Raw genomic sequence first — 70,754 nt, forward strand, 5'->3', positions numbered from 1 at the left:
GTCATTGTTGTCTCCTTCCTGACTTCGAAAGAATTTAGTTATTAAGTACATTAATTTAGTTATTAAGTACATTGTCTACTGTGGTGTTTTTGTAGGCTTACATTACGAGACTAAAGCAGATCTCTTCAGTTACTTTCAATTTTTCTCGTGTTAGTATTACAGTGTAGCAAATATTTTTTTTCTGTAGCTGTTGAGATAATATGTTTTTCTCCCTTAATTTGTTAACATGAAAAATAATTTATATTAAGAGATTTTCTGAAATTTAGAAATAAGCATGGGTGAGATAAGCTAATTTTGCCATGAAAGAATAAAGAAATACAATGTTAGACTCAATTTTCTAGTACTATGTTCAGAATTCTGCATCCATGTTTGTAAACTTTTTCTTTGTTGTTCTATTGTCTGCTGGTAGTAAGAATATCCTAAGCTCATAAAACAATTGGGGCAATGTTCCCCCCCCCCTTTTTTTTTTTTGAGAAATTTGCACTATATTGGAATTATCTCTTGGGGAGCCTGGGTACCTCTGTCTGTTAAGCATCCGACCTTAGCTCAGGTCATGATCTCATGGTTCGTGGGTTTGAGTCACGCGTCAGGCTCTGTGCTGACCTCTCAGAGCCTGGAGCCTGCTTCAAAGGGATTCTGTGTCTCCCTTGCTCTCTGCCCTTCCCCCGCTCCTAGTCTGTCTCTGACTCTCTCTGTCTCAAAAACAAATAAACATTAAAAAAAAACCAACATAAAAAAATGATCTCTTCTTTGACATTTGGCAGAATGTTCCTATAAAGCCACTTGGATCTGTTGGGGTTTTTTTCCCTCCTTTTCTTGTAAGATTTTTAGCTTCTGATTTAATTTATTTAAGTTATAGTAGCAAAGAAGTCCTCCATTTTTTCCTAAGTTTCAGATTTGTACAAAAAGTAGTATATAGTGTTCTCTTACTCTTTTTTTTTGAATTATCTTCATTGGCATATTTTTTCTTTATTTGTATTTAATTGTTTAAAAAGCCAAAATATTATGGATTCCAGTTCCACTCTTTCCCACTCTTTCTTCTCTCCCAGAAGGTACCCCTTTCTCCTTTTCCTTCTGGCATTTAGACTTTTTATTTCTACATGAGTACTTTTTTGTCTCTTGGTTCGTTCCTATTTTCTTCACATTTTCGATCATTTTGTTTTTCACATGATCTCTCATGCAAAAAAATCATTTAGATTTCTAATGACATAAGGTAAGGACATTTGTTTTTTCCTCACAGAAACCCATCTCTGCATTTCTGCTAAGCCTGTGACGCTCCCAGCTGTTCCCAGCCAGTTACTGAGTGTGGCAGGGATACCAAGGCAGGTCCATTCCTAGGAGATGTGCAACTCCTTTGAAGGTGACCTTGGCTCAGGGACTCCTCAACATCCTTGGTCCACTTGCCTTCTAGCTGCACCTCAAAGCTGCTTCCACACAACTTTCCTTCTATCCTTGCCTTTCTCCTCCACTCAAGGCCAGACCTGCAGCATGGGCTGATGTATCTTCCAGGTTTTCTTGACTCCTTCCCCATTTTCCTTCCCTAGGGTTTCTCCTAATACATTCTTTGCACAGTTAATATTGTCTTGGTGTCTGCTCCTTGGAAAGCCCATAGTAACATTCATGTGGTGAGAGGTGTACATGTGTGAGAACAAGAGTCATGTAGAGTCAAGAGAGCCTCCAGATAGGTTTGGGGATCTTCCAAGGGAAAGACCGAGGGAAACATGTCAGGTACTAGAATTTCCCCATTATGCAAGGCAGAACCTTGCTATCATGCAAGGTAGCATGATCCAGCATGGAAGTGTGGAGGGGCGCCTGGCTGGCTCAGTCGGTAGAGTGTGCAACTCGATCTCAAGCTGGTAGGTTCAAGCCCTATGTTGGGTGTAGAGATTACTTAAAAAATACAAAAAATTAAAAATAAATAAATAAATAAATAAATAAATAAGACCTTTAAAGAAATGTGGACATGATGGTATGGCATCTTTAGACAAAGTGTCTCAAGACATCCTCTCTGGCTTCTTGTGGCTCCAGAATGTTGCCCAGACTATCAGAGCATTCGCCATGTTCCCTCACCTGTACCAAAAGCAAACTTGTTGTTAAGGTGGTATAGACCCCAACAATGGCCATGGATGACCTGTACAAAGTGGATCCCCATGGTCAACGGACTCTTAAGTAACCAGTGGCTCATTTGAAATGTAATAATTCCATGTATGTTATAGTCCCTATTCAGCAAGATATGGCATAAACTCTGGATTGGTGACTAAGTATATCTGGCAGGGATCTTAGCTGCAAGCAACAGGAACTGATTTACGCAGAAAAAGGAATTTATTAATATGATATTAAATAACAATAACAATAGCTAACATTTATTAAACCTTTATACTTTGCCAAGCATTCTTTGCAATTCTTTGAGTATGACATTCACGTAATCGTTTTCACAACCTTTATAACAACATAATAGTACCTCTGAGATTGGTACTATGATTAACTACACATTTTGGATAGGGAAATGGCACAGAGAAGGTAAGGGACTTACCCAAGTCCCATAACTCACGGATGACAAAGCCCAGGTTTAAACCCCAGGAGTTGGATCTCAGAGCTTCTCTGTGGCTTGCTCGCTCTGTGGAACTGGGGGTAAAAGTGCTATGTGTGTCGGGGACGGGGAAGGACTAAAAAACAAAGCCTGAAGGATATTAAATCAGAAACAATATTCCAGATATTCTCCTCAGGGAGAAATCCTGAGGCTTGTGCTGCTTACACCACTGATGCTGTCTTTGGTCACTGTCTCTAGAACTGCCACCACTGTCACCACTTACTAACCATATGGGTTTTCTGCTTCAAAGTTTCTGACTCAAAATGTAAATGCTTCTGATTGGCGGAACCATGTCTGGGTGCCCATACCCATGCTGGAATGTTCCATGAGGAACATTCTGTAGCTTCTATGGTGGGATACAAACTCTGCTTCATAAAGGGAGGGACTCCTTGTACATAAAAAGGAATTCAAATGCTGGGCAGCCAAAATGAATGACAATGTTGTTATACAGATATCTTCTTTTTCTTTTTCTCCTATCTGAAAGGGACTTTACATCTTGTTTTTTCTCCAGTATTGTTTTGGAGGTGATCAAATTTCTCACTGTACAGGTTGCTGTGTGATGATGAACCACAGCTTAAACTTTCAGAAAAGAACAGAGATCACTAAGAGATCCTGAACTCAGTGGAATGTAGTGACTGCATATAGTCCCGGTTGCTTCCCTTTGGGGAATAGGATAAGTGTATCAGGTGGCTTTGGCCTGGTAACAAATCACCTTACCATGCAGTGGCTGATCGTAGTAATCATTTATTGGTCAATGATTCTGCAGGTCAGCAATTTGTGCTGGATCCCCAGGACAGCTCCTCTGCTCTTGGCTGGGCTCACTCAAATTTCTGTGGCCTTCCTCCAGTTTGGGAACGCTTCAGTCAGTGGTCCCTCTCTCATTTCTAGCTGCTGGCACGGCAAACAAGGCATTTGGTTATGTGTCTCTCCCCATGCAGCGCATTCACCTGGTTGATGTCAGTCCCAGGTGGAGTGAGAGAGGGTAAGCTTCGATATGCAAGCACTTTTAAAGGCTCTGCTTACTCCAAGTTTGCTATTGTCTCATGAAGGGACATGCGGCCACACTCTGGACTACTATGGGAGGGCACAGCGGTATAAGAGCTTGAGAGTCAGCTGTTAAATTTCCAGGAATTTTGCAAGCCAGCTGTTAAAAACTGCTCCTAGCTTGAAATTGGCCCCATCATGGGAATATTTATACCATAGAAATTGACAAGTGCTACAAGCCAGCACTCCCCCCACCCCCCGCTTTTCAGAAAAGCGTTTACCAGTGTGTCACTAGGACCATTTGAGAACATGGCTACACAGGGAGGAATTACTGCAGCTGTTTTTGAAAGAATCCATCAGAGTGAACTTTTTTTAAATTTGAGAGTCATGGTTTTTAAGCATAACCATTATTTATACGCACACACACACACGCACACACACACAGGGTTGTATATGTGTTTAGAAGTCAATGGTTCACTTTGCAGTGGTTCTTAAAAACTTCTTAAAAAAAAGCATCCTTTAGTCTTTTCTAGTAATAGTCCCTGCTCAAATCCAGCTAGGCCGTTCTCTTGACATAGTGATTTATCTAAAGGACAAACCCAGGAACCAAACCAATTTAGTCAGAATTATTCCCCAGGGTTTTTTCAAACTGAAGTTAGGAGAGGAAAGTCCCTCTCTTTTCTCTCACAAATTGTGATGGGATGAGCCAAGAGCTGCCAGCAGCCATAATCACACAATTGTGGGGGCACCCAGTCTAAGAGGGAAAAGCTAACATACAGAGATTTGCATGAAAGAGACACAGGGAGAGAGAGAGGAGAAAAGACAAATTCATCCCAGCCCTTCTTATTTTTTGGTTGTGTCTAATATTATATATATATATATATATATATATATATATATATATATATAAAATATATAATAATAATATAATATATATTAATAACATATAATTATATTATATATTATTATATATAATTATATATATTATATAATTATATAATATATAATTTATATAATTTATATATTTAATTTATACATTATATATGTAAACTTACATATTATATATAATTTACATATATAAATATATATATATATATATTTTTCCTGAAGAGGTTGAATGAACAGTTTTTGTCACTTGCAATCAAATAGTCCTAAGACAGGAATAAAAATAGTTTGTTGAAGAGGCAGAGAAACCAGGACAAGGAAGGGGTCCGTATTGCTGTGCAGAGACAAGATCTGTGTCGGGACATTGTGTTCCTCCCCAGGTGGTGAAATAAACAAGGGGGTGGTGGTGCTGGAAATATTATATGAAGAGCTCCTCTGCAATTTGTAATTTTTCTCTCTGTGTCACTTCAATGCATGGTTGCAGATAGCGGAAATGACTCCAGACAACTGGTGTGGAAACAGACTTAATACAGGGAGTTGAGTGATTTACAAAATTGTTGGAAGGGCAGGAGAGGCAGCCTGGAGGCTGAACTCCCAGGAATGTTTCCCCTATAACAACACTACACAGCTGGCCTGCCAAGGAAATCAATATTCTAGCTGCTGGCTTGAGGATAGACCACTCAACTGTGATTCACGTAAAAAAAAAAAACCTGGATGCCCCATGCTCTGCATCTTTGCAACCACAAAGCTGGCACCAGTCACTGAGATTTGATTCTGTATCCACATAGAAACCAAATATCTCCTTGACTATGCTTGCTAGTAGATGGTCAGCAGCCACAGAAGCATCTATGCACTTCCCAATCTCATGCTTCAGATGCAATAGTAGTTACCATTTTCTTCTGTATCCTTCCAGAAAATTTCCAAGCATAAACAAGTATATATGTTTGTGTGTGCGTTAGGTACATGTGTGTTGCAGCCTGGGTTCCCCGGGCGGAAACAAATAGGATCACACCAAATGTTGGTCTGGTTGCTCACTGATATAAAGGACCTCTATTTGGATGCCTTTCCTAAGTGAAGGATGAAAGAATGCAGCCAGGTTTCTTAAGCAAATCACTCTAATCCCTAATTTTAACATGGCACCAGGATCCTTGGGAATAAATGTAAAATATTTAGGAGCAACACTAAGAATTAAATGAATAATGGGGGAAGCATACAACTCTTTGAAAATCACTTCAAAATGAAGCATTCTTTTGAAAGTAAAGTTTGGATCTGTATATAGACATCTTTTTCATTTAAAAACAAGATTTTCTGTAATTTATGAAGGTGAAAACATATAGTCATTAATTTCTTATTTTATTTTTTTAAAGTTTATTTCTTTATTTTGAGAGAGAGACAGCAAGAGAGTGAGCGCATGAGCAGAGTAGGAGCAGAGTAAGAGGCAGAGAGAGAGAATTCCAAGCAGGTTTCACACTGTCAGCTCAGAGCCTGACACAAGGCTCGAACTCCTGAACCTGCGAGATTGTGATCTGAGCCAAAACCAAGAATTGGACGCTTGATGACTGAGCCCCCCAGGTGCCCCATTCATATTTTTTTTAGAGGGCAGAGTTTTACACTTTTGCCTAAATGCTATTTTAAAATGTACAGAGCAAAGAGCAAACAAACACATGTTCTTTTAAAAATACAGCGTAAGGAGCAAAACTAAAAGCAAAGTTTTTAAAACTTCCAAAAGCTAGAAACTAAGAAAACCTAAAATACATGAAAAGAAAGAAAAACCTCTGAATCTGAGAGTAAATGGCACCCATGGGCCTGCTTTCACATAAGGGCTAAATGGATTAATATGTCACCTAGTCAATGTCACTGAATCATTGGTAAAAGACAGAGAAAAGTCTAGATGGTGAGGCAGGGACCGGGTGGAAAGATAACCACTTGGCAGAGAGGGCCAGTCTTATCCTCACTTGTCACTGGGCCTCCCAGGCACATCATGGGCGCTCCCTGGGGCCCTGGGGGCTGTTAGAGGGACAGAAGAGGCTGGGTGACCCTGAGTTACTGCTTTTGTTTGGCGACTCTGCTGCAGGAGCCCCATCTCTGCCTGGGATTCATTCATCCTGGCGCTACTCATGACTGTTAATTGTCACAGCCCAGGGAGTGGCCTCATGAGTGCAGCGTCAGAGGGGAGACAATCCAGCCTCAGAGGGGAGACAATAACACAGAAACTTGGCCCACGTTGCTCCGGGAATCTGGAGGGGCCTGACCGGGCCACCCAGGGAGCAAGTGTGGAGCCCAGAGAGGGAAAGGCAGCGGGGCCTCTGGCTCAGGTGAGGGGGCCTGAGTGAGGCTTTCGGGCTTGAGTTCAAATGCAGCTTTGGAGAGGAGACTGGTGCTCCAGAGATGCATCTGGCTCCTAGTGCTGAAAGGATTTGAGAAGGAGAGTGGCTCTGCAGAGGACCTGGGGTGGCAGCAGTAGGTGTGAGGGATATGGATGGGTCTGAGAGGCACAGCAGGGGAGGACTGGCCGGGTATTCTGGGTTGTGGGTCAGGGGAAGGGGATGGATGTCAGCCACAGCTCAGAGCTGGAGTCCTCGTGAGCAGGTGTTGCAGCCTGGGTTCCCCAGGCGGAAGTCTCCGAGGTACAGATTCATTCCAGAGGCTGACTAGGAGGTTCTTATGGGATCAATGCCTGAGGGAGGGAAGATGAGAAGGATCTGGAAGAGGGCAAGGCTGAGCCTGGATGCAGCCTCAGCAGAGAGTCCATCTGACCCTGCATGGATGATCCTGCAGAGCTGTGCCGATTTAGGCAACGGGGCTGGGCTTTATGTCCTCACGCTGTTCCGTCTTTGGATGAGGACCTCCCTGGGAAAAGAGTGGCCTTATGTGGGGTGGCTCCCTGCAGACTGCAGAAGAAATCTCTGGAGACTGACAGCTGAGGGCTTTCTGGCACCAGCACTCCTGGCAGTTGGGGAACTAATCCCATCACTCCCGAGGGGGATCTGGGCGGGCCATCAACCAGGTCTACCACGTCAAGGAAATGTGGTAGGGCTCAGAAGAACAACAGGTCTGGGGGAGGTGATGAGTCCCATTTTGGACATGTTGGGTTTTCAGTGTTTAAGGGATAGGCAGGAGGGGTGTATAGGTGTATAGGGTCCACAGCTCTGGAGGAAGGTCAAGGGAGAAATACAGATTCAGCAAAACCAGAAAAGTGGAGTGGAAAACAGAAGAATCAGTGGGGCATTCCAAGTCAGGGAGAGATGAAACCTGAGATCACCATCTGGCAGCTGGTGCTCAGGGGGGCCTCACAGGAGGAGTCATCTGGATAAGATCAGCAAAAACCAGTGAGTTCAGGAATTCCCAACTCCGAGGTCTTGGGGTTGAGTGAGAGCCCTGGTCACACTCACTGGGATAGAGCTCTCCATGCTGATGTACAAACCAGGGGGGGCAATATGGACTGCTTGGGGAGCCCAGAAGGCAGGATGCTCCCCTGGGGTCATTCTCCCCTTCAGCTCACCCCATCTTCCATGCCTTCCCTTCTCTATCTCCCTCTGCCCATCTTTTGAGGCTTTCCTCTCCCCTTCTCTCCTCCTCCCTCTGTCCCGGTCTCTCCTTCTCTCCCCCCGGACCACTAGAGGGCGGCAGCTGGCAATCCAGACCCTGGTGTCCACCCTCCAAGCCTTTGCCTGAATTCTGCCTTCTGGTGGTGGTGGGCAGAGTAAGCACCTCAATTACTCTCAGGCCCTGGGGTCCCTCTCCTGGGTCAGGCTTGCACTCACAGGTCCTGTGGGAAACACCATGTTCAATAGTAGGTAGGGCAGGAACTGCTTCTTTGCCCTGCTTTGCTGAAGCATAAAGTCCTGGTGCCATCTGTACCTGCTTTGGACAGATGGGGGCATCCAGGCCCAGAGAAAGGCCAGGACCTCCTCTAGATCTCGGAATTGCCAATCACATCCCCTTCCCCTATCATGGGGCTATAGGTCCACAGAGCCTTAAGAAATTGGGGCTGGATCTTGTTCCTACTGGTTGTGTCCTAGGGTGTTTTTGAAAGGATTTTTCCTGGAAATAACAGGCTCTAATACTGTGCAGGGTGTCCAAAGCGCAGTGCTGGTCCCTGGGCTGCTGTATTCCGCCTCACCTGGAAGCCTCGCCTGGGGCCTGGTTGCCCGAGTCTGTGAGGCCCATGGATTCCTGAAAGGTTCCTTGTGACCACAGCTCAGAGAGACTGTATCTGAGCAGTGTGCCCGGACCTGCATTTCTAAAGACACGTTTAGGTCAAGAAAAACTGGTTCTTCCAAGTGAGGAGAACAAAAATGGAATGACCTGGGAAGCGGCCCCTACAATAGTAGGTTGAGGACTAGAGAGCTTGCCCAGAGTCAGACCCCATCTGAAACCCCTGCCTCCTCCTGTCACCCCTCACATACAGCACATAGGCCAGCTTCGTAGCTGCAACCACGCTCTGATCAAGTGGAAGAGATAGGATAGCTTTAGCATCTTTCTTACCTGTTCTTTCTTATGCTCCTTCTGGGAAGGTCCAAAGCACAAGCCAGAGCTGTGCAGAAGGGTTAGGCTGGGGCTGGAATGGATAGACAGGGGGCTGGGCAGTCAGAAGGTTGAGGACTTGTTCTCTCAATCAGGTCAGGTTAGGGGTTCTGTGTAGCTGGGGTCAGGTATGAAAGAGAAGAGGGGTGGGGCCATCTGGAGGCTATGAGAAGCAGTGATCAGGACCACTGATAGGAGGCAAGAAAGGTCTGTGCTGTGTGCAAGGACCTAGTGAGAACCTTGTTTACACTTCCCATTGGGCATGGGCCCTTCTGAGCTCACGGACGGGCAGAGTGGGAAGGGCAACCATCCTGCCTAGACCAGGGACAACGCAGTGAGCCTCTGATGAGATCCCAGGGTTTAATCAGTCATCAGAATGACTAGCCGAGCCTCTTCTAAACTGTTTCTGGCAGCATCCTTGGGGGCTCTGCCCAGGGACTCATTCGACTCCCAGCTTCTCCTGGACTCTTCTCCAGTTCTGTGTAGTGCTACAAGCTCTTTCCAAGTCACACGCCACCAGCCCAGGGGACCCTCTTGTGAAATCCCAGCCTGATCATGGGGACCAATCCCTCGGCCCTTAGACTGACCTCTGGATTCAGAGCTTAGAGCGGGAGTTTGTTCATTCACACACTCTCTTGTTCAGACTTTTACTCATTTATTAGCTTATCTCTAATCTATTTATTTATTTGCTCGTTCATTTATTCACTCACTTACTCACTCGCTCCCTCATTTTCTCATCCCTCCGGAAAACATTTCCTGACCGTTCTTGCTAGGCTCAACGGTAAAACGTATAGAAAAAAATGAGACTTTTTCTGACCTTCTCGGGGCTCACCTGGTCAGAGGGGGAGATAGAAAAGCAAGTAAACAATTGGAAAATGAGAGAGAAGGTGATAAGTGCCATAGAGGATACAGAGGTAACTGAAGCTCAGAAGAGAGGAATCTCTGGAAGGGCCACCGATATGGCTGCTTCGGTCTTGACCTGCTCTACTGGGAGCGAGGTTCCCTGATGTGCATGGAGACTGGGGTCATCACTCAGCATGGCTGGAGAAACCAGCTGACTCTGGGGCCTGGGCCCCGTGCTGCCCCACTTTGCACTTCAGTGTCCTCACCAGGGAGCAGGGTGGTATTGGATCAGCTCATCTCTAGGGCCCATGACTTCAGTGGCTCAGTGCGGGGTACAGTTGTGTCTCATGGGGGATAGGTTAATATTTAGCTAGTTTTGGATAAAAACTTTGCATTTATGAACAGTCTTTTACATATCCACAGCATGGTATTTTCTGGGCACTCAGTCAGTGCACATTATGCAGCGAAGAAAGCCAAGGCCAGCAGATGGGGCTCTCTGGAAACGAGGAATCATTGGGTCTGGTTTCAAGTGGCACGTTTGCTCTTTGGCTCTCCCAGCAGAGCAGAGGATTGACAGGAAGGCTGGCTCACAGAGCAGTGTCAGCACCCGTGGGCGCCTTGGGGATTTGGGGGAAAAAGAAACACAGGGGAAGATTGAACTTCTTGGTGTTGGGAGGACGGAGACAGATTTCCCTTAAAGGCAACTGAACTCAGGCTTTGGGATTGACCCTCACTTGGAAAGTCTTTCCAAAGCTGTGCAGTGAATTGTTTTTTTAAATATAAAAATCAAGGTAAAATTAACATAATATAAAATTTGCCATTTTCACCATTTTAAAGGTACAATTCAGTGGTTTTTAGTATATCTATAATATTGGGCAATCATCAGTATTATATTATTCTAGAATGTTTTCATTGCCCCAGAAAGAAACTTCATTCCCATTAATCAGTGATTCCCCATTAACTCTTCCCATCAACCCCTGGCAACCACTAATTCACTTTCTGTCCCTTGGATTGACCTATTCCGGACATTTCATAGAAATGCAATGCCTGAGTGGCTCAGTAGGTTAAGCATCTGACTCCTGATATCAGCTCGTGATCTCATGATTCATGAGATCGAGCCCCTGCATTGGGCTCTGTGCTAACAGTTGATAGCATGGGGCCTGCTGGGATTCTCTCTCTCTCTCTCTCTCTCTCTCTCTCTCTCTTTCTCTCTCAGCTGGCATGTGTGCATGTGTGCTGTCTCTCAAAATAAATGAATAAACATTAAAGAAATGCAGTCACATGATAATATGTGGCCTTCTGTGTCTGGCTACTTTCACTTAGCATAATGCTTTCAAGGCTCATCCATGTAATAGCATGTATTAGTACTCCATTCTTCTAATGGTTGAATAATATTCCATTGTATGAATGTACCAATTCATAAATTGATGAATTTATCCATTCGTCAATTGATGGACATTTGGGTTGCTTTCACCTTTTGGCTATTAAGAACAATGTTGCTATAAAAGATTGTGTACAGGTTTTTGGGTGAATGTATGTTTTTAATTCTTATGGGTATATACCTGCAAATGGAATTGCTGGGTCATATGGTAACTTTATGTGTAAATTTTTTTTTTAAATTTTTTTTTAACGTTTTTATTTATTTTTGAGACAGAGAGAGGGCATGAATGGGGAGGGGCAGGGAGAGAGGGAGACACAGAATCAGAAGCAGGCTCCAGGCTCCGAGCCATCAGCCCAGAGCCCGACACGGGGCTCGAACTCACGGACCATGAGATCGTGACCTGAGCCGAAGTCGGACGCTTAACCGACTGAGCCACCCAGGCGCCCCTATGTGTAAATTTTTGAGAAGTTGTTCATTGTTTCCACAGTAGCCACACTATTTTATATTCCTAACGACTGTGTGTGAGGGTTTACATTCCTCTGCATCCTCATTGACATTTCTTATTTTCTGTTTTTCAATTATAGCCATCTTAGCAAGTGTGAAAAGCTATCCCATTGTGGTTTTGATTTGCATTTCCCCATTGACTAATGATGTTGGACATCTTTTCATGTGGTTGGTGGCTATTTGACTATCTTCTTTGGAGAATGTATATTTAAATCCTTTGCCCATTTTTAAATTGGATTGTTTGTGGGTTTTTGTGGTTGTCGTTGAGTTGTAAGAGTTCTTTATATATTCTGAATACTAGACTCTTGTCAGGTATAAGTTTGGCAAATATTTTTTCTCATTCTGTGGGTTGTCTTTTCACTTTTTTGACACTATCTGATGCACACAAGTTTTAAATTTTGATGAAGTCCAATTTATCTCTTTTTCCTTTGTAGCTTATGCTTTTGGTGGCATATTTAAGAAATCATTGTCTAGTCCAAGGTCATGAAGATTTGCAACTAAGTTTCCTGCTAAGAGTTTTATAGTTTGAGCTCTCACATTTAGGTCTTCGATCCATTCTGAATTAATTTTTATATATAATGTGAAATAGAGGTTCAAATTAATTCTTTTTCATGTAGATATCCCATGCCCTAGCAGCATTTGTGGTTGTCTTTTAAATTAGATTAGGAAAAATGTGGAGGTAAAAACAAAAAATACATCATTAATATTGTGTTATATTTGTCTATGTTGATACTTTTACCAGTGTTCTTTATTTTTTTGTGTGGATTTAAGTTACTGCTTAGTGCCCTTTCTATTCAGCCTGAAGGACTCCCTTTAGCATTTCTTGGAGGGCAGGTCTGCTAGTGATGAATAATCTTAGCTTTTGCTTATCTCAGAATGTCTTCATTTTTTTTTTTTTTTTTTTAATTTTGAAGAGAGTTTTACTGGAAATAGAATTCTTGGATGACATTACCTTCCCACCGCAACGCCCCCCCCCCCCCCCGCCCAGCACTTGAAGATGCCATGTCACTGTCTTCTGGCCTCCATGGTTTTTGGTGACAAATCAGCTGTTAATCTTGTTGAGGAATACTTATAAAAGATGAATTGCTTCTTTCTTGCTGTTTTCAAGATTCTCTCATGGTCTGACTTGATCATTTGATTATGAGGTGTCTGGGTATTTCTTTGAGTTTATTCCATTTGGAGTTGAATTTCTTGGTTATGTAAATAAATGATCAAATTTGGGAAATTTCCAGCCATTATTTCTTCAAATAGAAGTTAACATAGCTTCATTCATCTCCATAGGATGATGGGACATGAGGGCTTTTGGCTTATTTTCATGAACACTTTTGTGGGAGAATCATCAGCCCCATTTTCCTCATGGGAAATGGAACCAATAAAGATTCCATTGAATGCACAGTGGTATAAAACACGACTCTCTGGTTCTTGGGTGCTGAATTTCTTCCTAAGACATCCATTTGGCTGAGCTTCAGACTGGGTCCATCAGCTACCCCATCACTTCTGACGCAGCACAGGGATGTCATATAGGCTCAACTCTGCTTCAGAGATTCCTTCCTCACAGGCAGGCCCGACCTTGGACCTGAAGACCACACTTGTCAGATTCTGGGAGGGCAGTTGGATTTGCTAATTGAAGCCCAAAGAACTTCAGAGTCTCTAGTTCCATTCAGGAAGAGCTTTGAGGTGAGCCCTTCCCTACTCATTCCTACTCATCATCCTCTTCCCTCCCATTCCTGGCTGGTCTCAGCTCCTTAGCCTGGAATTTAGGGTCCTCCTCTTTAGACACCCTACTTGACAAGATGAGTCATTCAAAACAATCTTTATGTTCTCATAATGTTCTTCAGCTCACAGGTACATCCATATCTTTGTAGTAAAGAATTTAACTTTGCCCAAAGAGAGGTCTGGCCCTTGCCCTCAGCTTCTGGGAGGTAATCTCCAAGCCCTTGGAATGTTATGCTTGATTGCAGGGTCTTCATTTGCCTGGGGGCCTTGGGCCAGCCATATAGTAACAATGTGATTTTTGGATGGAGGCTTTGGGTCATAAAATATCAGCTTGATCTCCTGAGGGGCTGGAAACTGAATTCAGCCACATGAGCAGTCAACCATGTCTATGTGATAGAACCCCAATAAAGAGTGGACACCAAGGCTCAGGTGAGCTTCCCTGGTTGGCAATATGATATGCTTATTGTCACACATTGATGCCTGGAGAATAACAATGTCCTGACTCCTCGGGGAGAAGAGAACTGGAAGCTCTGTGTTTGGAATTCTGTTGGATTCTTCCCTATGTCTTTTCTCCCTTGAGTGACCTTAATCTGGACCTGTAAGTGTAAAAACATAACCTGAGTGTAAAAGCTTTTGGTGTGTTCTGTGAGTCTTCCTAACAAATTATTGGACGTAAGGATAGTCTTGGAACCCTGCAAACTTGATATTAGTGTTAGAGGTCAGGGTGGTCTTGTGGACTGTTCTCAGACATTGCAGTTGGCATCCACTAGCAACAGCCCCTGGAGAAGAAGAGGGTTGACATTTAAGTGTCTTAGTTACTACTTAGCTATTGCCAGGAAGGAAGCTGATTTTCTTTCCTGAGCTTCCAGGACTCTATCCTTTTTTATCTTCATTCCCTCCAATTCTTGTAGCTCCTTCCCCCCCCCCCCCTTAATTACTTCTCTGTCCTTTTCTCTCTCTTTGTACTGTGTAGGAATCTTGGAGGACCTCCTTCTGAATTTTGGAGGGCCCCCTCTTCAGGGATTTTCTCAAGAAGATGTCTCTACATTTTCTGAGGACCTATGTCAAGTAGGCTTCCATGAATCAAGGGGAGGAGGTAAGATGGACACCCCAGGAACCAGTGACATCTGTCAAGGGCTTTATTAATACACACGCACACGAGATCCAAGTAGCCCATATGGCTGACTTGAGCTAGGTCAGTCTGGGAGATCACAGGTGCCTTTCTGCTCACTTTGGGTGTCAGCATCTTTACTCTAAATGCTAGTGAGTTCCACTGACCTTTCTATAACAATACTAGTAAAGGTTCTATAACCCAAGATTTTAAAAGTGTAAGGGAAAGGGGTGCCTAGGTGGATCAGTTGAGCATCTGATTCTTGATTTCAGCTCAGGTCATGATCCTGGGTTCATGGGATCAAGCCCTGTCTCAGGCTCTGCACTGAGCATGGAGCCTGTTTAAGATTCCCTCTCTCTCTTTCTCTCTCTTTCTCCCTTTGCCCCTCTCTCCTGCTCATGCACATTATCTATCTAAAATATAAAAAAATAAAAAAATCAAAATCAAAATATAAGGGAGAGTTAACAAAAAGTTATAAACTATATCCTAAAATGAACATTATTCATAAATCAATGAAATATATATTTAAAATATATATTCATATACATATGTATATATATATAAAACTAGGGAACTAATGAAACTCTTAGCCAGATAGTATTGGCTAATGTTTAAGGAAAGCCTACTACATTTCACCTACTATTCTAGCTACTTTGATTGGACTATGCTATTTAATCTTTACAGTAACACTATGTGGTGGGTATTGTAATTAACTGACAGATGAGTAGGGTGAAGTTCAGAGATATTGTCCAACGTCACACAACTATGAGGGACTAAACCTGGGATTTGAATGCAGGATCCCATTCCACACCCTGTACTGTGCTTCTAACCACGTGGTCCTTTCCTTGTAGTCGTAAAGCTCTGTTCTGAACTATTTGAATCTTCTTCTTTGATTGTCTTGATTCTTCCTTAAAGCAGGGCTCATGCAATTTTAATTGGAATCCTGATAAAACAGGGGTTTTATTGCTTGGCTGATAAAACTATTGCAGAGACTTTTTTAGGTTCCTGATGTGTAATTGCTCCGCATTGTTATTGTTGGCACAGAACACCCGTCCAACTGTTATTCCTCACATAGTGCTGTGGAATTGGGCAGCAGGGATTTCTACTAGAATCCCTCTTTCCTTGATCTTTTCCTTGATCCCTGGGTTACACTGGCAAACAGCTCCTGTATACTGCCTATACTGGAGTTTGAGTTGGACAGGGACCGGTCGATCAGTGAAGGCTCTGTGCCTGCTGAATGCCATGCCCTGGCTGTCTGGTCTCCGGTTCAGACTTCATCAAGTGCTGTAATCATTAACCCCTGCAGGAAGCCCGCAAGACAGACGAGAGTATCTGCTTCTGCTCAGCTAGACACAGTGACTGTTGAAGCCCTGAGATGGAGAGAAGTCAGGAAAGAAATGGTGGTGAGGGGGTGGCAGGACGGGAGCCAGGTGGTGAGGGGCTAAGGCTGAGGAGGGAGATTGGTTTGTGGAGTGCCGTGTCCCTGATGGCTGGCTGTATGATTGGTTCTGGTGTCTTCATGTCACCACAGGGGGTCTTGGTCTACATGGGCAGCCCTGGAGCCAGTCTTATGGTCTGGGCAGGCTGTGGCCTCCTGGCCATGATGGGTGCCCTGTGCTATGCTGAGCTGAGTGCCCTGGTTCCCAAATCTGGAGGGGAGTATGCCTACATCCTGCAAATCTTTGGCTCCTTGCCAGCCTTCCTGGTTATCTATACATTTGTGTTGCTGGTCAGACCAGCTGCCATTGCTGCCGTCTCCCTGAGCTTCGCTGAGTATGCCGTGACCCCCTTTTACCCTGGCTGCTCCTCGATGCCCCAGGCTGTGCTGAAGGGCGTGGCTGCCTCCTGCATCCTGCTGCTGACGCTGGTCAACTGTTGGAGCTCACGGCTGGCCACCATGCTGGTGAACGTGTGCGCGGTCGCCAAAGTGTTCTCGTTGCTGGTCATCGTGGTGGGTGGGGCCGTGGTGCTGGGCCAGGGCCGGGGCCACACAGAAACCTTTTTGCTTGCCTTCCACAACACAACACAGCAGGCTGGGCGCATTGGCATGGCCTTTTACCAGGGCATGTGGTCCTTCGATGGCTGGAATAACGTCAACTATGTGGTGGAAGAGCTCAAGAATCCAAAGGTGAGTCCATAATACTTCTTCAGAGGGTGAAATCTCCAAACATTAACTGTTCCAATTATTGTTATTTGAACTGACTAAAACCATGAGGAATCAGCTGAAAATGGGGGTACCCTTTTTGAAGTCATGAATGCCAGCCCACTGTCTACCTTAAGTAATTTATGGAATTAGAGGAATAATAACTTCCCAAGTGAGCACAGAACTTTATAGGATCACACTCATGGTCTCATTTGCCTGGCAAGGTTGGTATTATCAACACCATTTTTCACATGGGAAAACTGAGGCTTAGAAAAGGGGAAGTGATTGTGAGGTCATACCACTAGCAAGAGGCCGTGCTTGATGACTCAGCTTGTTATCTGTCTTGATAGCTGGAACATTTGGACTCTTCAGTTACTATGGAAATTAACTCTTTGCTATAAATATATTTGCTTAGGTTGCTATTTGTTTTCTTTTTTTCCTGCAGGAGCCTTTAATTTTCAGAGGGTGAGAACTGAGTCTTTTCCTCTACATCCTCGGGGCTGGCTCAGGGGCCATTACATGTCTCACCTCTCAGCAGAGGCTCCCTGGAGGGGGGTTTGGGAGAATCTGGGGGGAGAAGAGGAGCTTGGAGACTGAAGTCCCGGAGCACAGAGAGACCGGGGTGAGAGCCAGAAGTCCTGGGACCTAGTTTTTATTCTTGCACGTAATTCCTCGTGCTTTAGTTCCTCCCTATCAACGGGATCATAATAGCTGTCCCATCTACCTCGCAGGGCTTGAAAGTATTAACTGTTATTAACTGGCGTAATCACTTGTGTATGGAGTGCCATAAACAGCTGTAATTTCAGGTGAATGGTTACTGTGTGTCCATGGTGGCTCTGGGTGGGGCTGGAGCTGCCGGGCAGGGGCACGGGCTCGGGCACGGGCTCATTCAGTTCACAGGGCTAGACTCCTCTCTCTTTGAATCCAGGCTCTGGGCTCGGAGCTGGTCCAGGGAAAGAGCAAGGGGGTCCAAAGGTGAGTGAGACAAGCTCCCATGCCATAGAGCATGGATTAGCAAATTTTTTTCCATAAAGGATTAAAGAGCTAACATTTTAGGTTTTGTGGGTCACGAGTCCTCTGTCACGATCACTCAACTCTGTTGCAAATAGCCATAGGCCACAAATGAGGGTGGCTGTGCCTCCATAAGAGTTTATTTACAAAAACAAGCAGTGGCTGGATTTGGTCCACAGGCTGTAGTTTGCTGACCTCTGCATTTTTTTAAACATTTTTTTTAATGTTTATTTATATTTGAGTGAGAGAGAGAGAGAAAGAGAGAGAGTGTGTGAATGGGGGAGGGGCAGAGACAGAGGGAGACACAGAATCCAAAGCAGGCTCCAGGCTCCAAGCTGTCAGTATAGAGCCTGACAAGGGGCTTGAACTCACGAGCTGTTGATATCACGACCTGAACCGAAGTCCGACACTTAACCGACTGAGCCACCCAGGCACCCCTGCATTTTTGACAAATGTGGGTTTCTTTCTTTTTTTTTTTTTTTTTAATGTTTATTTATTATTGAGAGAGAGACACAGAGCATGAGCAGGGGAGGGGTAGAGAGAGGGGGAGACAGAATCTGAAGTAGGCTCCAGGCTCCGAGCTGTCAGCACAGAGCCCGACGCAGGGCTCGAACTCACAAACTGTGAGATCACGACCTGAGCCGAAGTCGGTGGCTTAATCAACTGAGCCACCCAGGCGCCCCAACAAATGTGGGTTTCAAGCAAAAACAAAGCCATGCCTCTGAATGATGGACAATTGAAATTCTGGCTCTAAGTCTGAGCTCTGAAGCACATGTTAAGTGTATCTTTGTTTCACACTCTTTCAAGAAACGGCAGATCCTATGCCAAACCTGGGCCAGCATTATGCCCATGTGCCCTGGAATTTGAGTAAAGAGTTAAGGTGTTTGAGAATGAAACCAGGAAATCTCACTGTTCTTGTGGCACAACCTGGGGCTTGGCTGTCATAGCTCATTAGCTGGCCGGTGGGCTGTCCAAGAGGAGTCGAATTCAAGAGCATGTCAGATCCCTTCCCTGTGACTTGGCATGTGGCTGGGTCATGCACGGTGGGTGCTTGCCTGCTGAGGGCACCCCACAGCAAGGCCTGCAGTAGGGGGAACCCAGGACTCTGCTCCATTGCCCATCTTTGCTACATGTGGCCTCTTCTCGGCCCAGGCAGAACACACTTTCAGGACTGGGAAGATGAGGAATTAGCTGCCACGCTGAAACAGTGGTTGGGGCCATTTCCTTTGCCTCCAGATCCTCAGATTTGAGAGCTGGAGGGGACCTGAGAGGACCTACTGTCTATGAGAGTCCATTGCTGTCCTACTGGCTTCACTTGCATGCATTTGTCACATGACCTGCTAGGTCTGCTGACCAGGTTGCCCAGGACTGGAGACTTCCTAGGGATGCAGGGCTTCTGGTGTGAAAAGTGGGAAAGTCTCAGGCAAGCTGGGGCGAATTGGTCACCCTCCCCGGCCCCTGCCCTTAGAGGACAGGACAGGATGGGACAGAGGCTAGGATATAATAAAGCTGGCTGAGGTGCTGTCTCCACTTGCTGCTGGAACTCATGAGGCAGAACAGTCCAGCAGTCCTGCGAGAGGAAGGCTGGAGCTGACCCTTGAAGGGCTAATGTGGTTTGTGGCAAAACAGCCGTTTAGAGGCAGTGTGAACAGGAATGCAGAGACCAGAAAGAACTGGGCATCTCTGTGTCTCAAGGAAGTTTGAGTAGGGCAGAAGACAGGCCCTGAGGTCAATACTCTGCCCTCAGTACCCCCTTCCTCCTGTGCTTGCCTCCAGAGTTTTCTGTGGCAGATCTCAGGCTGGCAGAAAGCTCTGGAAATTGCCTTATTATTATTTTTTAAATATTTATGTTTGAGAGAGAGTAAGAGCGAGCCGGGGTGGGGGCAGAGAGAAAGGGAGAGAGAAAATCCCAAGCAGGCTCTGCACTTTAGTGCAGAGCCTGATGTGGGGCTTGAACTCACAAACTGCGAGATCATGACCTGAGCTGAGCTCAGTAGTTGGATCCTTAACCGACTGAGACACCCAGGTACCCTTGGAAATTGCTTTTTATATAATGTTGAAGAAGAGAAGATGTGCTAACCAGGCAGACGCTAAAATGGGGGAGGGTCCTACCTAGTGGTGGGCCAGGAGGTGTGTGTGGGACTGTGGTTCAGCCCTCCCAGGGACAGCTCTGTGCCAAGTCTGGAGAAGACCTCCCTGCCAACAGAATGACCTCTTCTGTGCTTCATTTCATGTTGTAAGTGTCAGTAGCAGCAAAACCAGGTTCTGGGGTCCCGTTTGGTACTGAGGGGAGAGGCTCTGGGCTCATCAGTGCTTGCCTGCCCCTCAAGAGGTAAGCCAAAGGACATCTAGAGAAAGTCCTGTGTGAGGCCGGGGGTGTCGTGGACATGCGTTTACTGCTTTGAGGTGTAGATGTCTCTCCAGGGTGGCCCAAGCCTGGGAAATGTTTTTTTGTTTTTGTTTTTAATTTTTTAATGTTCATTTATTTTTGAGAGAGAGAGAGAGACAGAGAGAGAGAGAGAATGTGAGCAGAGGAAGGGTGGAGAGAGAGGGAGACAGAATCTGAAGCAGGCTCCAGGCTCTGAGCTGTTAGCACAGAGCCTGATGTGGGGCTCGAACCCACGAACTGCAAGATCATGACCTGAGCTGAAGCCGGACGCTTAACCTACTGAGCCACCCAGGTGTTCCTTTGGGGAATGTTGAATGGAGTTCTGTGGGTTCAGAGGGAGACTCCTTCCTTCTATTTGCTCCTGGCTCCAGAATGATGTCCAGGGCATGGGGGGGGGGGGGGGGGAGGCGGTGGGAGGGTGGCCAGGAGGTGAAGTGGGAGGGAGTACACTCTGTTTTACCCAGTTTTCATTTATTCTTCCATTTTTATTGGACGCCTGCTCAGTACCTTTATTGAAAGACCGAGGGTCAGAGTGGCACAATGCCTCCATAGGATAAGCTGCTCTGTGTGCCCACAGCCCTTATGTCCAGGCCCTTCCTTTTCCCTCCTCTGTGCTGACCCTCATACCTTGCAGGGAGGCAGAGCAGTGGGAAGTCCCATTTTACAGATCCCCAATGACCCCAATTTCCAGTTGAGGAGCCTGAGGGTCAGAGTGGAACCCCTGGCAGAAATGGCCTTCAGTCTGGGTGGGCCTGAGTCCTGGAGACCCAGAAAATAGGCAGGGTTGTCATGGTGGTCTTGGAATATTACAGCTGGGAAGATTGATGAATAGCCAAGAATGAAGATCTTTAACTTCCTTGTCCCTTCTCTGTGCTCTGTTCTCGTGGGTGCCCCCACTCCTCTCAGGCCCTCTGTATCTCCACTGCTCAGACTGGTTCGTGCCCCTCGTGGCCTCCCAGCACATCTGTTGTTTGTGGATCCAGGCCATGGACTGTGAGCACGTGGAGGAGGGGCACACAGCCTGAGTGGCCCCCAGGGCCTGACATACTCCCTGAGGCCAGGATGAGCTCAGCACTGCACTGACGAGCCTGTTCTGGGGGCCTGAGAAGGAACTCACCACCTAACACGTGGCTTCTTCTTCTGGACTCTGCAGCAGAACCTGGTGTGGGCAGTGATGATCGCCATCCCCCTGGTCACCAGCTTGTACCTCCTGGTCAACATCAGTTACCTGCTAGTGTTGTCGCCCAACGAGATCCTTTCCTCTGATGCTATGGCTGTGAGCTGGGGGTGAGTGAGTCAAGTGATGTGTTCCTTGGCCACCGGGCAGACATCAGGTTTAGGGAAGGATAGTGTCCCGTGTATATTTCAAGTTGCCTCTAGATGTTTCGCTTGCTCTGTTTCCTTGCTGTTGTCTTCCAGTTTGCTGCTGGAGTTCCTTCCCTTGACCCTCTGTTGTCCTAGGAACCAGGTGCTGGGGGCCTGGGCCTGGCTGGTACCGTTGGCTGTCGTACTCTCGACATTTGGCTCTGCCAATGGGATGTTCTTCGGTGGAAGTCGCGTGTGCTATGTGGCTGCGAGAGAAGGCCACATGGTGAGAGATGGGGTCTGGGCTGGCCAAGGTGGTGGGGGCTGCAGGAGGGCTAAGCTTTCTCCTGCCTGAGCTTAGCACTTAGCCCAAGCCAGGACTCCCCCTACAAGACATAGCCTTCTTCTCTTCTTAAAAAAAAAAAATTTTTTTTTTTTAGTGTTTATTTATTTTTGAGACAGAGAGACAGCATGAGTTGGGGAGGGGCAGAGAGAGACTCTGAAGCAGGCTCCAGGCTCTGAGCTGTCAGCACAAAGCCTAATGCAGGGCTTGAACTCACGAACTGTGAGATCATGACCTGAGCTGAAGTCAGACATTTAACTGACTGAGCCACCCAGGCACCTTAACCCTCTTTTCTTCTAAGAATGAGACTCAAGCATCCCAGGTATCTCCATTTAAACTCCAGTCCTTTGACTTCCAGGTTTTGGGAGTCACCATACTGGATCACACTGTGGAGTCTGTAGGTGATAGGGATGTTTGTGTAGGGCAAACGGTGTGGGGGCAGCGGGGCAGAGCCACAGGAGCAGAGCCGAGCTGGTGAGTACGTTCAGGGCCCCTCCCCCTGGGGACTCTGTCCCTCTGGTAGCTTTCGCAGCAATGATGCTGAACAACAACTCCAAGATCTACGGGGCTGACAACAGCAAATGCTTCATGTTGCTCATCGGTCCCTGGGTCTGTCGTGGCTCTGCTTCAGCCTGGGGTTCGTGTTCAGATTTTCTCATTCAGGTCTCTGAGTCTGTTCTTGTCTCAGGGACCCAGGCCAAAGCATGCTTTTGCCTAAAGCAGGTGGCAGGGGTTCAAGAGACCAAGCCAAGCCACACAGGTATATTTCGAGCCTCTGCTGTGTTATCCCTGCTCACATTTCATTGGCCAAGCCCAGAGTCAATGGATGGGGAAGTACCTAGTATTTCTCCTACAGAGGTGGGAGAGGGAAGACTATTTGCTGAGTGCTTATACAGTCTACTACCATAATCCATGATCCTATTCCATGCTCCATCCATAACCATCCCACCCTCTTCTCCCCCATCCTCTGTCTTCCCACCCCTGGTCCCTCTTCCTGTCTTGGGGATGAGCAATAGAAAGTTGGATAACCTGGCCAGGCATGTGGGTCAGCTCCCTACACTCTAGCCCACGTCCTAAGCTTTTTGGGTCTCTGGAGTGATCGGCCTCCCAAGCTGTACGCTGGGCCTGCTTTCACCCCAGGTGAGCCACAGAAACCTGCATCTTGAAGCTGTGGGGACTGGGGACTATTAGGTTGGCGCACTGGTGTCCGGAGTGAGTTTGGCAGGGGAAGAGGGCTGGGAACTTCCCAGGGCAGAAACCTACTGCGCCTCCCTTGGCGGGGCGGCTGCCTGACACCTGGCTTTGCTCCCAGCCCCAACTTCTGTCCATGGTTCATGTGCATCGCCTCACACCAAGTCCGGCCCTGATGTTTACCACGGCAGTGGCTTTGGTCCTGGTCATCCCAGGAAGCTTCAGCACCATCGTGAACTTCTTGAGGCAAGTGAGACTGTCCTCCCGTGCTGGGTATCTCATGGCCCCTTTGTGCGTACACTCACATACACTCATATGTATATAGAAGCCCCCTATGTGTGCACACTCACACACATGCATGTGTGTATATAAATACGTGTGTGCACACTTCTGGAAGCCCCTATGTGTAACTATCACATATATGCCTGTTTATATACATAAAGATATGCATGCACACTTCTGGAAACCTGAGCTCAGGGCTCTTGCACATGCACACACATTTCAGCCATTCTCTCCCAGTTATGTTTCCAAAATTAAAAGTGGCTCCCTCCTCTCTTGTCCTATTTCCAAAAATTCAATGAGACAAATGTTTCACCAAGAGGCAGACAAGTTAAAGGCTTGTGTTGTCTTTGTCATTTTTTATTCTTCCTTGTTCCTTTATTCTGTTGCTGAGATCACATTAAAGCTATCTTCAGGCTTTACTCACCACGACTTGTAGCCCTTGGCTGTGGTGTGATTTTCCCTTTGTAGTCTGATCTGTGCTCAGGACTCTGACCCAGCATATCTTTATTGAACCTAGGGCAGACCCACAACCAAGCTGGGTAGGTATAATCAGAGATTGCATCAAAATGGAGACATATTCTGACCCCCTTTATTACCTTGCCTGGGGCAGAAATGATGGACTGTCGTGCCATCCAGCTGTGGTTTTATGACCTCATCTGAAACAGGTTTCGTGGGCACATCCTTACACTTACAGGCAAGTGTGGCGTCTGGATGCCGAGGGAGCTCTCAGAGCAATTTCTCAGGCATCGCGTGTTCTCTTCTTCGTTGTCATAAGTATAATTAATCTTCTGGAACAGGATATACAATGCTTGATGTGACTTTCTTCAGAACATTAAGTAACAGATCTGGTTTTCTTTTTATCTTTTTCCCATGAGAAAGGATAAAATCATTATATGATGAGAATAATATCAAACCGTGGTGAACCCAGGGTTTCTTTGGGCTGAGATTGGGGAATGTGACTGAGAGTGTTCCGGCACAGAGTGAGAATGTTGGGGATGATCTATCCCAACAAGGACCCCATGTCTCCCAGTCTTGACTGCCTCAAGAGATGGCCTGGTCTGGATCCCATCTCCCGGGTCAGATGAGGCTTCCATCGGACCTATATCAGCCATTCAACTAACCACACTGGGGAAGGCAGAGGCCAGGCACTTGTCTGGGTGTTCAGTGACCTATCCTGTCACCGACTCTAAAGTAGGAGCATCTGCTATGAGTGTGCTGGTCCCTGAGGAGAGCACAGGCTTCCTTGACATTTCACCAGACTCCTGTTTTTAGACACACAAATGCTCCTCCCTCTCTTTGAAAATTGTCCTTTTCTGTCCAGTCAGGGGCAGTCAAACAAGGCCCAATATGAAGCCAAGTGGGTGCCTGGGCTTGTATGTGTGAGTCACTTTGTGACTGGAGATGAAGGAGGCAAGAATACCCTCCATTGCATTCCTGTTCTTGGTGCCCCAGCCTTGCCTTCTTCTTTCCTAAGTCTGCATAGACAAGGACAATTGGGGGTAGCTGAAAGGCCCCTGATGAGCTTGCACTTCTGTCCCAGGTTTACACCTAGTAGGCCAGCCCCTCTTGCAGGCCCACCCAGGGAAGGGCCTCGGAGTAAGTGGCTCATGTTTGCCTCTTAGCTTCCTTGGCTGGATCACCTATGGAACCACCATTGGCTGTCTCTTGTACTTGCGGATAAAAAAGAAGAATCTTCCTCGACCTTACAAGGTAGAGTCTGGAATAAACATTGGGCTTTTTGCAACCCTAGGCTATTGCATGAAGCAGATCGTTGGACCACAGCCCCGTTTGGGGCCTGGAGAAAGAATGTAAGAAAGGATGTCATATTTGGTAGACAATTTCTATATTTCCTGGGGGTGAGGACATCTGGATCACAAGGCATCGATTCTGCTTGCTGGGGACTCATTTCTCCTCTGGAGGACCCTGAGGGAGAACAACAGGAGACAAATGCAGAGAGGATGCACACATATAGTAGGAGGATTAATCCTCACATAGCATAGAGAGGATTAGCCTGGGTCCCAAAGCCCCTGATCCTTGGATGGCCCCTTGTAACCTGGCAGGCGGCTTCCCTGGCCAGGCAAGGTAGGATGGCAGTGACTGGAAGAGAGGAGCTGGTGCCAGGTGAAAGCAACAGGCAGGCAGGCAGGAGGGACAGAGCCCAAGGGCCACATACAACATCCCGTGCCTCTCCATCATCCAGGTCCCTGTGTCCATTGCAGGTCCCCACCATCATCCCTGTCATCATGCTCCTTGCTTCTCTCTACCTGGTGCTGGCGCCCATCATCGACCACCCCCAGATTGAGTTCCTGTACATCTTCCTGTTCCTGCTCAGTGGCATCCCGGTCTATTTCCTGTTTGTCTATTTCCACTGCCAGCCCAGGTGTTTGCAGATGGCCACCCTGTATCTCCAGCTGCTCCTGGAAGTTGCTCCAACCACTAAAAATGTTGACTAAAGGACTGGACAGTTGTGCACTCCCCTCCTTGCTGCAGACACCTCTATCCCCACACAAGTGGCCTTGCGAGTTTCTCTGTAGGCTGACTCTGCATAATTTTAATGAGCAACTGGAATGCTAAATACAGCTGTTGTGAAGTTTTGGGGGTATCCAGCCAGTACAGCATCCCTCCTTCTCTAAGAACTGCTCCTTCAGTGAAGGTGGATCTCACAGCCACATTGGTATTACATGGCTGCCTCTCTGGGTATGGTTTTTTGATATTCTAGGTGAGGAGCATGAAATACATTCCCTCCTTTGGGGATTTTGGATTTAGAATTCTGATGGTTGCCTAATCTGAGGAATTGTAAGTCCTGGGCTGTATGTGGAACCATCTTCCATTATGGGGGCAGAGAAGCAGAGAAAGCTCCCGTGCAGAGAAGGATGAAGATACACAGTGAAATGGTGTGAGAATTATGTGGTCCCTGAGAGCTGGGGGAACGACCTGAGTAGACAGCAGCCTGGGTCCCTGGCTGTTTTATAGTTCTGGTCTCTGACCTTCTGTAGCCCAACTGCCATCTACCGATCCTTCCTCCTTTTTGATCATCAAGGACAACCTGATGCCTTATAATAAATTTCCAATTTCGGCTCAGGTGAGTTTGAGTGAGTTCTCATTTCCTGCAAATGGAAAACCTTTGGGTCTGACAAACCTTGTTCAGGGAAATATGATACTTTGTTCCTGTTTAAAACCACCAACTGGCTTGAACAGGGAAAGAAGTAAGAGACAGATCCCTGGGAGGGAGGGATTTTATTGGCTTTGGGTAAAAGGGAGGGCAGTCAAATTTCTAGAAGAAAGGATGAAAAGTTAGAACAGACCCCGGAAGGCTAATGTGGTTCCAGGACTACATAGAGGCAAGGGGGCAGAGAGAGCTGGCTGCCCAGGTGAGAATGTGGGATAGGAAGGATGACGACAATGCCTAGAAAGGGTGGGGGTGCAGTTCGTGAGTCCATGGGGGAGGGACTGGAAAAGAGGAGGGCAGGGAACACTGCTCAGCATCTCTCCTCTTGCAGCTGCACCTAGACAACTGTGTAGGGCTTTCCTTTTATTGCACAGACATAGAATAGGATCCCACAAGCTCTTTCTGTTAAGTTTTCTTTTCCCATCAACCAATTCTCCTTTTTTCTGACACCAACTGGGTATCCAATGATTCCGTTCATTTCTGACACAGTTAATGCAGATCCCCAAAGCTAAAGGGCTCAGGCACAAGGTGCAGACACCAGTCACAACCATTGGGTCCCTCAGTCACCCATGCTTCTGCCCAACTTGGTTACAGTCCCTCCCTTTATGGTCGATCACTTGCTAGAATGACCCACTGGGCTCTGGAAAACACTTTACTATCAGTAGTTCATTACAAAGGACATAACTCAGGAGGGTCCAGTGGGAGACATGCATAGGGCAAGGCATGGGGGAAGGCGTGTGGCACTTCTGTACTATGGTCTCTTTGGGTGTGTCACCCTCCTGACACCTTGATGTGTTTGCCAACCTGGAAATTCTCTAAAATCTGTCATTTAGAGGTTTTTATGGAGGTTCCATGAGGTAGGTGGATTAATCATTGGCCCTGGTGATTGAATTAAATCTGTAGCCCCTTGGCCCTCCCCAAAAGTCAGGGGTGGAGGTGGAGTTGAAAGTCCCAACCCTCTCATCTGTCTTGGATTTTCTGGAGATCAGCCCCCTTCCAGAAGCTCTCTGGGGTCCCCGCTCACCAGTCATCTCATTAGCATACAAAAGATACCCATCACTCCAGAGATTCCAAGGCTTTGGGAGTTGTGTGCCAGGAACTGGGGACAAAGACTTAATATTTATTTTTTGTGATACCACACTTCTGAATTGTGAACTCTTTATCAGTGCTGTTCTTGAAATTCTAGGAGAATCTTCATATCCTTCCCCCCAGCAGCACAGCCTACTTTAGAGAAAAGAAAATTACGAGAAGTTGGTTTTATCCCATTCCTTGTTAAAGGAGGCCATGGATAAGGCTGAAAGTCCCCAGGAAAAGTACTGAACACCTTGAACAGGTATTAGTTCTTTCTGATATGAAACACTGGGCTCCAGAAGCAAATGGTCCAGAAAGAATTCTTAAGATGTCTTTGGTGCAAAAAAGGTGGTTGGTTGTATTAAAGCACAGGGACAGGACCCACGGGCAGAAAGAGCTGCACTGGGGTTATGAAGAATGATTGATTATATACTTTCAAGTTGGGAGGGGGTTAGGGATAGTGTAAGTCTCTAAGGAATTTGGAAGCAAGGTTTCCAAGACCTTGAGGGGTCATTTACTACTGTTTAGTAAAAACTTAGACTTCAGATGTATATCAGTGGGCCATATATTTGGAGGATGATTGTTAACACATATCTTGTGGGGTGGGGGTGGGATTGGTAGGGGGAGTGGAGAGTTAGAGATAAAGGAAGTTTCCAAGGGATTTTCCTATGTTAAAGAAGACTTACAGGATCCTGAACTTCAGGCTAATGTCAAGCTAAGGTTTCCTTTAAAAAAATTTTTTTTAAACATTTATTTATTTTTGAGACAGAGAGACAGAGCATGAACGGGGGAGGGTCAGAGAGAGAGGGAGACACAGAATCCGAAACAGGCTCCAGGCTCTGAGCTGTCAGCACAGAGCCCGACACAGGGCTCGGACTCACGGACCGCGAGATCATGACCTGAGCCGGAGTCAGATGCTCAACGGACTAAGCCACCCAGGCGCCCTGCTAAGGTTTCCTTTAGCCTCTAGCAAAGTATTAACATTGAAGCAGCTGAGTTCCTAGAGGAAGGTCACTCTGTCTGTCCCAGGTAATTGTCAATGGGCTGCAAGTTGTAAGGAAATTTAACTTTTGCCCCATACTTCTTTTGCCTTTGTTCTCCATATCACTTTCCTCTTCTGGGTCCCATCAAACTGTGCCTTTGTCTCTCATGAACCTCACTGGGCCATGCACCCTAGTGCTTGGTTGTGTATTGTGCTCTTTCCTGGGCTTTGGGTTTGGTGAGGGTAAAGGTTAGTTCTTAGACATGTTTGTCCATCCCTCGTTTCCTCTCATGCTCCTGGGCTCCTTGCTGACCAATAACGTTTGGTGAATCAAAATAATGAAATAGCTGTTGAATGATGAGGACGTGTATGACATTTCTGTTTTTTAGCATTTGCATGCATGGCTGTCTTCCCCATAGTGCCTGCTCTGCCCTGGGCTCCCAGGCCCTGTCCTGGGAAGGTTCTCTAAGGAGGAAGGATACCTCCCAAGTCTTGAGAAGTCCTATCCACCTGGAAGTGGATGAATGCCTAGGGGTGGAAAGCAGAGAAGGGGCTGAACTACCACAGGCTTGCCCTTGGGTCGTGCACTCCAGTTAGGCCAGGTCTCAGTTTGTGACTCAGTCTTCCCATCCTTCCCCCAATCAACTGGCTTTTGGCTCACAGTCCTGTTGTGATGGTGCAAAGGGTCCTCAAAGCCAGAGTCTGAGAAGGCAGCTTCCTTCTCCTTGCAATTTCCCAGGACTTCTTCCCTGAGCTTCTGTTCTGCCCTGGACCCCTTCCTGGGCCCCCAGAATAATAGGGGAATGATCTTAGATGGAAATAGGAGATTTCTTTTTTTTTTTGTAATGAAAAAAATTTTTTAATGTTTATTTATTTTTGAGAGAGAGAGAGAGGGAGGGGCAGAGAGAGAGGGAGATACAAAATCCAAAGCAGGCTTCAAGCTCTGAGTTGTCAGCACAGAGTCCTACTTGGGACTCGAACTCATGAACTGTGAGATTATGACCTGAGCCGAAGTCAGACGCCCAACTGACTGAGCCACCCAAGTGCTCTGGAAATCTGAGATTTCTTTAGAGATGAGAATATTGGACTTCCTTGCTCTGAGTCATGAGCATGATTTCTTCCGTTGCTACTTACCTTCTATAATCAGAGATGGCATAGTAATTGTCATGATGCTGGCCTTTGGATTGGGAAAAAAAATGTTCTGAGTCTTGGGGCCCAGGGTCAGAGTCCTTGCTGTTCCCTCTAGAGAAGCAATAAGTTCCAGGAAATGTGTGGGGCAGATGTTGGCTGAGTTCCTGGGGGGTGGGGGTGGGGGTGGGGTGGAGACATGGCAGTGTTCTTTAACCCTAGGTCAACCCAAAAGCATCTGGATGTTTCAGTTTGGGGCAGAGCATGGCTACTCCCCATCATAAGCACTCAATTCTTTGAACTTCCTTTTGGCCATTTACACTGTCTTCTGCTGAATATTGGGAATGGGGGAACCTGAATCTCATAGAATAACCCATACAAATGAAAGTTGTGGTTAAAACTTCAAACATTACAAAGGGAATAAAGTGAAAGTCAACAATTCTTACTCCACACTCCCCATTTCCAGTGGAATCAGTTTCTTTGTTTACTTCCAGAAAGCTTCTGCACATGGTAGAGTCCACTGCTGCTTTGCTCATCAGAGAAATCACAACCTGTTCAGTTCTACCTGTTGATGGGAAGCAGTTCTCTTCTCATATCTCCATCCCCAGACCAGGGGTCCAAGTCCTTTACTATGGTAGTCATGCCTACTGTTCACTATCTATTGCTAGCTCTCCTTGTGACCACATGGTGGACTGCATTTTCCTGTTCCCTTGGAATTAGATGTGACCACAGGACTTGTGTTGGCCAATAAAATGTGGGTTGAAATGATGTATGTTCCTTCTAGGGTAAAGCTTCAAGAGCCAGTGCACAATTTCCTGCATTTTCCATTTCCATTTCTGTTTTGGTAACTGGAAGTGTTCTGTTAGCCTGGGTCCTGATATAACAACGATATGGAGGAGGGCCAGCCCCCAGCCAACCCTATGTGGGCATGTAGTGTGTGCATAGTTAACTTTTATTGTTTAAACTACTGAGATTGGGGGATGTTTATTACTGCAGCATAACCTAGCCCATACTAACTGTTTATCCCTCCTCTGTTCATGAGTCGTACGAGTACCCGGGACTGCTGACCAATTAAGATGCATCTCAATTTGAGAGGTGCCAAGGAAACCACACTTGATGTGAACTCATCCTTTCCCTGGCCTCCTGGACATCTCTCTTTCTCCCTCTCATGTCAGTGATTCCTCATCTGTCTTCCCAGTCCTTCTCCTCCTGGCTACCCCCCCCCCCCCCACCCCTTGCCCTTGTTTTGTCCCTTTCTTCCCATAGTCACAGTCTTATTTTGCCTCTGGGGGAAGAAAAGCTGGTTCTGCAAATACACCTAAAAGAAATTTTGTCTTGTGAGGGCTTTTGAATCTTTGTTCCTGCTTAGGTGTGCACTGAAGAAAGAAAAAACTGTCCAGCCCAGCCCTTGGGTACCTGTAATAAAAACAGAAGGAGATAAATACACATGCAAAAGCCAGCAGATTATTTCTTTGAGATATAGGCCCCATGCACACAGATAAGCACATGCTAACACCATCCCTTTTAAAATAGCAATGGGTACTATAGATTTTTCTAAAAATTCCTTAACAGTTAATGTAGGAGAAATATTTTACATAATACTTTTTATATTAATATATCTCTTTCTTGTTTAAAAAAATTTTTTTAATGTTTATTTATTTTTGAGAGAGGGAGAGAGAGAGAGAGAGACAGAGCTCAAGAGGGGAAGGGCGAGAGAGAGAGGGAGACACAGCATCTGAAGCAGGCTCCAGGCTCTGAGCTGTCAGCACAGAGCCTGATGTGGAGCTCAAACTCATGAATTGTGAGATCATGACCTGAGCTGAAGTCAGAAGCTTAAGCGGCTGAGCCACACAGGTGCCCCTTGTTTTTTTAATTAAAACATTTTTTAAAATGTTATTTTTGTGAGACAGAGAGAGAAAGAGAGAGACAGAATGAGAGAGCACGAAATGGGGAGGAGCAGACAGATAGATGGAGACACAGAATTCAAAGCAGGTTCCGGGCCCTGAGCTGTCAGCACAGAGCCTGATGCGGGGCTCGAACTGAGCCATGAGATCATGACCTGAACCGAAGTTGGACATTTAACTGACTGAGCCACCCAGGAGCCCCATTTTTTTTTTTTAATTTGAGAGAGAGAGAGAGTGTGTGTGAGCAGGGGAGAGGGGCTTCAGAAGAGAGAGTGAGGGAGAGAATCTTAAGTGCAGAGTCTAATGTGGGGCTCGATCCCAAGACCTTGGGATCATGACCTGAGCTGAAATCAAGAGTCAGGTATTCAATCAACCGAGCCACCCAAGCACCCCCTTAACACATTTCTTTTTAATAGATGTTTAGTATTATTGGCCTAATGTTCATGGATATTCAGTTGTTTCTACTTCGTCACATTACAAGTAAAGCTAGAAGGACCACCTTGCTATATAAGAAAGTGATGATCCAGAAACAGACACCCTCTTTGTTCCCAAATCATCATTGTTCTCCTGGGTCTCCAGCTTGCTGACTACAGATTTGGGAACTTCTCAGCATATATATTTATTATTATTCTTCATATATATTCACATATATATGAGAGAGAGACTTATTAGAACATATAGGAAATGTATATCTCCCATTTGTTTTTTTTTAATTAAAAATTTTTTGAATGTTTATTTTTGAGAAAGAGAGAGAGAGAGACAGAGTGTGAGTGGGGGAGGGGCAGAGAGAGAGAAAGAGAGAGAGAGAGAGAGAGAGACAGAATCCAAAGCAGGCCCCAGGTTCTGGGCTGTCAGCACAGAGCCCAATGTGGGGCTTGAACCCACGAACTGTGAGATCATGACCTGAGCCAAAGTTGGTTGCTTAACCAACTGAGCCACCCAGGCACCCTTCTCCTATTTGTCATATAGATATTTGTTGCAGATATATGTATCTCCTATTTGTTCCTGTCTGGAGAACCCTGACTGATACCATGTCACCTTGGACCTTATGAGAAATGCACATTTTCTTGGGCCCTAATGAAACCAATTGGATCATAGCTCTTGGAGTGGGACTCATCAGTCTGGATTTTAACAAACCCTCCAGGAAGTTCAAGATGGTCATCAAAGGTTGAAAGCTGTTGATCTAAAAACACTGGGGGCAGAAGACAGTGCTCCAGGCCCTTGACTGACTTCTTTCATGTGCTCCTGGGTTCCTTGTGGGTTCCACTGGACATTCAGTTTGGCTTGATTATCCTAGAAGTGGGTCTGAGACATTTGAGCTTACAAATATCCCAGATTGGCAAAGGCAGAGAAGGCTAACCATCAGCTCACTGCAATCTGGAGGCCCAGGGAAGCCAGTGGTACAGTGCTAGTCCAGACCTGAAGGTCTGAGCAACAGGAAATCCTAGCTCAAGTCCAGAGTCCTGAGAACCAGGTGATGTCTACAGAAGAAGATGTCTGTCTCAGCTCCAGAAAAGAGCAAATTTGCCTCTCCTCCATGCTTTTGTTCCATTTAAACCCTTGATAGGGGTGCCTGGCTGACTCAGTCGGTTAGAGCAAGCAACTCTTGATCTCAGGGTTGTGAGTTCAAGTCCCATGTTGGGCATGGAGCCTAGTTAAAAAAAAATAAGTAAAATAAACTCTGGACAGATTGGAAGCTGCCACATTGGTGAGGAGGATCTCCTTCACTCAGTCACTGATTCAAATGCTAATCTCTTCTGGAAACACCCTCACAGACACATTCAGAAATACTGTTTTACCAGCTTCTGGATGTCCCTTAGCCCAGGCAAGTTGACACATAAAATGAATTATCATGGGCACCCACTGCTGGGCTGTGCTCCTCTCTACTCCGTTTACCCTGTTTCTGAAAGTTTCCATCGCCTTCTTGCAGGAACCTCGTATTCCTGTTGGTTCTATCTCACACTGTGGAGCTTTTTTGAACAAGTGTTTCACCTTCTGTGACTCAGTTTCCTCATCTATAAGACAAGGAGGTTAAGTCTTGCTCCACAGGGCAGTGGTAAGGGGGGGACTGTGTAAGTGTTTAGAAGGCTTCTGGGGACTGAGTACATGTTCACTCCATTCTGCTGGCCACTTCCATCAGGGCATCATGTCTCAGCAGAGGGGTGGGGAAGGCCGGTTGGGCCGAGCAGACCCTGGCTGCATCCACAGGCATCCCTGCCCCGAGGGCTGTATGGTCCAGTAGATGCTATTGTGATGAAGGGATCTGTGGGGGGAAAAGACGCCATGTAGGGTTTGTGGCCAGTCTCAGAAGGCAGGATCACGGTGCAGACCTTTGGGACTCTGGAGCAACGCCATGCCCTCTGGGGTCAAGAACTAAATGCCTTTTGAAAAACAATTTCTGGCATGCTTCTGGGCCCCGGAACAGATGGAATGCCTGAGCACAGGACACCAAGTGACCATGCAGCCCAACTACCTGTCATGAACCGAGTCCTGTCAGAGCCACCATTCGTAAGGTGGAACAGGCCCCATAACAATCCACGGTGGGATGGAAGAGGTGCGTGTGGCACTAAGTGTGAGCAGCACCAGAGGGCACAGCAAGCAGGGAACCCAGAAACCCCATGGCCCCTACCGCGGTGCACCAGTGCCCTCCCTCACCAACCGCTCATGGCTGTAGGGAGGGTTTTAAGTGACGCTCAACCCTCAGAGGGAAGACGAAGTGGCCCAAGCTCGCTGCATGGGTAGGTTCCCTTGGTTCTTTGGGTGTAAGCTGAAAATGGATGGCGGCTGCACTCCAACCTCTAAACAATCAGTTTAGAGCATAAAGGAAATAGCTTTTCATTCATTCATTTTCTCATTTGTTTTTTTTAATTTCTTTTTTTTAATTAAAAAAAATTTTTAACGTTTATTTATTTTTGAAAAACAGAGAGACAGAGGTGAGTGGGGGAGAGGTAGAGAGAGAGGGAGACACAGAATTTGAAGCAGGCTCCAGGCTCTGAGCTGTCAGCACAGAGCCCGAGGCGGGGCTCAAACCCACAAACCACAAGATCATGACCTGAGCCGAAGTCGGACGCTTAACTAACTAGCCACCCAGGCGCCCCCCTACCTTTTTTTTTCCTTTTTTTTTTTTTTAAGTTTATTTATTTATTTTGAGAGAGAGAGACAGAAAGAGACAGAGAGAGCACGTGAATAGGAGAGGGACAGAGACAGAGAGAACTCTAAGCAGGCTCTGCACTGATGTGGGGCTTGAACTCATGAGCCGTGAACTCATGACCTGAGCTGAAACCAGGAGTCGGACACTTAACTGACTGAGCCACCCAGGTGCCCCTGTACACAAATTTCATCCATTCATCCTCTCTCTCATAAAACATCTGTGGTTTGGCCCTGATCCCTCTGCCTCTCCCAGTAGGACTTGACACTTTTATCTGTCTTCTCTCTAGCGCTTCTCCAGCATTCTCTTTACACCAGACCCTTCCCATCAGCATTGAAAAATGCTAACATCTCAGGGCGCCTGGGTTGGCTCAGTCCGTAAGCGTCTGACTTCGGCTCAGGTCATGATCTTGCAGTTTGTGAGTTCAAGACCTGTGTGGGGCTCTGGGCTGACAGCTCAGAGTCCGGAGCCTGCTTTGGATTCTGTCTCCCTCTCTCTCTCTGCCTGCCCCTCCCCTGCTCACACTCTGTCTCTCTCTCTCTCTCTCTCAAAAATAAATAAATACTAAAAAAAAAGAATTAAAAAAAATGCTTGTCTCTTTCATCTTACTTAAACATTCCCAGAAGAAAAAAAGAAAACAACAAAAAAAGCGAAAACAGAACTCCACTTCTCCCAGTATCTGTTTCCTGTCTCTCTTCCCTTCCTTACAGACAGATTTCTTAAAAGAATGGACACCTGCCGTCTCAGTTTCTCATCTCCCTGGTGCCCCTCAAGCCAGGCCTCCATGGCTGTCACTCTGTCACTCAGTCATGTCGGTCATGTCGCTTCTATCTGTGTCCCTGCCACAGCCTGATGCAGGCCACCCTCACCTCCTTCCTGAGCTCTGTGATAACCTCCCAACTTCTTCTTTCTTTCTTTTCTTTCTTTCTTTCTTTTTCTCTCTCTCTCTTCCTTTTTCTTTCTCTCTTTCTTTCTCTCTCTTTCCCTCTTTCTTTCTCTCTCTATCATTCTTTCTCTCTCTTTCTCTCTCTTTCCCTCTTTCCTTTCTCTCTCTCATTCTTTCTCTCTCTCTTTCTCTCTCTTTCTCTCTCTCTTTCTCTCTCTCTCTTTCTTTCCTTCTTTCCAACTTCTTTTCAAGTAACAATTTTTGTTCCATCTGCACATAGTGACCGGGATGATCTTTTAAGAGCATAAATCTCAGTATTTCACACGCTGCATTAGTGTGCCAGAGCTGCTGTTACAAAACACCACAGACCGAGTGGCTTAAACAACAGAAGTGTGTTTTTTTCATAGTCCTGGATCAAGATCTTGGCAGGTTTGGTTTCCGGGCAGGATTGTCCCCTTGACTTGCTGCGTATCTCACGTGGCCTCTCCTCTGGTCATGTGCTCTCCCGGTGTCCCTTCCTCCTCGTATAAGATCACCAGTTCTGTCGGATTGGGGCTCCACCGGAATGACCTCATTCATCCTTAATTACCTCCTCAAGCCCTGTCTCCAAATACAGTCATATTGTGTGGATAAAGCTGCAACATACGAATTTGCAGGGGAAACAAGTTCAGTCCGGGACAGACCAAAGCTCTCTACACGGTCTAGAAGGTCCCGTGTGGTCTGGCTTTTGCTTGTTCTCCAGTCCTATCTGCTCAGCCGTCCCCCTTTCCCTGTGTATTTCTCAGTTCCTTCTCTAGGACCTTAGTACACACTGTTTCTTCTGCTTGAAATATCCTTCTGCCACCCTTCCCCACCCTTAGCCTATGTAATCTCCTTAGTCCTCAAAAACTAGCTCGCGTGTCTTCCTCAGGGACTTCCTTCCGACTTGGTCCTGGTGAGGGCCCCCACTTACGTTTTCCCCCTGCACGCCTTGCTTCTCCTGTGGCACTTAGTACCATCGTAATTAAATCTCTGACTGCGTAATTCATTGTTTGATGCCTCTTTCCTTTCTACAGAATCAAAGCTCTGAGAGAATAGGCAACAGACATATCCCATTCACTGTCATATCCCCAGCAGCTAGCATAATGCACTGTACCCACGAGGTGCTTAAAAAATAGTCATTCAAAGAACTAATTCACAAAAGTTAAAGGTAGACTCCTTATCGGACCTTCAGGTGAAGAGAAGAATCAGCAACATCAGTAATTTTAAAACTCTATTCCTCTGTGAACCTGTTTCTAGCCAGGAAAGCCAGGCTGATGGGAATTGCATCGTGCTGACCTACTGTGGAAATTGCACACAAGACTCTAGCTAAAATCTCTGTGGTCATTGTTACGTTTCCATCTCTGCCCAAGTTGCCCAGTTATGGGAGATTGTTTTCAAAGATGGCTGAAGAATTCATCCCATGCTCCTTTCCAATGGCCCAGGACTTCGCGGGCCCTTCTAACAAGAGTGTCAACCTGTCCTCCCCTTAACTCTGGACTGGCCTTATGACTTGCTTTGGCCAATAGAACTGGGCAGAAGTGATGTTATTGTCGGCCTTGCCTGCAAGAGTCCTTACAGCATCCACTTTGACTCTCCTGGAATGCTGCCCAACCCACCATGTACGGAAGCTGGGTTAGCCTATTGGAGGCCGAGAGACCAAGTGGAGGGGAATCAAGGGGACCCAGCTGACAGCCAGCACCAACTTCCAGACATGTGAGTAGGACCCTCTTAAGCCTACTTACTGCCCAGCTGATCCTTTACCTGACACTAACTGCCTGAGCAAGCCCAGGAGAGACCAGCAGAGGAACCCACGTGATTGGGAGAACAACAAATCTTTACTGGGTGGCTTATTACCCAGAATTGGCTGAGTGGAACATCAGCCCTCCTGACTTCCACATGTTGATCCCATTTCCTTTTCTCTAAACGGTCATGCCCTCCCTCCTGACTCTCTCACTGTCACACTCAGTGTGAGTCATGAGAACACTCCAGAATGTCACTATTTCCAACTATAAATCCAAAAGCGAAAACAGACAAGATAAGTGATTCACAGCAACATCTATATGTGTGTCTTTCATGGAGTCCGGATGAAAGGGCGTTGTCAGGAACCATATTCTTGGAAAGATGGCCACTTTCACTCACCTAGGACGTGGGGCTCCCAAGGTGGAAGCTGGAGGCAGAATCGTCGTGCCCATTTCACATGCCCTTGGCTACAATTTCTAAACTTGAAATGCAACCTAGGTTTTTTGTCATATGAAAAGCTCCTTCCTGTGACAAAGGTCCATATCTTAGAAACTCTTCTGTGTGTACACACTGGCCTATCCCGTTGGCCAGTGCATTGGTCATTGCAGCATTGCTGGTGTTGAAAAAAAAAAAATCAACTGATGGGGCTCCTGGGTGGTTCAGCTGGTTGAGCCTCCGATTCTTGATTTTGGCCCAGGCCATGATCCCACGGTCATGGGATTGAGCCCCACATCCAGCTCTGCCACGAGTGTGGAACCTCTCTCTCTCTCTCTCTCTCTCTCCCTCTGCCCCCATCCCCTGCTCATGTACACACTCTCTCTCTCTTAAAAAAAATTCAACGGAATAAATTAAAAAATTTTTGTTTGTTTATTTTGAGAGAGAGAGAGACAGAGCACAAGCAGGGGAGGGGCAGAGAGAGAGACACACACACAGGATCTGAAGCTGGCTCTAGGTTCTGAGCCTGATGTGAGGCTTGAACCCAGGAGCTGTGAGATCATGACCTGAGCTGAAGCCGGATGCTTAATCGACTGAGCTACTCAGGTGCCCCTCAACTGAGTAAATTTAAAGATCTAATTTGTTTTTTCGACAGTTCATGAGTTGAGAGGCACCTGGGTGGCTCAGTCGATTTGAGCATCCGACTTTGGCTCAGGTCATGATCTCATGGTTCATGAGTTTGAGCCTCACATCAGGCTGGCTGCTGTCAGTGCAGAGCCTGCTTCAGATCCTTTGTCCCCCTCTTTCTCTGCCCCTCCCCCACTCAGGCATGCGTGTGCGCGCGCTCTCTCTTTCAAAAATAAATAAATATTAAAAAAAACCCCAGAGGTGCTTGTGTGGCTCAGTAAGTTTAAGCATCCAACTCTTGGTTTCAGCTCAGGTCACGATCTCATGGCTTGTGGGCTTGAGCCCCGCATCAGGCTCTATGCTGACAGTGTGAAGACTGCTTGGGATTCTCTCTCCCTCTCTCTCTGTCCCTCACTTGCTTGTGCTCTCTTTCTCTCAAAATAAATAAATAAACTTAAAAAAACTTTTTTAATATAAAAAAACAAAAACAAAAAAACAGTTCACGAATTGGGCGGCATCCCATCTGGCAAACAGGAAACAGCTCTGAAAGGCTGCACAAAAATGAAAGGCTTTTATAGGCATAAGGGGGCAGGAAAAGGAAGTTTCTAGCAAAGAGTGGATTGTTTCGGGCAAGGTGACTTCCCTATGGGGGATGGAAAGGGTCTGTGGAGCAGATTACTTCACTAGTGCTAACCAGGTAATTCCAGAACAACTTAAAGGTTACATTCCTGGGAGAGGCTGAAACTACATTTAGGTTAGTTGTTAAGTGTTGATGTGCTGACATGAGGCTTAGCACAAGTGACTCCATTTGGGGTTGTTGTCTCTCTCTTTTGAATAATTGTATTGGAAAAACCTTGGAAATAACCCAAATGCCCAAGAACAGAGGATGCATAAATATTCACAAAATGGAATACCACATAGATAATGTGAATGAGCAAGAACTACATGTACTGGGCACCTGCTGGCTCAGTAGGTAAAGCATATGACTCTTCAGGGTTGTGAGTTCAAGCCCCACAGTGGGTGTAGAGCCTACTTAAAAAAAAAAAAAATCTCAAATCTCAAAAACCATATCATCGAGTAAAAACAGCAAGTTGCAGGAGTGCCTGGGTGGCTCAGTCAGTTAAGCATCTGACTCTCGATTTTGGCTCAGGTCATGATCTCGCAGTTTGTGGGATCGAGCCCCACGTCAGGCTCTGTGCCGACAGCATGGAGCCTGCTTGGAATTCTCTCTGTGCCTCTCTCCCCGACTCTCTCTCCCTCTCTCTCAAAATAAATAAACTTAAAAAACACAAAAACCTCAGCAAGTTGCAGAAGTTATGCAAAGTACAACATTATTTGTATAAAAGCTTAAAACATGTGAAACACTCCCATATATCTTTAGGACACATTCATGTGTAATAAACGAATAAATATATTCATGGAGATACTAAACAACATATATGAGAGAGGGAGGCTATGGAGCAGGATTGGGGAGGGGTGCACAGTAGTTTCTTCTGTACCAAAATGATTTAAAACGTATGTGGGAAATACAAAGATTGGCAAGGTTGGGTGGCAGGTATTCGTCTTTATATTTTTCTTATGCTTGAACCATTATGCAATAAAAATATAAAAGCCTCCGTCCTTCACTCTCCTGACCAGCCGGTTCTATCTTTACCGTAGTCCGATCTCTTCCACATGGGCTTCCCGGCAGCACTCCTGCCACCACGTGGGGCAAAGTAATACAGCATAAAGAGGCCCATGGCATGCTTAGTTTTATTTTATGACAATAGAGCTTTAAGTCAGGGCAAGTTTCAGAGAGAAAGAGAATTGCCTCCAGGGAGGGCTGTTTTCCCAGTGTGGGCTCAAGAAATGTTTAGAGAAGGGTGACTGGTTTGGACAGGACTTCCTGTCTGCGAGTCCTGCCAGCCTCTCATGAGCCATGGCAGCCACGGGATGTAAAGTACAAGGTCAAAGCTTGATGGAGACATCAGAAAGTGTCTACTTGAGCAGACACTGCCTGGGTGGAGAAGCTCATCCAGAGGCCTGCTTCTGGAAGGGAGGGTGTGGGTCACTGAGGAGGGAAAGGAGGATGAGGGGACATTTGGGAAACATACTTCGGGGAAGGGAGTGAACAAAATGGTATTTGCAGCCCAAGAGTTCCAGAGCCACTTCTGTGTGTGGTCTGGGCAACTGTAAAACCCTTGACCTGGACGAGCCTAGAAATAGCAATGAGTTTTCATGCTCCTCTAAACCACTGTGGTAGCTGGTAGCTGGCCACCGGCACAGACTGCTCGATGGAATTTGGTTTTGACATTTACTGGCAGTGCAACCCCAGGCAGGTTATCTAAACTCTCTAATCTCTGTTTCCTTATCTCGACATGGTGGGGATAATAATAGTGCAACACAAATAAAACTGGCTGGCTCAGTTCTAGCTCGGTTCTGGGTTGCTTCTAGAAGATACATAGTTCCTGCTCAAAAATTTTTTTGAAAAGTAATGTAAATATGTATATAAATCTCCCAAAGTGACAAAGGGGAGCTATAGTACAAAACATGTAATTAGAAATTCCTAAACATCTTCTTTACCCAGCAAATTCCCCGGAGCCCTGTCCTCATGGCTGCCTCTCCCCAAATTCTCTCTCATCTCCACTTCCCTCTTGACCACTTCTTTGGCCTTTTGGACAACTTGCTTTTTTTTCTGAGAGAAGCTTCTGGACCTTCAAAAATATAAGTCAACTCAGCCTTTCAGTCCTTTTGATTCTCCTTCCCGCTAACGATCATAGGAAAGAGACTGTGGTCCAGCAGGCAAACCCAGAATCCTCTAGAAAGGGGCGAATGGGAGGTGCCAACTGAATAGGCTGTGAATATTGATGCCTTTTGTCCCTGTCACAATAGCATCTTGCTCGGGCTTGTCGTAAGATTAGATGAAATAATGCACGTCAAGAATTTAACAGTAACCGATGCAAAGTCCCCAAACCATTTGTTATGATACCGACTGTTATAGTCACCATTGGCGTCATTATTCCTAGGGACTTCTTTACTTTGTTTAAATTTCAAGAACATGGGGCAAAAGTTCAAAAGGAAGTTCTGAGTTCAACTGTGGTCAAGAGGTTGCGGGGCATTCCCCACGTGAGATGTGCCCCCACAAGCACCTCTCCTTGTGCACCTCTCCACAAGCACCGGGGACATTGCTGTAGTTGATTCAGAGATGGGAGGCACTGTTGGGCAGTCCTCTCATGACTCTGGGAGCCCACCGAAGGGCCCTGACCTTCCCCAGGCCTCCCCTTAGGTGCTGGCCAGAATCCAGGGTGTTCCACATTCTCTGCTCCCTATGGCCTCCCCAGGGCAGCTCACAATCCACTCCACCTGCAATACCTTGGTGGCGGTGCCTCTGCAGAGGGGCCTCATCCTGCGGCCATCTGACTGTCCCGTCCTGAAGAACCGGCAGGCCTGCAAGGGCAAGGTGAGACCATCCCTGGAGTAGTGACCTGACCTCAGGAATGTCCCTTAAGAAGGGCCTCAGCAGAGTACTGTGTGCCAGAGCCAGGCTCCCAGGAAGGCAGCCAGAGCCTGCGGAGATGGGTTATAGGGACCAGAACTACCTAGATACGAGCAGACTTGGAGAGGGAGTCATTTTCCAAGAACTGAAGGGCTGTCCTATGACAAGGGAACAGATCCTGTGTTACTTTAGACACAGCTTCCAGAAGCTACGAGAGGGATCTTCTCCCCTCAGGGCAGTCTAAGTGAGGAATTGTTGTTCTCCTGCCCTGTCAGTGGAGGACTGTGTGTGCACGTGCTCATAGGAGGGGGCGGGACAAGCAGAAGCTGGATGACCCCTCAGGAAGGTCAGCTAACGGTTTTCCAATACGTAGCATGTGTCAGGCACCATGCACCCCAATGTCTATAGCAGTGCTATCAACAATAGCCAAATGTCCATCAGCTGACAAATGGATAAAGAAGATGTGGTGCATATATACAATGGAATACTACTTGGCCATCAAAGTGAATAAAACCTTGCCATTTCCAACAACAAGGATGGAACTGGAGGGTATTATGCTAATTGCCATAAGTCAGTCAGAGAAAGATATCATATGCTTATATGCTTTCACTCATATGTGGAATTTGAGAAACTGAACAGATGAACATAGGGGAAGGAACAGAAAAATAAGATAAAAACAGAGAGGGAGGCAAACCATGAGAGACTCTTCAATACAGAGAACAAACTGAGGGTTGCTGGAGGGGCGTTAAATGGGTGACAAGCATTAAGGAGGGCACTTTTTGGGATGAGCACTTGGGTGTTTTATGTAGCAGATGAATCATTGGGTTCTACTCCTGAAGCCAAGACGACACTGTATGTTAACCAATTCGAAAATAAATTATAAATAAATAAAATAATTAAATTAAAAAAATACTTTATGTGGCTGAGACTGTTGGTCAGGAGTCCAGTTCTCTTCCATATGGATTTGTCTACATGGCAGATTAAATATCCTGAAAACATGGCAGCCAGGTTCCAAGAAGAAGCTTCCAAGAAGAAGCAAGCCCCAGTGTAAAATCGCTCACCAAGCTGCAACCTGCATCATTCTTGCTGATGTCCCATTGGCTTAATCTAGTCACATGGCCAAACTCAGATTCCTCATGGGAGGGGACCATACAAGCAGGTGAACACTAGGGGGCGTGGTTCATAGAAGGCCACCAAAGTGCCAACATACCACTTAGTTCAAGCCTTCTCTGAACTCCTCAGGCCCCTCCCCTGTGCCCAGTTGTTGTAGCACTTACCACACTAGACTGACTGTTGTACTGTATTGCCGCTCATATTTATGGACTGGAACTCCTTTGAGAACAGGCAATCTACCTGATTCCTCCTGTATCCCACTGCTGGCACCCAGTATGTTTGCAGAATAAATGATCGAATGAGAGTGGCGGCTGCCATTACTTCATAGCTGCCAGATTCAGGCCCTGCCTCTACCTCATAGAGACATCGGAGGTTCAACAGCTGTAAGATGTCACATATGCTAAGTCCCTAAGTAAGCTCCATAAAGTATGGCAGCTATGTCCTAAACCAAGATCCTGGCACACAGGAAGCAACTAACACAAGTTAGTGGAATTAATGAAGGAGTGAATGAGGGATTGAACTTTGTAGGCATATCACTGAGATTTCCAAACTATAGATGGATCAACTTCTTTCTTCAGCATATGTTATGACCAAGTGGAGTAGCAATCACACAACTCCACACTTCAAAGATGAAGCAGTTCCAAGAGAGTTGTCTAAAAGAGAGATTTTTTCCATGCTCTCCTTTTTTTTTTTTAAAGTTTATTTATTTATTTTGAGAGAGAGAGAGCCAGCAGGAGCAGGGGAGGGGCAGAGAGAGAGGAGAGACAGAATCCCAGGCAACCTCCAGGCTGTCAGGGCAGAGCCTGATGCGGGGCTCAATCTCATGAACCCTGAGATTGTGACCTGAGCCAAAATCAAGAGCCATGCCCTTAACCGACTGAGCCTCCTGGGCACCCCTCCATGCTCTCCTTTCTGATTGAGGATCCTTAAGAGGAACAGCTTTGTTTGTGGCTGGAGAGGAAGCAGAGGCCCAGGGATGGCGGGATGAAACATATCCATCACTGCCTCCTCACGATTGTATTGTCTGCTCCCCAGAGTCTGGTTCTGAGCAGGGGCTCCTAATATAGGCTCTGTCTCATGCTATAAATAGCCGCAGGCACATCTTCACTGGAGCCACGTCGGAGTGTGGAAAGCCATTGTGAACTGAACTCCTCCCTATTGCAAAATTCTGACATCATAAGATAACACAAGAAGTGAATCATCTCTGTATAAATACTTTGATTAGATCATTTGCTTTCAAGACTGGAAACAGGGAAGAGAAAAAACTTGGTGTTATTGTCCTCTGGATGTTACAAAAGGGTAACATTCCCTCCTCCCCCAACTGAATGCTAATTACCCCTCAGTTGTGAGAGCAACTTATTCTTCTTTAAAAAATTTTTTTTAATGTTTATTTTTGAGAGAGAGTACGAGTGGGGGACGGGCAGAGAGAGAGGGAGACACAGAATCTGAAGCAGGCTCCAGGCTCTGAGCTGTCAGCACAGAGCCCTATGCAGGGCTTGAACCTATGAGCCCTGAGGTCATGACTTCACCCGAAGTCAGATGATGCTTAACTGACGGAGCCACCCAGGCGCCCCGTAGAATAACTTATTCTTTTTGTTTTTAATTTTTTAAATGTTTATTTATTTTTGAGACAGAGAGAGACAGAGCATGAATGGGGGAGGGTCACAGAGAGGGAGACACAGAATCAGAAGCAGGCTCAGCGTGGAGCCTGATGTGGAGCTCGGTCCTACGACCCTGGGATCCTAACTTGAGCTGAGATCAAGAGTCAGATGCTTAACCGACTGAGCCACCCAGGTGCTCCTAGAATAACTTATTATTTAAAAAAAAATTTTTTTATGTCTTTATTTTATTTTGAGAGACAGAGTGTGAGTGGGGGGGAGAGGCAGAGAGAGAGGGAGACACAGAATCTGAAGCAGACTCCAGGCTCTGAGCTGTCAGCATAGAGCCCGGCCTGGGGCTCAAACTCACATACTGTGAGATCATGACTTGAGCTGAAGCTGGACGCTTAACCAACTGAGCCACCCAGGCTTCCCTAGAATAACTATTCTTATGTAAGACCACATTTCCCTAGATTCTATACTTCGGCATATTTTGTCGTTTGGACCTCAGTTTAAGCAATTCAAAGAAAAGGTCTTGGATAATAAAATTAAATAAAAATGAGTTTTTGCTTTATACATTTTTTTCCACTTTATGAAAGGATTAATGATATTATTTTCTTTAGGTGAGCTCCTTTGATTCATTAAAAATGAAATGTATCTAGTCGGGACTCACAAACTGGTTCTGGCCAAATCCAGCCTGCTTTGCTTGTGCCTTTTCTGGGCAATGCAGTGGTTTGCTTTTCAATTCTGGACTTTGATAACTTAGTACAGCACGTTCTCCGGGTGCCCCCCCAGGCCCCACCACTGCCCAGTGTCTTACACACAGTTATGTGACCTGCTGGACCCCGGTGGACACCTGAGTTTCCAGTCTTGCAGTTTTGCATCTTATGGGGAAACTGAGACCCAGAAAGGAGGGTCTGCCCCAAGCTGAGCAGCTAGGAACTGGGAGCCAGGAAAAGCAGGTCTCCAGCCTCCTGGTGTGAGGCTCCCCTCCCTTTGGTTTACTGAGTCTCCGAGTGGCCACACCACTTTCCCATAGGTTTTGCTAAAGTAACAATGTATGTATGTGCTTTTGCTAATGTAACAATGTATGTGCCCTCCCAGCATAGGCCACAGACCTGGCCAGCATTTGCCAGGGTGGATTTTGTCATGTGGGCAGTAGATAATGGCAAGTTCTCCTGACCTTCCTCCTTCCTTTCTGCCCTCCCTTTTTCAGGGTGAGGCAAACCTCACAATGCTGTTACTATCAGGCACATCTCATGCATAGAAGGAGGAACATGTTTCTACTTGTCCTGTTGCTACTTCCCCCTTCTCCTCAAATGGCTCTGATTAGAAACTTTGTCCGCACAATAGTTACACAGTCAATGTTTTAGCTGGTGCAAAGAGGTATTTCTTTCTTCTGGAAAAATCCTACTTGGTTGTCAAGGCCCTGCTCAAATGTGACTTCCTGTGTGAAGTCACCTCTACCTTTCATTTAGGTATTAGTGATATCTCAACCCCCAGTGGGGTGTGTGTGTATCTTTATATGTTGGTTCTGTGCCCTACTTATCCTTTGTGTCCTTCCTTACCCTTCTGTAGTCCCCTCTTCAATCCGTGCTTGCTGAGTTGAACTGAGAGGATTGAGGTTTGATAGGAGAGTTCCAGAGAATAATCTACAGCCTCTATTTTACTACCAAAATTGGAAAAAAACTAGATGTTGATTCTCTTTGTTGGAAAGGAAAATATGTCATCATGCAGAAAGGCCAAACAGCTCTATTGTTCAAGAAAACACCTCCCAGTGTTGGGATGAGAGTTGGACACATTAGGGAGGGGGCTGCTGATTTACAGGGGGTAGATGAAAGGCACTGGGGGTGCCTGGCCTGGAGAGCAGTGACAGAGAGGGGGACAGGGAGGCTCCAGATTGTCCCAACCACAGTGTTCAGCTGTCTGGGCCCTATGAAACAAAACCCAGCAGTGGGTTTAGCACAAATAAAAGGAAAGCATACCCATAGGAAGATTAACAGGTTTCAGGGGGCTCATACAAAAGTGACTCCCTGAGATGATGCATGAGGGAGTAGCTAGGGAGACACATGGACTTGTAGACATTTTAGAGCAGAGCCATCCAATACATGTGTAACGTGAGCCACACGTGTCATTTAGAATTTTCTGTGGGGCGCCTGGGTGGTTCAGTCAATTAAGCATCCAACTTCAGCTTCGGTCATGATCTCACGGTTTGTGAGTTCGAGCCCTGCACCAGTCTTGCACTGACAGCTCGGAGCCTGGAGCCTGCTTCGGATTCTGTGTCTCCCCTCTTTCCACCCCTCCCTCACTTGTGCTCTGTTTCTCTCTCAAAAATAAATAAACATTATGGAGCACCTGGGTGGCTCAGTCGGGTAAGCATCTGACTTCGTCTCAGGTCATGATCCTGAGCTTCGTGGTTTCCGGCCCCGCATCGGGCTCTGTGCCGACAGCTCAGAGCCTGGAGCCTGCTTCAGATTCTGTGTCTGTCTCTCTGCCCTTCCCCTGCTTGCACTCTGTCTCCCCAAAATAAATAAACATTAAAAAAAATTAGGGGTGCCTGAGTGGCTCAGTCAGTTGGGTGTCTGACTCTTGGTTTCAGCTCAGGTCATAACCTCACGGTTTGTGAGATCCGGCCCCGCATTGGGCTCTGCGCTGACAATGCAGGGCTGGCTCGGGATTCTCTCTCTCCTCTCTCTGCCTCTCCCTTGCTTGTGCTCTCTGTCTCTTTCTCTCTCAAAATAAATAAATAAATAAATAAACTTAAATAAAGATTTAAAATGTTCTGGTTGTCACATTAAAAAACCATAAAAAAGAGGTAAATTAATTTGAATTATATATCCAAGTATATCCAACATATTAAATCTAATATATTAAAAAATATATTCAGTTATCTAAAATATATCATTTCAATATGTAATTAATATAAAAATTATTAATGGACTATTTTACATGTTTTTCAATCTGAGACTTCAAATTCTAGTTTTTATTTTATAGTTACAGCCCATCTTAATTCAGGTGCTAAATTTTCATTGAAAATACTCAGTCCGTATTTAGAGTTTATAAAATTTCCAGTAGGGAAAAGTAGATTCACATAGCTAAGTTGTTTCAAACATATGTAAAAGTTTCCCAGTAGCTGAATTAAATATCAGTTTTATCTTTTTATTTTTTTGTGGTCCATATGAGAACTCACTTAATTCTTTTCTTTTTCCATTATTATTGAGCTATAATTGACACAGAACATTGGGTAAGTTTTAGGTGTACACATTTAAAGTGTTGATGTGATATACTTCCATATTGCAAAATGATTGCCACCATAGCCACACCTCCATCATGTCACATAATTACCATTTCTTTTTTGTGGTGATGGCATTTATTATCTACTCTCTTAGCAACTTTCAAGTATTAATGCTGTATTTTTAACTACAGTTACCACGTGCCTTAGATCCCTGGAACTTACTCATCTAGTAACTGGAAGTTTGTACTGTCTGACCAACATCTACCCATTTCCTCCACCCTGAATATCAGTTTTTCAATTTCAATTTCAATTAATTAAAATCAGACAACATTAAAAACTTAGCGCAGCAGCATGAGCAGCAATTTCAAGTGTCCAACAGCCACACGTGGCCAGTGGCTACTGGATTGGACAGTGCAGTTTCAGGGTGATTAGGAGGTGGTCAATTGCCCGCTGCCTACTCGCCTTGACCTGGCCCTAGGCTAGACAGATGGGTGTCTTATCAGAGTTCGATGCCCACGTTCTGAAGTTTGACAGTTTAGCTATGGTGGTTCTGTGAGCCCAGCCTTCCCTGTGTTAGGCCTGGGTCGCACTGGGTCACAATCCCAGGGCAGGACTGGGATGTTTTACCTGCTGTTGCTTTTACCTGTGACCTCAGAAAGCGGCTCGAAGGCTCAGCTCTGTAACTCATGGCTGAATGTGCTCAAAAGGACCAGACGGGACCACTTTGGTTTTCCCATATTGCAATAGCATGTGTAGTTCTAGAAGAGCCTTTCCCTTTTCAGAACTCATTGCACTGAGATGGAAGGTTGACAGTTTTTCTGGAGACTTGAAGGTACTCCTCAGGTTGGAAAAAAAAATTAAAAAATCAAATGCTGTCAGGAATGTCTATGGCATTGTTGATTCCCAGTAAATGTTTGCTGGCAAATAAGCATAACTTCTAATTACACCAGAATATCCAACAACTGCTTTCTTAACTAGGGGGAAAAAAGAAGATGGTTTTTGTGGTTGAAGTTGTTTTACATTTCTGTGTATTACATGTAGGGCAAAAGAGATCCATTTTTTATGTAAATTAGCAAAATTCCATAGCTTTATGTCTCTTTCTTTGAATCTCTTTTAAAGTTTTTTTTAAAGCTTATTTTTAATTCTGTGTGTGTGTGTGAGAGAGAAAGAGACAGAGAGAGAGAGAGAGAGAGAGAGAGAGTGTGCAAGTGCCGGAGAGGGGCAAAGAGAAAGAGAGGATCCCAAGCAGGCTCTGAGAACTCTGTGTGGAGCTCGATGTGGGCGCCATCCCTCGAACCATGAGATCATGACCCAGGCCAAAATCAAGAGTGGGACACTTAACTGACTGAGCCACCTAGGTGCCCTTCTTGGAATCTCTTTCAGAAGTTACTATTTATGGGGCTCCTGGGTGGCTCAGTTGGTTAAGCGGTTAAGTGTCCCACTCTTGATTTAGCTCAGGTCATGATTCTAGGCTTGCAGGATCGAGACTCATGTGGGGCTCAGCAGCGTGGGACAGCATGGAGTCTGCTCAAGATTCTCTCTCTCTGTCTCTGTCTGCCTCTTTCCCCCATCCCTCTCCCCTGCTCACACATGTGCGCTGTCTTTCTCACTCTCTAAAAAAAAAAAAAAAAAAAAAAAAAAAAAAAGTTTATTTAGGAAGGAATTAATTTCTTTTTTTACATTAAAAATTTATTGTTTGCTTGTTTTAGAGAGAGAGAGAGAGAGAGAGCACGTGTGAGCGGGGGAGAGGGGCAGAGGGAGAGAGAGACAATCTTAAGCAGGCTTCATGCTCAGCACAGAGCCAGCCACAGGATGCAATCCCAGGACCCTGGGGTCATGACCTGAACCAAAATCAAAAATTCGATGTTTAACTGACCCAGGCACCCCATGGAAGGAATTAATTTCTTAAGTGTATATGACAATAGTTAATATGTGTGTATAAATATATCTGTGATGAATTCCTAAAGAATCTACTTGTAAAACACATACCATAGATATACACATATATAGTACTATATACACATGTAAGGTTCTTTAAGGGGGGAAAAAAAAACCCATTAAGATGGCCACAAGGTGGCACTAAAATCTAATGAACATTCCAGTCTCTGGTCTTGTCTGAGAGCAGTTGGGGGGTGATTTAAAGGATCTGTAGGAAATGCTGGACAAAAAGAAAACCAAACAAATTAAACTGAAGATTGGACAAAGATTAACATCTCCCTTTGTCTGAGGGATAATTTCCCCCTCTCACTGGTGTGGTATCTACCATACAGTGGATCTATATGTTAATAAAACTAATTTTTAAAATGAATTCTTCTTCTGGAGGAATCCTCGCTCTTGCCGGCAATGGGAGTGTCCGGTGAAGGGAGAAGGGAGGCAGGGAGGAGTCTGTTTGGCACATCACCTAGTTTGGAAAAGTTTATCTTGTGAGTGGTGGAGTCTTTGAAATAGTCAGTCTCCACAGAATTTGTCGACGTCTCCGGGACGTAAAAATGAATACCACGAAGAGAAGTAGCTGCAGAGCGCGGATTTTTCTATTTGTTTACTTTGGCATATTTACCAACTGAGTATTTTTAGAAATTATTGCGATATTGAAAGTCAGGCTTGGAACACTCATATATTATGTCTGAGAATCAGGAAATGAGTGAATTGAATCCTTCTTCCTGATTCTTTGTATTTCAGTTTTTTAAAAAATACATGGCACAAAGCTTTAATTGTTTGATATTTTCTTAATATTTGAAGCTTAAGAGCATAGCCAAGTTTCCCAAGCTATATTAAGACAAAGAAAAGCCATGTAAACAATACAGCTATAAACGGTTTTGACTAAAAGAAGAAAAAATAAGATTTTTTTAATAGGCAAAAGAAAGAAAGGAAGAAGAAAAATTTGCAGATGGGAGCCCTAAACCAATGATCAAAAAACCCCTTCTTTTCTCCCGTGGGATCCTACTGAGCAAAAATTACTTGTTGGCAATTTAGTCCCTTAAATCTGGAAAACAAGAACAGTGGAGCTTATCCAGTATGAGGAAAGCCCTTTGGGGCATTTGAATATGTTCCCTATGGGACAGGCTCTAGGGGTTAGGGCACTACTGTCTTATTTGACTTGTTATATCTGTGGTGTTCATGTAGAGACCCAGACCTCAAAATATGAATCATAGGAGAAAATACCACAGCTTGGTGACAGCTGGCTGCATGGGTTCGGTTGGATGGTTGTTAAGGGGGAGTCTGGAGTCTGAGGTAGGAGACCCCCAGAAAGTTCTGAGCATTTGGGTGAATTCTCAACAGTCATTTAGTGATTCTTGCATAGGGCCAGGCATTGTGGTAGGTCTTCAAGATGCTGAGAGAAGATGGAATTTTGGCTCTCTACCAGCTTCCAGTCTTAGACAGGGAGGCAGAAACCTGAGGCCATAACTTCGTCCTGATGTGTGGGTCTCTCCTTTGCTGAAAAACCAATAAGCATCCCACTGCCTCTAAAATGGATATGCCCCAATCTGTTCAGTTGGTACTTTAGCCCTCCATGATTAGCCTCCACCTGAGTTTCAACTCTCTCTCTCCATCAAGTGCAGTCACACTAAGCTATTCCCTGTTCTTAGAGTATGTCTTCCTCCTTCCTACCTCTCTCCTTTTTTAAGGCTTTGCCTCCTTCGAGGAAGCCCTCCCTCTGTCCCCACCCCTCCCTCTTCTGTCCTGTGAAATTCTTTGCCTTAGGTCCTTTTAGATCAGAGTTCGGGATAGATGAATCAAGTCCTGGTGTGTAGGAGGAGACCTAGCACCCTACCAGAGACTAACTTGCTGGGTCCTCACCTGCAAGTCCTCTGTCCGCTCCTCTCTGTCCCCTGTCTGCCCCTCTCTGTCCCCTGTCTCAGGCCTCATCCTCTTCTTGCCTAATGGGGTGGGAGGTTGTTGGATTTTATTGTACTGTTTACTTCTGACAGTTCTCAGCCTTACTACCAGGACCCTAATTCATCATGCAACCCCTGGCTGAGGCTGCCTTTTGCTGCCTGGTAACTTCCTCCAAGTGGACATAAAGTCCTGCACCCAGCCTCAATCTTCCTTTTTCACGGGTCTCTCCTTCCCTAATCCTCACCTAGAGATGGGTGTGTGTGTGTAGGGGGTGGGGCAGGAAGAGGGTAGGCGATAGGACTTGAAGAGCTAGAAGCTAGGCCCAGGACCACCCAGCTCACAGTCAGCTTTTGGTCTCTGGGTCCAAACCTAGGGCTGTCCCAGGGAAGAGTACCAGGGTGGGGGGAGTTGGGAGTGGCGGAGTAGGTTAGGGAAAGGGCCGCTTCTAAGGGAAAAGAAAAAAAAACCTTGCTCGGAAACAAACGTGTGTGTGTGTGTGAGCGCGCGTGTGTTTATTTAAAAACAAAACCGCTTAAAGGAGCCGCTCCCTCCCCCACAGGGCCGGCCACCGCTGGGAGTTTGCAAGGAAGCGGGACAATTTTGAGCCAACGCCCCACAAAGTGCAGCCTCTCTCGGATCCGCTCGCCCAGGCCCCGCAGGCTCCCGGCCGCCAGCTCCGGGCCCGGGCTGGCTGCGAACAGGACGCGGGAAAGAGGAGGGGGGAACCCCGGTGCGGCCAGAGCCCCGCAGCGACAGCGGAGGCGCAGACTCCCCAGTCGCCGCCTCTCCCAGCCCCGCGGCCTGGGCCGTCAATCAAGCTCGGCCGGCCCCGCCCCTGGGCTGCGGCGGGTGGCCAATCAGAGCCAAGCTCCGCAGCGATGAGCTCAGTCGGCTCGCTTCCCATTGGGCGGCTATATTAAGAAAGTGGCCGAACTCTTTAAATAGCGGGCGCTAGGGCCGCAGCCCGCATCTGCCACCGCAGTCTGCCTGTAGTCAGTGCTCTCTTGTATCCCGGGCGACACCTATAGAAACTGGGGAAGGGACCCGGCTGGCTCCGCTGCTCGAGCCACCGTTTGCGCACAAAGGCACCGACCTCGGGCCCGGGGCGAGAAGAGCGGCCACCGCCCCGGAGCAGCGCGGAGACCCACGGCGCGCCTTATGCCCCCGCGCCCCCGCCACGGCAGCCTGAGCGCACGGAGAGAACGCGCCACCGCGGGGCCTGGGTGCAGCTAGCGACCCTCGCCCCCAGCGCGCAGCCCGAGGTGAGCAGTGAGCGGCGAGCGGGACGGCAGCGAGGCGTTCGCGGGCCCCCTCCTGCTGCCCGGGCCCGGCCCGCTCATGGCGGCCATCCGCAAGAAGCTGGTGGTGGTGGGCGACGGCGCGTGCGGCAAGACGTGCCTGCTGATCGTGTTCAGTAAGGACGAGTTCCCCGAGGTGTACGTGCCCACCGTCTTCGAGAACTATGTGGCCGATATCGAGGTGGACGGCAAGCAGGTGGAGCTGGCGCTGTGGGACACGGCGGGCCAGGAGGACTACGACCGCCTGCGGCCGCTCTCCTACCCAGACACCGATGTGATCCTCATGTGCTTCTCAGTGGACAGCCCCGATTCGCTAGAGAACATCCCCGAGAAGTGGGTGCCCGAGGTGAAGCACTTCTGCCCCAACGTGCCCATCATCCTGGTGGCCAACAAGAAAGACCTGCGCAGCGATGAGCACGTCCGCACGGAGCTGGCCCGCATGAAGCAGGAACCCGTGCGCACGGATGACGGCCGCGCCATGGCCGTGCGCATCCAAGCCTACGACTACCTCGAGTGCTCCGCCAAGACCAAGGAGGGCGTGCGCGAGGTCTTCGAGACCGCCACGCGCGCCGCGCTGCAGAAGCGCTACGGCTCCCAGAACGGCTGCATCAACTGCTGCAAGGTGCTATGAGGGCCGCGCCCGCCCTGCCTGCCCCTGCCGGCGCGGCTCCCCCTCTCGGGCTCGACCCTCCCCCTCCACACCGAGCCCGAAGAAGGGGAGACCTGCGCCCCCCAAGGACCCCACCGGACTGCCTGACGTCTGCCTTTCGGCCCGGCAGCTGTGACCCGGAGGCTCTGGAATCGCCGTGGGAGGCACCGGGCGCCCCCTTTCCAGTGTCTGTGTGCGTCGGGCTGTGTTGCACAGGCCCGGGCGCCCCGCTGAGTGCCAAGGGTCCCCTGAGCACCCCTTTCTGAAGAGCCGAGCCTCTTCGGAGTGTGTGGCTGTGTGTTTGTTCGATTCCCCCGCCCCACTTTCACCCACCCCCGCCTCTGATCCCGGGAGAAGAGCTTGGCGCCGGGGTGCAGCCGCGCCCCATCAGATGTGCGCCCGGAACCAGCGAGCGCCTGCTGTCCCTTGTCTGTAACATAGACCGCGGGAACTGCGGGAGGGGAGGGCTGGGGAGGATGGGGTGTTATATAAATATAGATATAATTTTATTTTCGAAGGTAGGATGGTGTTATTTAATGGTGGTGGTGGGTGGAGTGACAGGGCGCCAGAACAGCTCCGGCCCACCTTGGGTCGGGCGCCCATCCAAGCATGAACAGGACTTGGCAATCTTTCCAACCCCTGGGGAAGACTTTTGCAACAGCCTTGGGGCTGAGAGGACACAGCTTCCAGACTCACGTCTCCTGCGGGCCAGCCCCAGGCGAACCCCTCACTAGCCCTGGGCTGGAGGAGGGAGAGAGGGCTTTGGGTCGTTTTTTTTGCCATAAGCGAACTTTGTGCCTGTCATACAAGTGGAAATTGTTCATTCCAAGAAACTGATGTTATTTGATTTATTTAAAAGCTAAAACTTGCTGGGTTTTTTTGGAAAGAATTCTTTGCACAATTGTTTTATTGTTTGACACTTAATGCACTTGTCATTTGCATAAGACAGTAGCATTCTGACCACCCTTGTACGCTGTAACCTCATTTACTTCTGATGTTTTTTTTTTTTTTAAGATGATGATGACTTTTAAACAAGAGGAAAAAGAAACCACTAATTATTGTTTTAGTTTTCTTGAAAAAAAAAGTGGCAACACTGTTTTGCGATTTTATTTGTGCAGGTATGCGCACTATTTTGATAAAAGGGCAGTAACAAGTATTGGGACCTATTTAACGCCCCCCCCCCTTTTTTTTCTTCACAAGGCAGTCTTTAAAGCTATGTGAAATTTTCTCTGCATCTCTGTACAGAGAATGAACCTACCCCTACCCCTAGTCTCTCCTTTCTCCCCCTCCCTTCCCCACCCAGTGGTACTTCTACTAAATTGTTGTCTTGTTTTTTTATTTTTTAAATAAACTGACAAATGACAAAGTGGTGAGCTTATGATGTTTACATAAAAGTTCTATAAGCTGTGTATACAGTTTTTTTATGTAAAATATTAAAAAGACTATGATGATGACATTTATAAAATGGCTCCTGTGATTTAATAGCGTGTGGGGGCAAGGAGAGACTTCTGGGCAAGATCCTTCTTGCCGCCACTCTTTCCCTCATGGTGTTTGGAGTAAATGAGGCCGAAATCCTTTGGGGATGTGTGGGGGGTTGGGTGGCACGGGAGACCAGTTGCTCCTGTCCCCATCCCAGAGGAAGATGAGTGGGGGACCCAAGCACCCAGTGCCAAAGTCTCTGACCTAATGCATACTGTCTGCCTATAACACCGTGTCTAAGTCCGTGGGTTCTTACTCCTTGAAACTTGAAAGGTTGTCATTCGTGCATGTTAAATTAGGTAACCTTTTTGTGTTTGTCACAGATGTGGGGCCGAGGTCTCTAGCTAGGAGGCTGGTTACCGGGTTCCCTTCAGATCCTCAAGGGGTTCCACAGTACCCTAGATTGCAGGTTGTTACCTGTAGGTTGTTACCTTTCTAGCTGAAGCTCCTAGGTGGAAGGGGAGAGCCCAAATCAGGACCTGATTCTTCTTTCATCAAACTTTTGTCTCGGTGTGTGTCTATACAGAACCTAGAATGCTGTGTTCTAAGTTCAGAGGATGGCCACATCACGGACAGAACACTGGATGTTTGGGGCGGCTGTGATTTAAAGCTGGGGCAGCCACATTGTGAGATTTAATCAGGATGACCTCCAAATTCAGACACTTAGCCAACTGCAGGGGGTCTCAGAAGCAGCTAGGCAGGGCAGAGTGATACTTGGAGACCACACCAAAATCCTGCTCCAGGCATGATGGCTCAAATCTGCCAGCTCTCAGCAGTTTCTAGGGAATGTGGCTGATAATGTTCACCTCTCCCAGCTACCTAAGATGTGCAGTTTTTGTTTTGGGAATCCGCACTTTCTGACTTTCCAGCCCTTAGCTGCTCTCCCTATCTCCCTGCACACCCAGGGCTGAGACCGAGGAGTTTCCTTTTGAAGTCATTTGCTTGAAAGCTTGAGGCTTCTGTTCCCTGTCTTTCCAGACACCCAGGGTCTTTTGTTGTGTGAGGCAAACCTGGTTGCTGGTGATCTTTCACCCACTTAAACGTGTCCAGAACAGGGCCTCCTGCACAGCCAGGCCCATAGGCCAACAGAGGGGAATTGTCTGGGCTTCTCCAAGTGCAGAGTGGGAGATGGTCCACCCAGGCTGGCTTCTTCTATGAGCCACTGCCTCCCCCCTTTCCTTGGCCCCCCAGCCCCACTCACCTCCATCCCCAGAGCCTACTGTTTCTTCCTTGCTTAAAGACAAAACTTCCCATTGAAAAACAAAGTGTTGATTTGCAGGTTTTACAGCTAGCAAATCCTTCTGTACCAGGGAGTGCAGGACTCTGGAGAAGAGCTCAGGCTTGGGCTCAATGCCCAGGACTCAGCTTTGTAACCAGCCAAGAGCCCGGAGACCCACCCAGCCCTCTGAAAGGGCCTTTTCTGAATTTCCTGCCTGCTCAAATCTGCCTGGTAGCTAAAAGCTGTCTGGTTTTTTAATTTTTTTATTATTATTATTTTTTATTTTGGGAAGACAACCACCCAGATGACGCATGGCAGCCTGAGTTATGCTTGTTTTAAAATGCATGGCATTTAATAATCCTGCCGGAACACACTCTTCTTGCTGCATTAGGATCCAACTGGAAAATATAAAGATGAATTGCTGTAGGCTGGAAAATCAATTAGGAAAAAGAGGTAAAACATCTGGTGTTACTCTTAGGATATGAAAATTCATTTTGCACATTTAAAATAAATGTGCTGAGTTCATTTAATTGCCTGTTGAGCTGTTTCGTAGAGAATAGTGGGGTGTTTCATTGATCCCGGGCATTTCATAGCAAGGGGCACTGGCTTGGGTTCTCGTTTAATCTTAATTTTAAACCAATCTGGATTGTATTTCTAAGTTCTTTTTCACATGTGTGTACTTCTTTTTCAGTGTACTTAGAATGGTGGTTTTCAAACCTAACCATGCATCAGAATCGCATGGAGGGCTGGTTAAAACACAGATGGCTAGGCCTAGCCCCCCGACTTTCTGATCCAGCGGGCCTGAGGTGGGGACCCCAAATTTGAATTTCTAGCAAGGTCCTAAGTGATGTTGATGCCGTGGGTCTGGGGCCCTCAGTTTGAGAACCACTGACTCAAAATGAGGGAGAGTCCTTGTCAATGCACAGAGGAGGGGGTCATCTGGTAGTAGAGTAGATGGAATTCCTCGGACTTAGGGGGTCGCACCCCCACCCCTTGCAGTCCCAGCTTCCTTACCCCAGAGAGTCCAGCACTTTCTGAGACCTTCCCTTCTGAGATGAACCACACATAACCCGTATCTTCTCTACATTCTTGGGCGAAGGGGGCTTTCACGCCCTTCTAGAGATTTATTTCTGTCCCTTGTGAATTCAGAATGCAGCAGCTCTCTGTAATTCGTCCAGCACTGGCACCTACTTTGTCAGCTCTGCTGAGATGAGAGAGAGATACAAAAGCAAATAGGGCAAAGTCTTTGCCCTGGTGGGCCGGGCAGTTCCAGGAATACATTCGCTAAGGCACTGAACACAGTGTGCTCAAATGGAGGCATTAGGCCCAGGGCACAACAGGAGCCTGGGAAGTTGGGGAGGGCTTCTTGGAGGAGGGGACATTTGAACTGAGTCTTAAAGCAGGATGGAGTGATGTGTAGGTGGGAGATACAGCTTCTTTGTATTACTGTGGGGCCTGGCCTCTGGGGAATAAAGCTCTCTTGGGTGGGAACCACCTTCCACTTTTAGACCCTCTGGCATATATTTCTTCAGTCAAGAAAAATGATGTTACCCAGCCAAGTCAAACACAGCCTCTCCCCTGCCTTCCCTGTCCACACACAGGCCAGTAGAGAAGGTTGGTGATGATGACGGTTTCATTGTTTTCTCTGTGCCTTCCAGGGAGGCGGGGCAGATACAGGGACTGGTTTTGTGGTCACTGTGCTCCTGGGAAACACACAGCCTGGGCTCAAGGAGGCTGGAATACCACAAAGGGACCTTGTACTCTGGCCCACTGGAGGACAGTCCCTTACCACTTTACTTGGCCCATCTTCTGGCTGGAGGGAGAACCTGAGCAGTCAGGCTGTCCCTCCCGGCCCCAACTCTCAGCAGGCCCCTTTTCTGGCCTGAGAGATAAGAGTCTGGAAGACCCAGTTCATTCCTTCCTGCCCATTCTTTTAGCCATAAGTATTTCCTGTATGAGGAAGAGACTCTGTGCCTAGCATCATGCCAGGAGCTTGGGACCCAGTAGACAAATGGGCAAGTATCTTCTGTCCCCTCATAGGGCTTTCCGTCTAGTTAGTGTGTCTGAAAGATGTAATAATAATGATGCTGGGGCGCCTGGGTGGCGCAGTCGGTTAAGCGTCCGACTTCAGCCAGGTCACGATCTCGCGGTCTGTGAGTTCGAGCCCCGCGTCAGGCTCTGGGCTGATGGCTCGGAGCCTGGAGCCTGTTTCCGATTCTGTGTCTCCCTCTCTCTCTGCCCCTCCCCCGTTCATGCTCTGTCTCTCTCTGTCCCAAAAATAAATAAAAAACGTTGAAAAAAAAAAATTTAAAAAAAAAAAATAATGATGCTGATGACAGCTAATATTTATTGGCTCAGCATCGGGCCCTATTCTAAGCCCTTCATCTGTATCATTTTATTTAGTCTCTGTATTAGTTATCTGTTGTTGCATAACAGATTATCTCAAAACTTAGTGGCTAAGAATAGCATTTATTATCTCACAGTTTTTGTGAGTCAGGAATCCAGATACAGCTTAGCTGGGTCCTCTGGCTCAGGGTCTCTGCTAAAACTCTAACTAAGGTATTGGCTGGGGCTGGATTCTTCTCAAGTCTCCCTGGAGAATCTGGCCCACTCACTTGGTTGCTGGCAGGATTCAGTTCTCACTGGCTGAGGCCACATATTCAACTCCTCACCAGTAGGCCTCTCCATAGGGCATTCACAACATGGAAGCTTGCTTCATCAGTGCAAGTGAGAGAGAAGATCCGGGGAGAGGGAGAGTGTAGGCAAGACCAACCTAATCTTGGAAGTGACATCCCATTACTTTTGCTATATTCTATTTATTAGAAACAAGTAACTGAGTCCAGCATGTACTCAGTTGGAGTATATTACTTAAGGACAAGCATACCAGAAGGTGGGACCATGGGGGACCATTTAGAAGCAGTACACCATAATCTCTATGACAACTCTCAGGTAAATAGTGTTATCCTCACTTCCTGGTGGGATAACTGAGCTGTACGAGGTTAGACAACTTGCTCATGGTCACAGAACACATACAGATTTGAACCCAGGCAGTCTGGCTCCAGGACAATGACCTTACATACATGGTGGGAGGATGATTTGAGAAAAATAACCCTGACTGCAGTGTGGAGGATGGATTGGAACAGGGAAAGCCAGAGGCAAGAAGGGCGGTCAGGAAGACTTTTTCCTGGTCTAGGTAGAGATGAGAAGGCCTGAACCAAGGCTCTGACATGGGGAGGAGAGGGCAGATTGGAAAGGCATTCAGGAGGTAGAAGGTATGGGAATCTGAGTGGGAGGCACCATGCTGACCCCTAGGATTCTGATGTGGGTGATGCTGAGGATGCTGATGCCATTATTTAAGGCAAGAGTAAACAGAGGACAGGCAGATTTGGAGGCGGGGCTCTGGAAGGACATGTTGAGTATGGTTTTATATATAGTGAGTATGGGGTACCACTGTGCTCATTCTCCTCACCTTCCTTCTCACACTACAGGCTTGTACTTTCTGTAGAGTTGGACCAGTGTGTGCTGCTCAGGTCATGGCGAAGGTCGCAGCTTTTACGGATGAGAAAAATCTCCCTTGAAGGGAGGAGACATTCATCAGATCACCCTCCTTGGAAGAAGCAAGTGCTGGGATAGGTCTTAGAAAGTTAGGCCACAGGGGAAGGGGGCTCCTTCATCTCCCTGAGGACCTGCTGTAGGTGATTTTAAGATCTTGCTGGGTGAGGGGAGGAGACGTTTGCTCTAGGTGAGTGGCCAGGGTAGACAGAGACCCTATGAGGGCCATTCATGTTCTGTGGGCTTCTGGAGTAACCATACTCAATGGCCAGTTGCAAGTTATGTCCGGTAAATACTAAATTCCTTTCTGTTCTTTTGGAACCTTCAGTAAAATCTTGCTAAATGTTCCAGCCTGGCTTTATTTAGCTCTGCTGTGGAGATTTAAGGGAAGAATATCATCCATGCCTGGGCAATAAGTTCACTTATTTATTTTTGAGAAAGAGAGAGAGAGAAAGAGAGCATGAGCATGAGTGGGAGAGGAGCAGAGAGAGAAAATCCCAAGCAGGCTCTGCCCTGTCAGCCTGGATGGAGCCCAATGTGGGGCTCAAACTCATGAACATGAGATCATGACCTGAGCTGAAATCAAGAGTTAGATGCTTAACCGACTGAGCCATCCAGGCACCCCACTTTTTTTTTTTTAGGTTTATTTATTTTTGAGAGAATGAGCATGACTGGAGAAGGGGCAGAGAGAGAGGGAGGGTTGAGAAGCAACACTTCTGAGGGGCTTCCATCATGGTGGTTTCATCCGGAATCAGAACAGGTATCCTTGGGATAAAAATATTCTGGGATAAGATTCGTGGTTGTGATGGTCATCTGTCCTTCTCTACATGGATCAGTTTCCTCACTGCTAGCCACAAGTCAGGATGCCTATGTGGCACTGGTGGCACATAGTTGGATGGGTTTATGGGTCAGCTGAGCAAAGAGGGAGTCATCAGAGAATAGGTGGCAGCAGAAGTGTTGGAGAAGGGATAAGATGCCCTGGGAAGAGTACGTAGAGGGAGAGGAGACTGTAAACTAGATCAGAAGCTCCACGATGAGCCTAGAGGCCATGCCTGCTCCATCACTGCTGAGTCTCTAATACCCAATATGGTGCTTGGCACATAGTAGAACCTCAATAAGCTGCAGAATGAATTAATTAATTAAAGAAGAGACAGAGATTTTGGGAGCACGCACTTCTAAGAGACCCAAAGAAGTGGCAGAGGTTTGCAACAGCTGCTGTGGAGAATAAGGGGAAGCATTGTTAAAGAATGGCTGGGCTACATGGAGGGTCCAGTAGTCCTTAGGTGCTGGGAAAGAAAAAAGCAGGGAAATTGCTCCGTTTTGACATGAGATACATGTAACGCAGTAGTGACGAGTAACCAAATATTTTCATCTTGGGGGCTGAGTCGAGGGCAGTTAAGAGAGTGTTCCTAGACGGCAGGGCTTTGGGCCTGACAAAACCAACTGAGAGAAGGTGCCTGGCCCAACAAGCTCCCTGGGGAAATACTCCCAGTGATCCTGGGATGAGCAAGCAGTAGAGAAGCACATTTCCAGGGCTCTAGGCCACCCTCCCCAGGGCCACCAGAGTGGCGGGGTGGGCACAATTACCATCACTTTGGGCTGAGGAAGCTGGGTGGTTTTGGACTCTGGGTTGGGAGCTTGGCATGACTGGTCCATGTTTTCTATTTTAGAAATCGTGATCTGAAAGTACAATTCTAAGGGCTATGGAACCAGGCCTTGGGCTTTTATGACTCTCTGACCTCTGTCCCCTGGCTGTCATTTGGAGCTATTTTCCTTTTCTCTTGAATCCTGAGAGGGGAAGAAACAAATGTTACTAGGAGCAAGTTTCTCATCACTTTGTTAATGATTGATTTCATTTCATTCCAGAACTTGTTTGACCTTTGGATAAACAATTGAAACCTTCTGGAGACACCTAAAAGGAATGTAGGAATGCATTTGCTATTTAATGGTAGAAAGATTATAAATGGGACTCTGACAGAATAAAAAGTATTATTTATAGGAGTGCTAACAAAAAGTCACTTGTAACATACACATTCTTCAGCAATGGCCAAATAAGGGAAAGTGTGATATCTGGTCACATAACCAAGCTGACTCTGTAAATGAGAGTCTCCGTCTACCCATCCCCCTTTCTCAAGCCTGAGCAATCTCTGGCTACAAATTTCTTCTAAGGAAGTCTAGAATTGTGGGACAAATGGAGATCCTGACCACACACACAAGATAACACCGACATAAATTAGCCAGCCTGGATTTTCAGAAGGTGTGTTTAGCTGTGCCAGGGGAGAACTGTTCAAAGTTTTTACTTCCTGGGTAATGGTAGAAATCATAGACGGTATAGTTGGTTACCTGCCAAACTGGAAAGAAAAAACAAAGATGAACTGCAAGGAAGGCATGAACAACTCAAAGGGGAAAGGGGCACTAATTGGGTTTAGAAAGCCACGAGTTGTCCAACAGGCTGAGGTGATCCAGCCTCCTTCCCTAACATGGGGACAAACTAGAAAGCAGCCTCACCAGTTAGCCCAGGAAATTCAGAAGGCTCAGTGCCATTGTAAAGTGGGATGCAGAGGAGGCCCTGGAAATGGCTTCAGCCAGGGCCACGGACCCACATGGGCATGTGTAACCCTCTCTTCCTCGGCTGGGTGTTGGAAGAGATTGAAGCTCATGGAGCTGGCCCAGGACCTCAACAAAGATGGGCAGGAGGGGAGCCCCCCTCTTTCCCACTCTGTTGTTATCTCCTCCAGCAGGACAGGGAGTATGTTTAGTGGGAAAATCTAGGATTATAGGCAGAAGCCCCAGCTCTGTCTACACTCTGCGTGCATTTTTGGGCCAATTACTTTTACTCTCCATCGCCTCAGATTTTCTATTTGTAGAGTGGAAATAATTTTGGAGATTAAATAAGATCAACCCAAGCATTCGGCACAGAGCCCAGCTCATCCTAAGTCCTCAACAAATCTTGGTTACCTTCCCTCTAGGGTGTTCATCTTAGCACCTGAAGCACAAAGTAGAAGCGGAATAAATTTTGCTGGATAAATGAGTGTATAATAACTCTTTTGTTTGTCAAGGACTTTTTCAACTGTAAGCTCCTCAATTATCACATCATACTCATTTTTGCAACCCCAGCGTCTAGGGTAGGGTCTGGTACATATAGGTGCTTGGTAACCACTAAGTTATTGAATAATAGCTTGAGTTCAGAGGGTCCTTGATAAATTGGGGATTCTCAGGATTGCATAGGATCAATTGCCACTCAGGAAGGAAGTACCCACCAGTTGGGTCCCAGAGGATGTGGTAGCAGGAGCTGAATCCCCTGAGCGCTGAGGGGAAGGGGGTCTGGGGACCAGCAGGCTTTCTCCCTTGGAGCATGGTGCTCTCAGCAGGGTATGGATGGGCAGTGTACCAGTTTGTTGACCCATCGACACAGAGTGAGGAGCAGGGTGGCTGGGGCAGAGAGCCAGGGAGAGCCTGCCTAGCTTACCTCGCTGACATGGCCACAGATGGAAGGAGAGTTGGTAACTTTTACAGGTGAACAAGTGCCAGGAAAAACACTGACGACTCCTAAGTGATCAAGAAATGTGCTTGAAAGATCTAGCCATTAGTACTGTGTGTGCAAGACCCAGGACTCAGCTGCTGCATTTGTAACCTGAGAAAGCAAGTCCCTGCCTTTTTTATGAGCTCAGCAAAACCAGCAGACCCCACCATGGAAAGGGAAAACAAAGAAATGAGGACATTTGATCAGTTGCCCACAGTGCCTCTAAGAGCATGAGCCCAGAGCTGTTTCTGCAGGAATGTACCAAACACACCACAAGTGAGCTGGTAATTGCTTTAAGTCTGGGCAAACTGGTTCTCCTGGCACAAGGTGGGAACTGAGCTTAATTAGACTGCAGGATTTGACTGGAGGAAAGGCCTTTGTTCCAGGTTGGCTCCAGTTTTTGTTTTGTTTTGTTTTTACTTTCTTGTTAAATAAGAACAAAAATTGTATTGTCGGGGCAGGAGCACAGGGCAGGGGTTTGGTATGGAAATTCTCATTCAGAGGTAAACTCCCCACATTTCAGATTTTTCAGAAAGCCGACCCTGAACTTGAGTCTGGTAATGCCTGACCTTCATGGGATCTGGGGTGGTATCCTGGGGAGGGCTGGCCGCTGTATGGAGACTTGGCTGGCTCACTTTGGCAGGTTTTCTCCAAGTGACTTGGAAATGGATGCCTGAATCGACTCTACGGTGCCCAATTCCAAATTCTGAGGAGTCTGGGCCACACTTGGGGGTTTGTGGCCTGGCAGCCTCCACGTCTGGGGAGATTGTGCTGTGTTGGTCAGTGGTAGAAAATGAAGTCAAGCATGGTCACTTGGCTTATCTTGTTTGGAGGCAGAAAATCTTATTTCAGGGTTTGGGCTGGAAGCAGGGATCTGGGATGGATTCCTGAGGGGGCTTTGGAATCATCCTCTTCAAACCACACGAAGATTTGTCAGGCCCCTCCTTGGCAATGGGCCAGGGGTAAAACATCATTTGAGTTCAAGGAAATCTGAATTTGCCTCCTGGAGGGAGTGGACCAGTCTAGCAGATCCTGGTAGTCCAGGAATTGGAGAACTAGAGGTTCAACTGGTCAGGGCCACCAGGAACGGGGTCCAGGCCCTAAGGAAAAGCTTTCTGGGCTCCCTCTCGGACAGACATTCTAAAATCTATGACTAGGATTTGATCTAGCTCCCATCTGGGCCTCTGGGCCTGGTAATTAGTATGGCTCCCCTATCATCAGCAGCCCTGCAATGCCTGTGTGCGGCTGGGTTGGGGTGCTAGGGCTAAGAACAGGGTGACGAGGCAGGTTTGGGGTGAGCACAGGAGGATGGGCTCAGGGCTCAGAGACAAGGGCATCTGAGAGCTCTTCCTAAGGAATGGCCAGGGACTTCTCTCTTTTTGGGACACCTCCTGTCTTTCCTTATACACAATCGTTGTGCCTTTAAGAAATAAAGCCCATCTTGATCCAGCTCATCCTAGGTGTGCTGCTTGGGGCCCAGATCTGGTGGGAGGAGGAAGACGTGAAGGCATACCCTCTTTCACTTGCTGCCTAAAATGAAGCTCTTGTGACCTCCCCCCCCAACCCCCCTTGTCTGTCACCTTACCCAGCTCTCACCAACCGTTCACAGCAAGTCTAGCTGGAAAGCATCAGGACCATGCTTGGGAAATCACCCAATGGCTGCCGGCTCCATTCCACACCTACTGTGTGTCAGGCCTGTGTGAGCAGGTTGCAGCGGGGGTTGGGGGGGGTGGACAGGAGAGCACCTGAGATAAACTCCCCATCCCTGGGAACTCTCTGCGGTAATTCTCCTTTCAACATCTGGGTATTTCACTAAGCAGAAGAGGGGGCAGGGCTGTCACAACTAGAATCCTCCAGTATTTTCTTCCTGAGAATAAACATGGTATTTGAAAGGCAAGAGTCTTCCCATTTCTTGTGAGTAGTGGCTGCTTCTCTGGGCCTTTGGGGCTTAGCTCGCTGTTGTATTTACTGCAGGCCTTGGAGTAAATATCACTTCCAGTGGGAGGCCTTCTCTTGACCTCGCACAACCGAGTGGATAGCCCTTCTGTGTGTTCTCCAGCACCTTACCTTACCCTTATCTCAACACTTATCCACTGTATTTCTTAAAAAAATTTTTTTTTAATGTTTACTCATTTTTTTGAGACAGAGATGGAGAGTGTGAGTGGGGGAGGGGCAGAGAGAGACGGGGAGACACAGAATCCTTAGCAGGTTCCAGGCTCTGAGCTGTCAGCACAGAGCCTGACATGGGGCTCCAACTCATAAACTGCGAGATCGTGACCTGAGGCAAAGTCGGACACCCAACCGACCAAGCCACCCAGGCGCCCCTTATCCACTGTGTTTCAAAAGCCACCCACGAGCCTGTGCGTTCCTGAGGGCTGAGACTGTGTCAGCATGCTGGCTGGGACACAAAAGGTGTTCAGTGTGCTTCTGGTGAGTGGCTAAGTTATTGGTCAAGTCTGTGTGGTGCCTCGAGGGAAGAACCAACAGAAGTTCAAGAGGCAGATTTTGGCTCAAAAGAAGAAAGAATACTGTAGCAATGAGAACAGTCTGAAAGGTCATGAGTCAAAGGTCGTGAGCTCTCTGTCACTGAACATGATCATGTCACAGCAGGATAACTCTGGTCCAAAACGTTATAGGATGTTTCAAGTATCAGGTGGATGGAGCTCTCGAGAGGCAAGACCAGCTGCGGATGTTCCCAAGTGCGGGGTAGGAAGAGGACAAGGGAAGGGGGCCTGGAGTTGGCTACGGATGCTCCTTGGAGAGGTCCCCATGAAGAGACAAGGCTGAGTTTTGTTCCCACGGAATCTTCAAAGCAGAGCTCAAAGGTCATCTGCCTTTCCTGACTTCCTCACTCTCCTTCTTCTGCTCAAAACACATTGTTCCTGCCTTTATTAACATCCTCATCCCTCTTTAGTGGAGTCTTTAATTAATTACATGGCTCTCATCTAAAATGTGATCGCTTGGAGTCCAAGGACCCATCTTTAATTATTCGTACCCTCAAGCATCTAGACCTGGGCCTGGCACAAGCACTGAGCAAACTTTCGTGGAACGACAGACTAAATGAGGGCCTTTGTGTAAGACCAAGAGCTCATGGTCCTGCCTTGGAGGGAACAATAGCATATGTGAAGAAATTCAAGGAATAATTTCGTAACTAACTGTGTGACTCTGAGGGACAGTTGTTTCATGAAGGAGCTACTGCAGAATCTGCTGGCCCGCAAGCCGTCTCTGATAGGTTTGGGGGAAGGACTGAAACAAGATGTTTCTTCCTCTGCTCGAATGTAAGTGCCATGAAAGCACAGCCTTTGATCATCGCAGGTGCCTGGCACCACCTTGGTGGTCCATAAATATCTACAGAATGGAAGCATTTTAGTTGCTGTTGTTTGTTTTCTTAAAGCAGATGGAAATGGTGTTGATGATTCATTTGTCCTCAAACTGTGAATGTGAAGTCCAATGGGAAGGATTTGCCCAGAATCAGAAAATCCCCACAGCCAGAGCTGGCTTCATGGGTGCATGATGCTGTCGCCATCTTGAAATTCTCAATTTTTTAACAAGGAGCCCATGCTTTCATTTTATGCTGGGCCCACAAGTTATGTAGCTGATTCTGCCCACAAAAGAGGACACTGTCAATCCATAGCAGAAGCTGTGCCATGGGAACTTCTGCAGAAGCAGAAGTTCTGCCATGGGACTAGCAGAAGCAAGGAAGAATCTTTGGCTCTGGAAACCCATCTGGCATAGTGACTTGCCTTGTGGCCTCTGGGCTGCTCATGGGGGCTCACAGGCTCCTGACTGATCTGAATCTGCAGCTGTTTCTTCTGCTTAGCTCCATCTGACCTGAAGTGACTTCAGGGAGTGGCAGGACAGCCACAGTCAATGACCTCACACCTTTTGTCACTGCCAGCATGCTGTCACTGGTGTGGGGAGGGCTCTCTCCCTACCAGCTGGACACTTGTCTGGCACATTTTGTAAACAGTGGCTTCAGCAGCATGGTTCTCACATGAACCTTCTCCACTGCAACCCTTTCAAGGAATTTAGAGCATTTTGCTGACTTGGTTGAAAAACATCAAGTGGTACCCCTAGGGTACCCTTTGCTGATGCCAATCATTTTCTAATTCTTTAGGGCTGAATTCAAGGAATCTTCTAGCTAAGAATGAGCTTACAGAAAATGGGAGCACCTACTCAGGGTGGGGGTGATTTTTCTCTCCCTCTGGTTCAAGGACTTTGATCTTGGTGGGTTGGGGCACCTCCTGCCCCGCCTGGGGCCCAAAGCCCTGTTCATTTCTCTTAGGGAGACCACCAAGTTTTCATGCCTATAGGGTAGTGGGTGGCAGAGTTGTAAGGGAGAGCACCTTTCTGTCCCAGGGGTCTGGACCCCTGTGTGTCTGACAGTATGGACCAGTCACCGGTAGAGTCACATTCAATCCTGAGAAAAGCCACCTTCCTCTGCCCCCGGGACACAAGATAGGTAGGATGGCTGGGCTTTGGAAAAGGGACTCCAAAAGCCATACCCATGCTGCCCAGCTCCTGTTGCTGTTTCTTGCTACTCTGGGATGGAGCCCAGTGGGGCTTGTAATCTCACAGAAAGCGGGGCTTCTGTGAGTTTTCAGATTTATTCAGGGTGTTCAGTGAGCATTCATGAATGTGTCCCTGGCATTGTTCTTCCCTGAACTCTTCTGGCTCAGACAGATCTCACTAACAGACAGGTGCACATCAGGCTTTTGAAGGTGGCCCAGAGTAGTTCTTAACCTTTCCTACCACTTTTTGGAAAACAAAAAATGAGAATTCAAGTTGATGACTAGAAACAGAAGATTGTGGGGGTGCCTGAACGGCTCAGTCTGTTGAGCAACCGACTTCAGCTCAGGTCATGATCTCACAGTTCGTGAGTTTGAGCCCTGCATTGGGCTCTCTGCTGTCAGTGCAGAGCCTGCTTTGGATCCCCCCGCCCCTCTTCCGCATGCTTTCTCTCTCAAAAATGAATAAATATTTTTAAAAATTAAAAAAGAAAAAGATCTAAAAAAATTGTTTAGAAAAAGAAAAAGATTCTTACAACATCAAAATTGATATTATCTTTTCTACAAAATAGTATTTTTTAATGTTTATTTATTTTTGAGGACGGGGAGGGGCAAAGAGAAAGGGAGACAGAGGATCCAAAGTGGGCTGTGAACTGATAGCAGTGAGCCTGATGCAGGGCTCGAACCCACAAACTGAGATCATGACCTGAGTTAAAGTTGGACACTCAAACGACCGAGCCACTCTGGTGTCCCAATAGTGTTGTTTTTAATTTCTATACACTACTGGATGTGGGAAGGAGGCCAGAGGTCATTCAACCCAACCCCATCATTTTAAAGACGGATAACTGAGGTCCATGGGGGCTGGGGGGCTGCCCAAGATCACACAGCTCATTTGGAGCAGAAGTAAGAACCCAGGCCGCCCTGTCCTTCTCTCTCTCCAACATAAAGTTCTCAAGATACTTTAGTTATTAATTACACATTCACAGTTAAGGACCTGAGGAGTAACTGAAAGGGCATATGTTTTCAGTGCACTGGCAATAGCCTCAGTAGGTTTTATGGCTGTTTGTTCTGTCATTTCATCAACCATTCATCCCGACTCCTCACTGAGCAACTGTCTTGTGCCAGGCCCTGTGCTCAGTACTAGGAATATCAAGTAGAATCAGATATGGTTTGAGTCCTCAGGGGCAAGTTGTACTAGGGAGTCTGTGTGTGGACATACGCGCCCCCAGCTAGAAGCTCCCTCCACAGTATCCTTTACAGGACATCACTTTGCCTTAGTATCAGCACACTCCAGTTAGAAAACCTGCTTTGAGAGATCTGGTTCAGAGACTTTGAAAGTCAGAAGAGTGAGTAATCCTAGAGGCCCATCAGGTGGAGGTGACTTTTTCAGCTTTATTTTAAGCCAAAGCTGGATTGCTGGATCTGAGCATGCTGTCCAATCGGCTGATGGAGGCATCTGTGTAAATGATTAGACATGAGCACATGTGAAATCTCTCCCTCGCTTTCTCTCTCTCATACACACATACCACGCAGTGTCAGATGAGAAAAAGGAGACCCAGAGCAGTTTAACCACTTGCCTAACTAGCTAATTAGTTAATCCAGACAGCTAGGGGATTCCTTAAACTTTCCGTTCATTCAGGAACTGAAAAATGGGATGGAGTTTCCCTTAGAAATGACTTCATCTGGGGGCGCCTGGGTGGCTCAGTTGGTTAAGCGTCCGACTTCGGCTCGGGTCATGATCTCACGGTTCGTGGGTTTGAGCCCCGCGTCGGGCTCTGTGCTGACAGCTCAGAGCCTGGAGCCTGTTTCAGATTCTGTGTCTCCCTCTCTCTCTGACCCTCCCCCGTTCATGCTCTGTTTCTGTCTCAAAAATAAACGTTAAAAAAAAATTTTTTTTAAAAAGAAATGACTTCATCTGAAATGTCACTGCTTCTAAGATGACATCTTGGAAAGGCATCAAGGTGGTCATGGTCTCCTGTGGTGCCTTAGAATCTCGGGAAGTCACTGCTATTGTGGACGATTTGAAGTGGCTACAAGTCTAGAAGTCAAACCGTACTGTCCCCGATGCCAGTTGCTCCCTGTGACAAAGGCCTGAGACATCTCAGCTGGGGCTGGGGCAGGTGTTGGGCAAGCCCTCCCCCTGCCCCCTTTTAGCCCAAGGAGTCCCTGGGAGCTTGCAGGGTGGCAGGAAGGATCAAGGATGTGTTCAAAGCCTGTGCCCCCACTGCAAGATGTTTTGGTTTAAGTATGGGATTATTGTTCTCCCTTCAAAGCCCGTGATAAAAGCTGCTCAGGAGTGCCCTGCAGGGGCAGGAGGCTTTGATGCTGCAGGAAGGCCAGGACCCTGCCTCCTTCTGTAAGTAACTCAGCCCATCCACACACTCAGAACTGAGGGCTTCTTGAGTGGGAGAGACCTCAAGTGGACTGAGTCCAACTTCCCATGGATGGGTTCTTTCCAGAATAGTCTGCCCCTGTTTGCTTTCTTCCAGAGACAGGACATGTGCTCCTTTTTGAAAACACCATCTACAAGAGCTTTGGACAGGGCTGATCTTCTTGTAGGAAAAGGCCACCTTTCCTTCCCGTAATGTCTATCTAGGGGGTCCCAGCCCCGTGGTCTGAGGGCTAACCCTGCTCTCTGTGGTCCTGCTGCCCTGTGGAGGTGTGAGTCTGGTGTCCACTGTGCTCAGGGCCAGTCATCCGAAGGTCACTTCTTGGCCATTCTTCCCAGACGTGGTTGAGAAGCACAGGGGCTCCTGAAAGGGCGACCTTGAGGATTCTGGAAAACCAAAAGCCAACAACTCCAGTTGCACACTGACCACAGCGGAGCTAAGTAGGGCAACAGCCTCAGAGGCTTCTCAGCAACATGGAGCGTGGAAGCCACAGACTATTGGGGATTCCCTACCTGTTGCCTTGAAAGCTTCGCCCTATGTATATAAGCCTTCTTCCCCCAGG

General features: G+C 47.0%; 2 protein-coding genes across 10 annotated transcripts; both read left to right on the forward strand.

Annotated features, from left to right (window-relative positions):
* The first annotated feature begins 15,775 nt into the window (after positions 1-15,775).
* LOC132689572 (b(0,+)-type amino acid transporter 1-like) lies at positions 15,776-29,191 on the forward strand. 9 transcript variants are annotated; one of them, XM_060649511.3, is made up of 6 exons: positions 15,779-16,669; positions 21,238-21,371; positions 21,504-21,675; positions 23,045-23,169; positions 24,828-24,915; positions 25,406-25,623. In XM_060649511.3, exons 1-6 carry the CDS (start codon positions 15,917-15,919, stop codon positions 25,505-25,507), a joined length of 1,374 nt encoding a protein of 457 aa, XP_060505494.1. In that variant the 5' UTR covers positions 15,779-15,916; the 3' UTR covers positions 25,508-25,623. The 9 variants fall into 9 exon arrangements, with proteins under 9 accessions (XP_060505450.1, XP_060505494.1, XP_060505466.1 ...); XM_060649474.3 differs by having other exon boundaries at positions 15,790-16,669; positions 25,425-25,780; XM_060649501.3 differs by having other exon boundaries at positions 15,794-16,669; positions 21,546-21,675; positions 25,425-25,780.
* Positions 29,192-52,520: 23,329 nt separating this feature from the next.
* Positions 52,521-54,986, forward strand: RHOB (ras homolog family member B). Its single transcript, XM_060649546.3, has one exon. The coding sequence runs from the start codon at positions 52,913-52,915 to the stop codon at positions 53,501-53,503; it is 591 nt and encodes a 196-aa protein (XP_060505529.1). The 5' UTR covers positions 52,521-52,912; the 3' UTR covers positions 53,504-54,986.
* The last annotated feature ends 15,768 nt before the right edge of the window (positions 54,987-70,754 follow it).

The sequence above is a fragment of the Panthera onca genome, chromosome A3, assembly GCF_046562875.1.
Source record: "Panthera onca isolate mPanOnc1 chromosome A3, mPanOnc1 haplotype 2, whole genome shotgun sequence".
Classification (NCBI taxonomy): Eukaryota; Metazoa; Chordata; class Mammalia; order Carnivora; family Felidae; genus Panthera; species Panthera onca.

Excerpts from the sequence above, each read along its gene's own strand:
- RHOB (XM_060649546.3), top strand. The coding sequence starts at position 52,913 with ATGGCGGCCATCCGCAAGAAGCTGGTGGTGGTGGGCGACGGCGCGTGC.
- LOC132689572 (XM_060649467.3), top strand. The coding sequence starts at position 15,917 with ATGGAGAGAAGTCAGGAAAGAAATGGTGGTGAGGGGGTGGCAGGACGG. Across the intron at positions 16,670-21,237 it reads AAGAGCTCAAGAATCCAAAG|CAGAACCTGGTGTGGGCAGT; the intron begins GTGAGTCCATAA and ends TGGACTCTGCAG. Across the intron at positions 21,372-21,503 it reads GCTATGGCTGTGAGCTGGGG|TTTGCTGCTGGAGTTCCTTC; the intron begins GTGAGTGAGTCA and ends GTTGTCTTCCAG.